At 31.8% G+C, this 72,089-nt stretch overlaps 1 protein-coding gene across 1 annotated transcript; it reads left to right on the top strand.

Annotated features, from left to right (window-relative positions):
• Window positions 1-34,835: 34,835 nt before the first annotated feature.
• LOC111049295 (prohibitin-2) lies at window positions 34,836-64,190 on the top strand. The gene is made up of 8 exons (XM_039420816.1): window positions 34,836-35,060; window positions 45,964-46,084; window positions 47,760-47,985; window positions 49,344-49,469; window positions 50,943-51,050; window positions 52,150-52,227; window positions 60,242-60,338; window positions 63,849-64,190. The coding sequence occupies exons 1-8, from the start codon at window positions 34,931-34,933 to the stop codon at window positions 63,938-63,940; spliced, it is 978 nt and encodes a 325-aa protein (XP_039276750.1). The 5' UTR covers window positions 34,836-34,930; the 3' UTR covers window positions 63,941-64,190.
• The last annotated feature ends 7,899 nt before the right edge of the window (window positions 64,191-72,089 follow it).

Here is a 72,089-nt window from a genome sequence, read left to right as displayed (position 1 = left end):
ATCAACATAGGCTACTAGGCTCATAGTCATGTTATAATTCTGTGTATATCTTGAGTTTTATTGCTGCTATAACATGTATTGTGTATTTATTTCTAATCATTACTATATTTTTGATCAATTTTTTATAAATTCATATAAATTTAAAGTTCAATAATAAATTCATAATTAACCTTTGTTTTGCCTTTCACTTCGTACATTCCCTTACACACGACCCTGATCTATCTCTTTTTATCTTTTTCTTCTATACTATTATTAGTTCAGTGAGTGAAGTTACAGTAAAGTAATTATTTTATCAATTCATAGTAATTGATTGGCGCCGGGCAAAATACCGTATAGAGTGAGGGAGTTCGAAACCCACTCTAAACAAAGACCGACAGAGGAAAGAGTTCAAACCTTTTACTCACGGCTAAAAATTGTCCAGATCAAGTCATCGTTTCCTCATCTTCAAATCGTTGATTATTTCTTCACTTCATGCAACGTGTTTGTAAAATAAATCGGATACCATACTCATTCATGTAGTACAGTAGTTTTAATTTGTTGTTCATGCTGTGTGTATTTTTCAATCTGGGATCTGAGAAGAATATTGGATACTGGATAATCTGGCATACTTTTAAACTTTGAAATGTGAAATTTCATAGAAACTTATACTTAATTGGATTCAATATGCTTACTTTGTCAGTGCAGTGTGGAAAATATCTGGAGAGGCTTCTCAATCTGAACCAGATCAACAACCCAAACAGTCAGTTTGTAGCAAATTGAGGTAGATGGGGATTCAAGTTTAAGGAAATTACCAGAGCCAATATCGAAGATTCCAGTTGTAGTTCTATCAAGTTACAGTAAGTTGTGAGGTATTATCACCTGAAACTATAAGAGAAGCTGAATAGCATCTCAAGGGAATCAATCTGAGTTTTAAGCGAATGATAACCTATAGCCTGCTTGAACTAGAACTCTGTGATATGAATTGACTAGATCTCTAGTCAATCATAGCCAACGATTCATCATCGAATTAATAATTTGCCAGAGTAATTTTACTCTACTATAGTTTGACCTCCTTGCACTCGAGTAAGAGTTCATTGCATAATACAATAGAGAGGATAACCCAGAAAATGATAGATTCTTTGGTGATCATGTTTAGAAAATAAGTGACATTTCACCATGGTATCCTTTAGGCCAGTTTCACACGGCAGAGTCCTCGCTCCTGGAAGATCATATTACTGAAGATCATATTTCTTATTTTGCAGCTCTCCTGTGCTTTCACATGGGGATCTTACGAATAAGCCGACAGATCTGACAACTACGCCGACGTTTGCTCAAAGTATGACAATGACTCATCACTTTTTCTCAAAGTCTAACTTCCTTAAAAATATAGATAGAAGATTTCTGATTTCGGATTTGGATTCAGCGACCTCAAATTCTTAAAAGAGTAAGTCCCATTTTCAAAAATACCCGAAAACAAGGGAGTTATAGCTGTTTTTGATATAGCTTTCCATTATCATATGATTATATAGTAAATGTACTAAGATAATAATACTCCTGCCTCACAAAGGGACAGGCAAAGGTTTCAAGAAGTTTTTGAACACCTGAGAAGTTTAAACATAAACATTTTCAATTTTCAAAAGTTCTAGTTTTCCAAAAAATATTGAACTATGAAAAGATAAATCCAAATATGAAATCATAAATCATCTCCACTCATCACCCAATAAAATAGAAGGAAGAGGAATGTTGTACAGTAAACTTCACTGAATTTCAATTGTCATTCAACAATCCAATTTATCAGGTTCAAATCGTTGAATATCCCAACAATTTAAATCCCTTTAAACTCCCAGCAATTATTGACTATTTATTTTTAACAATCAGAAAAATCTATTATGAACATACAGTTAACATTGTGCTGATCTGAATCGATCTATGGTGATAATAGGAATTGAAAGAATAGAAAATGTCATGCCATTCCAAGTAGTGATGTCTGTGTATTAGAACTGCTGAGTGGATAATGCATACTGAAAAAGTCATGAATAGTTAAGACCAGCCTGGCGACTTTGATGCTTTTGAAACCAGAATCTTGTTTTATTTTTAATAAATAATGATAGTACGGAATGAAAACCATGTATCACAGTACAAAGCAGTTCGATACTTTGTATCATGAGTAAGATTAACATAATCATGGCTTGTCGATTTTAGTCGCTGAGCTAAATCCTCAGTGTTGCCATAATGCGAAAAGCATAACCATTGTACCAACTATTCTAAATTATCGTACTGTATTTCGTAAAGCCATGCTTTGTTAAAGCCAGTTACTCAGAAAGTGTTTTTTTGTTGTTCAAGGTTTTGTAGTCCTTATGAATTCTGTTGAATCAAACATAATGTTATTTAAGAAGTTGTGCTGAACCTGTTAGAATTCATAGGAACGGTAAAAAATCAATTTTACGAAAATCAATGTACATGTAACTGGATTTAGAAGATCAATACGATAATGTGTTCTATCACAATTTAATCACAGAAATGTTCAAGTTAAAACGTTGGACGTAAACCTTCTGCCATGAGGAGGCAAATAAATTTATGAAAAGCTTGATAGCTTGAATAGTGATCTGATATTTGTTACACGTTTTTAGTCTAAGACATAATATGTCTTGACTAATTTTTAAGAAATCAAGATAAATATCCTACCAAATTTCCTACACGAATACAGTGTAAGTTGTATTATAATAGCTACAGTACATACGTACTGTATAGTACAGTACCTGTTCGTTTTTACCGTATAATTATATGATAATAGAAAGCTTTATTAAAAACAGCCATAACTTCCTTGTTTTCGGATATTTTCGAAAACGGGACTTACGTTTATAAGAATTTGGGGTCGCTGAATCCAAATCCGAAATCAGAATCTTTCTATCTTCATTTTCAAGAAAGATAGTTTTTGAGAAAAAGTGGTGACCGGAGAGACGTAGAATCACCATGTGAAAGCGACGATATGTCCGCTAGTATCTCGATCCAAACGGGTTTCTGCTTGCCTCGAGGGGAAAAGACGTGACAAAACGAGGTTCCTGGCTAGGGGTCACCATGTGAAAGACACGATTTGACTCAATGTACTTCAACAAAAAAACGTGAACACTGTTCAGTGTTCAAGTTGCACGTCTCCTATCGTGTGAAAGTAGCCTACGGTCCTCGATCCTTGAATCATCAGAATCCAATTTCCAACTGCTGTGTTAGCTGGTTTTCTTAACATCACCTGATCTCGTAATCCAGGCATAAGGCTAGTAGCATAATATTGGAAGGCGACCCGAATCTACTGCATGAGTCATATATGATCATAATATTATTATTGACCGAGCAAAGTGAGGTATAAGATTCAAGTTGACGGTTTGGCATTTATCTTAATTTCTAACTTTTTAAATGTTTAAATGTTTAAATGTTCAAATGTTTAAATGTTTAAATGTTTAAATGTTTAAATGTTCAAATGTTTTAAATGTTTAAATGTTTAAATGTTTAAATGTTCAAATGTTTTAAATGTTTAAATGTTTAAATGTTTAAATGTTTAAATGTTTAAATGTTTAAATGTTAATGTTTAAATGTTAATGTTAAATGTTTAAATGTTAAATGTTTAAATGTTTAAATGTTTAAATGTTTAATGTTTAAATGTTTAAATGTTAAATGTTTAAATGTTTAAATTTTAAATGTTAAATGTTTAAATGTTTAAATGTTTAAATGTTTAAATGTTTAAATGTTTAAATGTTAAATGTTTAATGTTCAAATGTTTTAAATGTTTAAATGTTTAAATGTTTAAATGTTTAAATGTTAATGTTTAAATGTTCAAATGTTTTAAATGTTAAATGTTTAATGTTTAAATGTTGTGGATTCGCAAGAGCCTCTGGACGCTTAACACCTGTAATTTGGATAAAAAATCAGCCGGCAGAGCTGCCTACACCCGTCCAGAATATCCTACAATTCCACAAGAAATAATATTTCCGCCGTACTCTGATATAAACCGCCTGAGAATCAGGTGTGATAGCCTACCAATATCTCCAGGCAATTCAAACCCGAGCACAGCGAATGTAATTTATTTCTTATGAATAACAAGTAAATTCAATATTGATATTCCAATACCTGAAATAATTCCTACAGAGGAAAACCAATATGGTAATTATAGACCGAACTGAGCAGGATCTAATTAGAGAAATTACTGAAACTGGTTAACAATTATGCAAATTTATTGATGAATTATAATCGTTAAGAATCAAATAATAATAATTAATTAAATAATTGACAAATTGGAATAATAGAGTTTTCAAAATTTGGTAATAAATGTTCTTGATATGAGATAATAAAATGAATGTTCTTGGTAATATAGTGCAATTAGGATTTTAATAGGGGTTACACGGTATTATAGGAGGATATAGTCCTGCACTCTTTCACAATAATTAATTGATAGAAAATTGTAGCTTTCTCAATTCACTGATTGGATAGAATAAGTATTTTTCGCTCACCAACTCGATCGTGGGGCCCCAATTCACTTAATAATTTTATTTCACTTGAAGATCTGGCGTGGAATGGCGTCACCCAGGATTTAGTTTCACAATTCTTCCTCAGGAATAAGCTTATACAAATTGAACTTGCCTTCCAATTTAATTTAAGAGCACAAGACTACAGAGGAGCTACACATTTAACACACTGGATATATTACATTTAACAAGAAGAGAAACCATTTAAACATTAATTTTAATAGGACAAATTAAACGGGTCCTGATAATTCGATTCTCAGAAGGCAAGTGTCTCTTCTTCCCAAAAAGCGGAAATCACCTGGTCTTCTTCTGAGAAGAAGAACCACGTGATTTGGGCAAGAACCAATCCTGTGCCTAATAAGGAAAAGTCCACCAATGGGAATTTTTCCACGCGGTTTTAATATTTAAATTAGACACAGAGGTTCGAAAAACACAGAAAATGACAAAAAATTACGTTAAACGGGAAGACTATAAAATTAAAGCAGATAAACAGAAAATAAACAGGGGTTGCAGAAATGAACAAGCTTGAGTTAGTTTTAAAATGAAAACAGACAATATAGAGATATCACAGTAGCACAGTAGCCGGCAGTATCAACAGCTGACAGATAAGGCTTGTCATCAATTTTGGCGCAATTCACTCTAACCTAATTATTGAAAATAAGGTAGTAAGTAAACATTGGTAGGCAGTTGACGAATGACTCTGACAATAAATTGGTAAATTATACGAAATAATACTGTAAGAATTTAATAAAACTATAATTAAATGAGTTTTACATAATTTGACGTGAGTACATTTGATTTATGCCTCAATTATACATTAATTTTAGAAAATATGCTGGCATAGGCTTTGTATCCTGACATAAAGCCCCCAAATTAGAAAGGTTTTAGGCCATTAAAGGCTTTCTAATTTCAATCAAGAAGGGTACAATGACATATGCTAACTTAAAACTACGACTTAGGGTCTATCACAAAAAATTCACAGCCAAACAACAATCTGCACAAAAAAGCATGATGTTACAACAAATATGCATGGCTTTGTGCCGCAGCAGTGGTGCCAGAAACCACAAACTAAGGTCCCGGGATTTTTGCCCAGTCAGACTTACAAAGGAAGTACAGAGGTGGGATAATACCACATGCACAGAATCCAAAAAATCCCTACGGTGAGAGGATGGGTGCACAAGCCCCCCATCACTCCTCACAGAATAAAGAGCAGAGGTGCATGAGTGAAATAGACCTGCATAGAGTGCATAGAAGATGCCAGAATAACAATATCAAAGGGCCATGCCAACAATTAACAATTTTTATCAAAAATTTACAATTTAACATTAATAACAATTTTAATCCAATATTGCAGGTCTGTTAAAATATAACTATACCAAGTTTCATCAAGTATGCCAGCTTACAAAGATTGATAATATCTCTCTGTGATTCAATACATTTAACTAGTCTCCACTTGTTCAATCAAAATTTCTACCCTGTTTATTTTTAAAGCTTGATTCCAAAATTCCCTTCATTTCTCAACATTTCTATACAAAAATACAATAAGTAACATAATATTCAAATTTTCCTATAAATTAGTTGCTGAATGCATGTTTTAGATTTCTGATGCATCATATTTTTTTTTTCAAAATACTAATCACATTTATGTGATTACAATAATTTCATTAAGTTAATAACAATAATAACATATAAATTAAGAATTCTAATCTATAGTGAGCTTTCATGCTACAAATATAATATTCAAGATAATTTTATCACCAAATGATAATTAATAGTTAATAGTGCATGTATAATGCAACAGCACAAATGATAACAACAATAATATTTCAAACAAACAATACTAATAATAATGAAGACCATTTAATGGTTGATTTTCAATCACAAAAATATCCTACACCTAAAATTATTAATAAATATCACAGCAGACTATTTTTCTATTTTATCTTCAATTTTTTTTTTTTTTTTTTTTTTTTTTTTTTTTTTTTTTTTTTTTTTTTTTTTTTTTTTTTTTTTTTTTTTTTTTTTTTTTTTTTTTTTTTTTTGTCTGGATAATTCAAAATAACTTTACTTTATATTTTAGAATTAATTTCAAATTTAGTTGTAATTGCGGGTAGGCTTAACTTGCCAGTGAGCAAATCTTTATATTACAATAATAAACAATATAATACAATAAATAAACAACTTGCTTTGAGTTGTGGGTGCTGTGATGATAATGTGAAGATCCAACGATGCGATGTGGAGCAGCTGGTGCGATGTGGAGCAGCTGGTGCGATGTGGAGCAGCTTCGGGAGGCAGAACCCGCAAACCATCACTACTAGTAGCCTCGTGGGGCAGAACCCGCAAACTGTCACTACTAGCTGACGCAATAGGAGCAGGCAGATTTTTCTCTTCTTCATGACTGGATTTACCGCTGTCACGTGGTTGGGAGCAGTGTGAATTTTTTCCGCCAGACTGCAGCACCTCACGGTCGGTTACTCCTACGATCGGAATAACTTTTTTTCTGACTGTCTCGTTTTTATGATGATTGATGCCAGAGACAGTCGAAACTGGTTGTCAATTATTGTTATTACGACGCTGAGAATTATTTCCCTTCTGATTATTAGAATGGAACTGCTTTTTGTTGGACTGAGATTGTTGGTTGGGCGACGAACTGGTTGTTGATAAAGATGGCTGCGGTTGAGTGACATCATCGCTTCTGTTTATGTTTTGTTCTGGAGTTGTAGTTGAGTCGACTGATTTATTTGGAATAAATGAACTTCCCTCATTATAATTTCTCCGATGATTATCTCCAAATCCACGGCTATTATTTTGAGGTCGACTCGGTTGACTGCCTCGATTATAATTACGATGAGGAGTTTCAACTTCATTCACGACAACACCTAACTCTCATCCTTCTGATGGTTTGTTTTGAAATTCCGTGAACCAAATTTATCGTCTACACTCTGTACTCGACTCAAACAAGCCTCAAACTTGTCATAGGATTCAAAACTTTGCGAGCTTAATGCCGTCTGAATGGAATAAGGTAACTTCCCAATTAATATTTCGATCAAATTTCCATTCTCGATTGGATTATCCATCAGATTGTTCAAATAGCGAATGTGGGCTGAAAAGGCACTCATGGACAGCCCCGTATTCTGCTTGTCATATCTGCATGTAATAATGTGAGACAATAAATTTCTCTGTCTTGCGGGAGACCAAAAAGTAGCTAAGAAGTTGTCAATAAAATCCTTTAACGAGTTGAATTCAGTAATGCGACTTCTGAAGTGTATCAGTGGTTCTTTCTGTAGACATAGTAAAAGATGCATTCTCCACGTAATCCATGGTATAGTAGTAACGGAATCAATAGCCTGCAAATGCTGAATGAATGCCCGTGGTTGAATGGTGCACTCAGTATCATCAAATATTGGTAAAGATGACAAGATTTGTCCAGTATTATGATTATTACCACCAGAAACGTTAGCCAAACTATTCTTTATTTGTAGACACTCGGCTTTAGTTTGATCTAGCTGAGTTTTCAATCCCTTAATTACTTCGGGATTTAAAGTTTCAGCTGAATTCTGTGTGACATCTGCTCTCAGCTGGTTTATTTGGGCCGTGTGATTTGTTTGCTGAGCCTCCAATTTACCTAACCTCACATCATTCTGAGCTAGCTTAGCATTGGCCTGGGTAATCTTGCTCTCCAATTCACCATTTGCTTCAGTATTTCCCGGTGTTGGTTTAGAATTCTTTCACCAAATTCACTTCTCACCGTTTGTATTTGTTCATTTGTATAATTCTTAGCTTCAATTTGTTTTTCATCCATTTTTCGATGTAAATCCTCAACGTTACTTTTGAGTTGCAAAAAGTTTGCGGTCATTTCTTCCACTTTCTTGTCCAATCTATTACTGGTTTCTTCTATTTTCTTGTCCAATCTATTACTGGTTTCTTCTATTTTCTTGTCCAATCTATTGCCGGTTTCTTCTAATTTCTTTTCTATTCCAGCAGCAGTGGTCTTGAAAACTTCAAGTATGGTTTCGATCGTCCCAGGTGGTAGATATGGCAGCCCCTGCGGCTGTTTGGTCTCCAACTCAGCAGCAACGACATCATTGGAAGACGTTTGACGATCTACCTCGCGCCGATCGACGTTGGCGATTGGTGATGATTGCACCGAATTAAGTATTGGCTGACTTTCCTCTAGCTGAGTCGATGACAAACGCTCTCGAATGCCGCGCTCAAAGTCAACTGAAGTCGCGCTGGTTGCCGGTTTTGGAGGAGTTTCGGGTGAGACAGGATCTGCCGGTGTAAACAATGTGGTAGACCCATCCAGTTCCGTGGCGGGGTTTGCCATGATTCTCCCAAAAAGTGAAGTGTAGACGAAATCCAATAAGTGAGAAATAGTGAGTGAATGATAGTGGTGCGCGCAAATTGGAATAACAGAATCAGGTCAGTGCAAATTATCTTGTAGTTCTGAATGTTTAAATGTTTAAATGTTTTAAATGTTAATGTTTAAATGTTTAAATGTTTAAATGTTTAAATGTTAAATGTTTTAAATGTTTATGTTTAAATGTTTAAATGTTTAAATGTAAATGTTTAAATGTTTAAATGTTTAATGTTTAAATGTTTAAATGTTAAATGTTTAATGTTTAAATGTTTAAATGTTTAAATGTTAAATGTTTAATGTTTAAATGTTTAAATGTTTAAATGTTTAAATGTTTAAATGTTAAATGTTAAATGTTTAAATGTTAAATGTTTAAATGTTTAAATGTTTAATGTTTAAATGTTTAAATGTTTAAATGTTAAATGTTTAAATGTTTAAATGTTTAAATGTTTAATGTTTAATGTTTAAATGTTCAAATGTTTTAAATGTTTTAAATGTTTAATGTTTAATGTTTAAATGTTTAATGTTAAATGTTAAATGTTTAATGTTTAATGTTTAAATTTTAAATGTTTAAATGTTTAAATGTTTAAATTTTAAATGTTTAAATGTTTAAATGTTTAAATGTTTAAATGTTTAAATGTTTAAATGTTTGAATGTTTAAATGTTTAAATGTTTAAATGTTTAAATGTAAATGTTTAAATGTTTAAATGTTAAATGTTTAAATGTTTAAATGTTTAAATGTTAATGTTTAAATGTTTGAATGTTTAAATGTTTAAATGTTTAATGTTTAAATGTTTAAATGTTTAAATGTTTAAATGTTTAAATGTTTAATGTTAAATGTTTAAATGTTTAAATGTTTAAATGTTAAATGTTTAATGTTTAAATGTTTAAATGTTTATGTTTAAATGTTTAAATGTAAATGTTTAAATGTGTTTAAATGTTTAATGTTAAATGTTTAAATGTTTAATGTTTAAATGTTTAATGTTTAAATGTTAAATGTTTAATGTTTAAATGTTTAATGTTTAAATGTTTAATGTTTAAATGTTTAAATTTTAAATGTTTAAATGTTTAAATGTTTAAATGTTTAAATGTTTAAATGTTTAAATGTTTAAATGTTTAAATGTTTAAATGTTTAATGTTTAATGTTTAAATGTTCAAATGTTTTAAATGTTAAATGTTAATGTTTAAATGTTTAATGTTTAAATGTTTAATGTTAAATGTTTAAATGTTTAAATGTTTGAATGTTTAAATGTTTAAATTTTAAATGTTTAAATGTTTAAATGTTAATGTTAAATGTTTAAATGTTTAAATGTTAATGTTTAAATGTTTAATGTTTAATGTTAAATGTTAAATGTTTAAATGTTTAAATGTTTAAATGTTGAATGTTTAAATGTTTTTAAATGTTTAAATGTTAATGTTTAAATGTTTAAATGTTTAATGTTAAATGTTTAATGTTTAAATGTTTCAATGTTTAAATGTTTAAATGTTTAATGTTTAAATTTTAATGTTTAAATGTTTAAATGTTTAAATGTTTAATGTTTAAAGTTTAAATGTTTAAATGTTCAAATGTTTTAAATGTTTAAATGTTTAAATGTTTAAATGTTTAAATGTTTAATGTTTAAATGTTTAAATGTTTAATGTTTAAATGTTTAATGTTTAATGTTTAAATGTTTAAATGTTTAAATGTTGAATGTTTAAATGTTTAATGTTTAAATGTTAATGTTTAATGTTTAATGTTTAAATGTTTATGTTTAAATGTTTAATTTTAAATGTTTAAATGTTTAATGTTTAAATGTTTAATGTTAAATGTTTAAATTTTAAATGTTTAAATGTTTAATGTTTAAATGTTTAATGTTAAATGTTTAAATGTTAATGTTTAAATGTTCAATGTTTAAATGTTTGAATGTTTAAATGTTTAATGTTTAAATGTTTAAATGTTTAAATGTTTAAATGTTTAATGTTTAAATTTTAATGTTTAAATGTTTACATGTTTAAATGTTTAAATGTTTAAATGTTTAAATGTTTAATGTTTAATGTTTAATGTTTAATGTTTAAATGTTTAAATGTTTAAATGTTTAAATTTTAAATGTTTAAATGTTTAAATGTTAAATGTTTAAATGTTAATGTTTAATGTTTAAATGTTTAAATGTTTAAATGTTTAAATGTTTAAATGTTTAAATGTTAAAGTTTAAATTTAAATGTTTAAATGTTTAATGTTTAAATGTTTAAATGTTTAATGTTTAAATGTTAATGTTTAAATGTTTAATGTTTAATGTTTAATGTTTAAATGTTCAATGTTTAAATGTTTAAATTTTAATGTTTAAATGTTAAATGTTTAAATGTTTAAATGTTTAAATGTTTTAAATGTTAAATGTTTTAAATGTTTAATGTTTAATGTTTAAATGTTTAAATGTTTAAATGTTAAATGTTTTAAATGTTTAAAGTTTAAATGTTAAATGTTTAAATGTTTAAATGTTAAATGTTTAATGTTTAAATGTTTAAATGTTTAAATGTTTAAATGTTTAAATGTTTTAAATGTTCAAATGTTTTAAATGTTTAAATGTTTAAAGTTTAAATGTTTAAATGTTTTAAATGTTTAAATGTTTAAATGTTTAATGTTTAAATGTTTAAATTTTAAATGTTTAAATGTTTAAATGTTTAAATGTTTAAATGTTTAAATGTTCAATGTTTAAATGTTTAATGTTAAATGTTAATGTTTAAATGTTAAATGTTTAAATGTTTTGTTTAAATGTTTAATTTTAAATGTTTAAATGTTTAAATGTTTAAATGTTTAAATGTTCAATGTTTAAATGTTTAAATGTTTTAAATGTTTAAATGTTAAATGTTTAAATTTTAAATGTTTAAATTTTAATGTTTAAATGTTCAAATGTTTTAAATGTTTAAATGTTTAATGTTTAATGTTTAATGTTTAAATGTTTAATGTTTAAATGTTTAAATGTTTAATGTTTAAATGTTTAAATGTTTAAATGTTTATGTTTAAATGTTTACATGTTTAAATGTTTAAATGTTAAATGTTTAAATTTTAAATGTTTAATGTTTAAATGTTTAATGTTAAATGTTAATGTTAAATGTTTAAATGTTAATGTTTAAATGTTAATGTTTAATGTTTAAATTTTAATGTTTAAATGTTTAAATGTTAATGTTAAATGTTAAATGTTTAATGTTTAATGTTTAAATTTTAATGTTTAAATGTTAAATGTTTAATGTTTAAATGTTTAATGTTTAATGTTTAATGTTTAAATGTTTAAATGTTTAATGTTAAATGTTTAAATGTTGAATGTTTAAATGTTTAATGTTTAAATGTTCAAATGTTTTAAATGTTTAAATGTTAAATGTTTAAATGTTTAAATGTTTAAATGTTTAATGTTTAAATGTTCAAATGTTTTAAATGTTTAATGTTTAAATGTTTAATGTTTAAATGTTCAATGTTTAAATGTTTAAATGTTCAATGTTTAAATGTTTAAATGTTTGAATGTTTAAATGTTTAAATTTTAAATGTTTAATGTTTAAATGTTTAAATTTTAAATGTTTAAATGTTTAATGTTTAAATGTTAATGTTTAATGTTTAAATTTTAATGTTTAAATGTTTAAATGTTTAAATGTTTTAAATGTTTAAATGTTTAAATGTTTAAATGTTAAATGTTTAAATGTTTAAATGTTAATGTTAAATGTTTAAATTTTAAATGTTTAAATGTTTAAATGTTTAAATTTTAAATGTTTAATGTTTAAATTTTAATGTTTAAATGTTTAAATGTTTAAATGTTTAATGTTTAAATGTTCAAATGTTTTAAATGTTAAATGTTAATGTTTAATGTTAAATGTTTAAATGTTTATGTTTAAATGTTTAATTTTAAATGTTTAAATGTTTAAATGTTTAAATGTTTAAATGTTTAAATGTTTAAATGTTTAAATGTTTCAATGTTTAAATGTTTAAATGTTTAAATGTTTAAATGTTTAAATGTTTCAATGTTTAAATGTTTAAATGTTTAATTTTAAATGTTTAAATGTTTAAATGTTTAAATGTTAATGTTTAAATGTTCAAATGTTTTAAATGTTCAATGTTTAAATGTTTAAAATGTTTTAAATGTTAAATGTTTAAATGTTTAAATGTTTAATGTTTAATGTTTAAATGTTCAATGTTTAAATGTTTAAATGTTTAATGTTTAAATGTTTAATGTTAAATGTTTAAATTTTAAATGTTTAAATGTTTAATGTTTAATGTTTAATGTTTAAATGTTTAAATGTTTAAATGTTTGAATGTTTAATGTTTAATGTTTAAATGTTCAATGTTTAAATGTTTAAATGTTTAAATGTTTAATGTTTAAAATGTTTAAATGTTTAAATTTTAAATGTTTAAATGTTAAATGTTTAAATGTTTAAATGTTCAATGTTTAAATGTTTAATTTTAAATGTTTAATGTTAAATGTTAAATGTTAATGTTTAATGTTTAAATTTTAAATGTTAAATGTTTAAATGTTTAAATGTTTGAATGTTTAATGTTTAAATGTTAATGTTAAATGTTTAAATGTTTAATGTTTAATGTTTAAATGTTTAAATGTTTAAATGTTTAAATGTTTAAATGTTTAAATGTTTAAATGTTTAAATGTTCAATGTTTAAATGTTTACATGTTTAAATGTTTAAATTTTAAATGTTTAAATGTTCAATGTTTAAATGTTTACATGTTTAAATGTTTACATGTTTAAATGTTTAAATGTTCAAATGTTTTAAATGTTAAATGTTAAATGTTTAAATGTTTCAATGTTTAAATGTTTAAATGTTTGAATGTTTAAATGTTTAAATGTTTAAATGTTTAAATGTTTTAAATGTTAAATGTTAAATGTTTAAATTTTAAATGTTTAAATGTTTACATGTTTAAATGTTTAAATGTTTTAAATGTTTAAATGTTTAAATGTTTAAATGTTTAAATGTTTCAATGTTTAAATGTTTAATGTTTAAATGTTTAAATTTTAAATGTTTAAATGTTCAAATGTTTTAAATGTTTAATGTTCAAATGTTTTAAATGTTTATGTTTAAATGTTTACATGTTTAAATGTTTAAATGTTTAATAATGTTTAAACGATTATATGTTTATATGTTGTGCATTTACGGCGAAACGCGGTAATGAATTTTCATGAAATTTGACTGATATGTACCTTTTTAAATTGCGCATCGACGTATATACAAGGTTTTTGAAAATTTTGCATTTCAAGGATATTATAAAAAAAGGAGCCTCCTTCATACGCCAATATTAGAGTAAAAATCAGACTATAGAATGATTCATCATAAATCAACTGTCGAGTGGATTATAAATCGCATGTCATGACGCATGCCATTCAATATCTCAATGTAACTTGGTGAAAAATCAGCAGCTGTGTATACTATAAATTGCATGCCTCATTGAATGCAATTTTTATGCACTATTGAATAGGATGCAAAGAACTTATAAAAGCTTGTCTGGGCGCCTAGATGTCTTCTGGTTTTCTCGCTCTAAATTCCGGAAAGCGTTATTATGATAATTAAATCTTGTGTAAGCATGATCTGATCAAATAAATAGTTGGTGTGACAGTGTGGATGTGCATAATATGGTTTGGGACGCCGTTCAGTTATAAATGTTATATAGACCTATTCTATTGATAAAATTTTTGTTGTTTATTTGTTATTATATTCTTTAATTTTTATAAGTTTTGGAATTTTGAATTCTCAATTTGTTTTATTTTTACTTTTTTCATAAGTATTTGAAATCTTTGTATTTTTCATTTTTGAATTAGGTGGTATTTTTGTTGTATTATTCATTATTGTATACGTTCGTTTAGAGTTGCTTTGAACTCGGGCTGTCCTGTTGCCAGTATGTCTTGAAGGAGATTTGCTTTTGATGTTAGCATTTTTGATACACCAACCCCAACAGCCATTAGCCGTTTTCACACCGATATCTCGCCGACACGACATACAGACAGGATTTACTCTGATGGACAGTATAAGAGGTGGCTGCGGTTTATAACTGGGCGAGGTCTACTGTTCACATTGATTCTTCATCACAAATTACAATGTTATCAAATGTTAACAATCAATGTACTGAACTAATGTTAGACATACATGTTTATTGGAAAAGTTTGGGCAAATTTTATTATGTTTGACAAACAATATTTGCTCCTTGCCAGTGTGGACGCGTCACCAAACAGAATTTGTAAGTGGGAAGTGGTTTATGTCTTACAGCTCTTTACAGATGTCAACTCTGAAAATGTTTGGAAAAACAGTAATTTTTTGTTTGACAAACAAGTATGTCGAACATTTGTTCAGTGTGGACACGGCTTAACACTACATTATCATTGTGAGAAATGGAAAAATTAATGTATTCGGAACATAGAATAAATATGTAGATGAATTGATAATTTCTTTGACGAAGCTAGCACGTTGACGTTATAATATGAACGTTATATTGTGAACGTTATAATATGATCATTTATGATTATTAACTTATCTAACAGACTTGAGTCACGTCGTGTCGCGTCTCAATAACCAAAGGCTTGTCGCTGATTGAGAAGCGACGCGACGTGACATGAGGCGACGTAAGTCACGTGACATATCATCATATTATAACGTTCACACGTGCTAGCTTCGTCTCAATTTGAACATTATAATATTAGATTAACTCATCTAGCAGACTTACGTCACGTCGCGTCTTAATTTGTAACAAGTCTAAGAGTCTCGCACTCATGCGGGTAGGCAGTCTTACCCAGAAATACTGTATCATTTAATAAAAACATGAACTTGTATGATGGGAAACCATGTTTGAACCATGCTTAATGTGAGTCGAATTTTACTATTATGTAAAGAATTTGCCCAAATTTATGTCGAGTCCTATTCGGAGGAGAGTTGTGTTGTGTCTCTTCAAACCCATCCACTCTTCATCACTTATCTTGTGAAGCTCTCAGGACGAAGTCTGATTTCAATGACTTGATAATTCTATAGATGGGGCACTACACTTGGAACTGTGATCGAGATAGAAGTTTCGGCGACCAGGTTGAAGCATCTGTCTGCTGCCTGTGGCCGACCCATCAGGTGAATAAGGTGAAGTTGAACAAATTGAGTCATTTGCTAGTGTAAGCACCAACTAGCACTTCCGATCAACTCTGCCACTGCAGCTGGAGGGACAACCAACTTGAATTAGGAAGTTGTACGGGAGACGTCAGGTTGCATTACACCGTTGATCATTAAGCCTTTTCATTTGATAGAGCTCCAACCTCTCCATTGGAGTGTTCGACGTCATTCTCAGCAGGTGGGTTGATCACGAATTATAATATTGTCAATGACGGAATCATTTTAATTAATGAGAATTTGTTCTGTAACGGAATATTCTATTCAGCTATTTTTGAATTTATACTCTATTTGAATTTATGAATAATACTCTTGACTGGTCAGAACAAGTGAACAAAACTTGTAAAAAGGTATTCTCAGCCATGCATGCATTGAAGAAAATGCACGATATCCTCCCTAGAAACATTAAATTATTATTGGTTCAATCTCTCATCTTCCCTCATTTAATGTATTGTAATTCTGTTCTTAACGATATGCAAGTCACTCTGAGTGATAAACTACAGCGTTGCCAAAATTATTGCCTACGTTTCGTCTATTCTCTCCAACGCCATGATCATATCACCCCAGCCCAACATTGCTAGTTCAACATTAAAGCTTCCCGATCAAAGGCTTTTTCGAATAGTAAAGCTTGTTAGAGATATCTTGAAATATGGTAATCCGAACTATTTTAAAGATGATTTCAAATTTGTCTCTGAAGGTAGGAGGATAGATGCTTCACATACTAGAACCGGAGAAAGTACTTTAAGGATACCCAATCATCGAACTACTATTTTCACAAAATCCTTCTTAGTCAGTGCCTGTCGTGCATGAATTAATGCACTTCCTGTTTCTATCAGGTCCATCGAAAGCTGAGCGAGCTTCAACCTGACTTTAAAAAATACATCTTTTGGAACAAATGACTGAAACTGTCCGGCCCTAGAACGATCACATGACAACCATCCCTTACCCATCCCACCAATATCAAACTTTGAACCTGTTATAGAATAAGTTGTATATATATTTTATAAACTCATGTTATTTTAATTATCCACTGCATACTGCTGTATATTACTGAAAGTTGATAACCCTGATCTACTTTCAGCCTTCTTCATTTTATTAATCATTAATTTGATCTTATCTACCTATATAATTATTTTACTTTATCAATTTTCTGTTTTTTCCTCTTAAATATTCATATCAATTGAAACTTTCACAATATTTCCATTAATAAATAAATCCTTAGTTTAATTAATGAAATTAATGTGTTGGTAGAGAGTTAGTGGGGAGGATATTTTTAATATTCTTTCCAAAGAATGGACATTGATATGTCCAAATCTCCGCCAATTTATGTAGATGCATAACAATATAATTATCTATAGTTATTATATTACAAATTGCTTCATCATATCATATACAGTTCAATAATTATTTTCTTATTCTATATTATGTAGATTCATCTATAATTTTGCTGTATTGTAAGCTATTGTATATACGTGTATAAGCCAGTATATATTGTAATGTACATAAATAAAGTACTCAATCAATCAATCTCTGACGGATGTGAATTCAGTAAGCTTTTTGAGGTCCGCTGAAGTGCAGTTTCATTAACAGATCTTTCAACGCCACTAAAAAGTAATTGTGCTTCATTCATAGTTTCTTTTTATATATGTTTAACTTTTATTCTTCATCTCTTCTCCCTTTCCCCTTATTTTTCTCTCTCTCTTTCTCACACAGACACACACCAACTCTCAATTCACACAGCGTAGCAGTAGATAGAGAATTGAACCCTCTATAATTAAAATATTGTAAAGCCTCAACCAGCTCCCAATAAGTACGGTATAGAACTCCATCTTATGTAAGATAGTATTTAAAATACTATGACAATTCATTGATCGAAAAAGGTTGTCATACTCAATATTAACCTGTTAAAAATAGAGACAAAAAAATTGTGATTCAATTTCAGCTTCCTCAATAAAATTTCCCACTAGTAGACAAAAATAATATAAAAAAGTTCATTCTTATTGAATAAAAAATTGAAATATGTTTATTCTACAGCTAATAAATTTTTTTGGGAAAAACTCACTGGTATTATTATTTTACAGTACTAGTACTTTCTTGCTATAAGTTCAACCAAATTCTTCATAGAAATAGAATTCTTCATTAATAACATTAAAGTGCTCACAGAGTTTTCATTTTCGACTATTTTAGAGCTCCCGCGAACCATTTCACTAATTCGAGGGCGCTAAATCCGAATCTGGAATCAAAATTTTTCTATCTCGATTTTTAGGCGATTTAGATTTTTGGTAACTACACGCGCCCGGCCGGGAGAGCCTACACACTCACGGATTTCGCCCGAACCCAGCCAAGACAGTCAGAATCCGTAGGTGTGGAGGGCCCTTAAGAGTTTATACAAATTCATTCAACATTAAGGTGAGATTTTTTTTCCCATTGTAATCAGTATCTTCTTTGAGAGGATGAATTATAGACATAATACTTTTCTATTAATTTACCACTATCCTCATAAGCTTTTCATGCCCAACCACTAAAAATATTCCCAGTTCAATACTCGTTCAATAAAGGTATAATTATTACTGATCCTTCGGATCAGCCAATCGGACCAATACTTATCCACCAGATTAATCACAATACTACTTAACATGATTCACAATAGCAATGTATTATAACTAATAGCTACACACTCAATAATAACTATACAATAATTCACTGATGTTGACTAGTTACTAGTTTGATCGAAAAACTGGATTGTATAGTCCTATACAGTTGTACGTTTGAACAAAACTCTGATCTGAAAACCGTCCTACTTCCATTGACAAAAATAATATTATCTTTATGAAGGGATTAAGCGTTCTTTTATCAGATCTGCTTTGAAGATGTTTTCACATCAGGGTGCTGCCATACCTTCAGGTACTTCGAGAGGATAGAACTGATAGGTCCACTCTGGTCGGCATGACTGATTTTGTACGTCAGTGTCCAACTTGTATGTAACAGAACTCTGCGAACAGTATATGATTGGAGTATATATGTATCTGTTGCGTTGCCTATAAATTCATTACATGTAACCTAGTAGACCAGTTATCGTTATTGAATGACGGAACTGATGATATTACACTGAGCTGGTTGGTGATTTGGTTGCTTCTATCAGCTTTGCGTCGTGTTGATGTGTTGGTGTGCTGCTGTGCTGCTGAGGCTGAGCTGCTGGTTCACACGAGACTGCACCTAATAAACACGAATCCCGTGAGAGCTCACGTTCAATTTATCCTGCCCTAACTTTGCAACTTGCTTATGTGACCGAGATTCGCCGACAGTGGAGAGTAGAGCTGACTGCAAGCCGTGAGCCGTCAGCCCCTAACCCAGGGTGCGTGGGTCGATGGGTCTCTCAAGTCGCGCAAATTATTCAACTACCAATAGACTTGTCGTTTCTTCCAACATATTCATATTTTCCTCATAGAAGAGATAATGTGGGGAGCTAAATGCATACTATTCATACATTCATTATCCTGGCATACCTATAAATCTATATAGTTAAAGTTAAAATTCAAGAAAAAGAATATAATTTACCAGGGGAAGATGAGATCTGAAAATCTAGAATATAAGGGAAAAACTCCCCTATTTTCTACGAGAAATGTTATAACATGCAATGAGATTTTTCATGTGGAATCTTCAGCTATGAGAATCGATTTCTCTACAATTTTCTCCCATATACTAATGATCAGTACAATTGATTAAACGAGACGGAGAATATAAATGGTTAATTGAACATTTTTGCTATATATTTAGTAGGCCTAACTTATTATTGTTCGTGTGAGAAATATTCGACATTTGATGCAAATATTGGAAATATTATAGATAAATTTAAATAGATCGATTTAGCTCGCTATTTTTAATGCTATCTCTTCTATCAATCTATTTGTAATAGTGGTTTGAACTAACAATACAAAGCAGGAGTACTTTACTGGAAAGTTGTTAGTCATTCTAGTAGTTTAATGATTGTTTTTATGTTTGAAATTTATCTGACGTACATTTATCAAAAATTAATAGTGCTTGCTTTGTCACGATCCAATAAAATCGACATCATTGATGGAGAAGTGACAGCTTGATGGCACTTAAACGAAGTCCGCCATAAAATGAGGACAACAAACAAATTCACGCCTGGCATAAATCATTGGCTACTTTTGCATTCATTGGCTAACACAAAACATGACTTTTGTTCGCAGCGGCACTTAAACTCCCAGTTACCCACACCACCCCACCACCCAGCTACAACCTTCATTTTTCAGAGCATGAATTTATATACTTCAACAGAATTGGAATGACAATTATACTGAAAACCTTATTATTTCTATTATGATTTTCAAGAATCCATATATTATGCATTTCATAAATAAATAATATACCATACTTGACCTTCTATTCAATTTGTGAGACTGTCAAAGATGGATGAATACAAAAATAGGCAAATTATCTATAACAACTTTTTTGTTCATCAATGTAAGGATAAATAAAGAAATTAATTTATCACAAACAGAAAATCTATCATAAGCACACCTGTAACACTCAGATTGATTATAAGTAATCGAAATGATATCTCAACCATGTTCAACTCAATACAGATTAATCATTGCAAGGAGAATTGGATACTGGTGAGAGTTAGATTCCAGTAGAAAGCTTGCTTAGATTTATAGAGCGTGGGTGGAGGGTGAGGATAATGAATGTCATACACTGGGATTATTCAAAGTGGAATAAAATTATAACGATACTTTTGCTGTCAATACACCTGATTTTTGAACTAGAGCAGCAGGCGCACTCCACGTGCCAACTCAATGAATAACTTTCCTGATTTCCTATGGCTCACACGCAGTCAATAACCATCATCTCCATTATTTGTATATTAATTCCAGTGAACCTAGCACATGCATTCTGCGTATAAGCTGGCAACCTTTTGATGTTCATCAGTGGATTGTTAACCTATTGAATATAAGTTATATAATTACTTCCTTAATTCTTTCCACAGAATGTCAGTCTGATTATCTCTTCATTCCCCTACTACCTAGTCAGGATGTCAGAATGATCATTTTAATAATCTAGTAATATTATAATGATTACGGTACCCAATAAAATGAGTTACTGACGTATAATATGTTGCTATGTGAGTTACATGTATGAGTTACTATGTGTATATAAATATTCCTCCACAATTTCTTAGTCTTTTTGGAAAATTTTGACAATTTCTTAGTCTTTTTATTTAATATAAATAATAAGTATTTGAGTTGTAATTCCTGAATAGTCGAATTTCACTCTCAAGAATCAATAAATAGCTGATGTGTCCAGATAATGGATTCATAAAGGGACGAAATAGAGGAATCTAATAGAGAGCACGTAGAGAACGAGGAAAATCTTTTGAAAACTGAGGCTATTATAGTTATTGGCTATATACAGGTTGTCCCACCGAGTTTGTAACAGCCTTCGACCATAGATTCTTCACAACATTTCTGACAAAAAATGTTTAGTAAACATTTCTCCTATCGACCTTAGTTTTCGAGATTTATCGATTTTCGGTATTTTCAGAAATGCCTACTTCCGGTCATTAAATACTCAATAACTCGAAAACTACTGGTCGAATTTTAATTTAAAGGGTATTGTTGGAAAGAGAAAAACATTTCAAACAAGATTAATGTAATTTCATCTGTTGTTAGATATTTTGTAGTTTTTTATTAGGGCTTAAACCTGAGAAAAATGCTATTCTTCAAATTCATAATCATATTTCAAACAGATTTTTCTCCGGGTAATTATAGTGGTTTCAATATTTCAAAAACTTCTCCATTTCATAAGCTTTCGAATGAGTATAAATTCGAAAAGGTAAGTTCCATGATAAAGTGTTGAAAACTGCTATTATCTGGAATGAACACCTTCAAAATGAGGAAATTCACAAACAGCTTGCATCAAGTGGTGATCCTAAAAGGGTGAAATCACCTGATTATCGCATTATTTCCTGTAGAACGTAGCCTAAATCCTATATAAAATATTAATCATCCAATTTTAAATGTATTCATAGAATAATAATTCAAAGTAGATGAATGATAGAATTAAAAATACTGATGGCAATCATTCAGATGGTAATCAAGTTACATATCATGCTCACTGCTTACAGGAATTCAAAATAGCCTCCATTTCTGTTCATGCAACTTCTGCTGCGTTTCATCAAGCTTCGAGTTGCCCGTCTCACTTCGTTGGGCCGTGTCTTCATTACTTTAAACGACAATCGAATTCTGAGAATCAGTTCCTCCCTGGTCTCTACAGGTTCTCTGTGAACTTTACTTTTCACAACCTCCCAAAAGTAGAAGTCTATTGGATCAGGTGAGCGTGGTGGCCAACTTACGGGTCCACCTCGGCCAATCCACCGCCCAACATAATTGTTATCAAGCCAGCAGCACCCACGGACGTTTCTAGCATAATGTGGGAATGAGGGAGGCAGCCATTCAACTCGAGCCACATATTCAGCCTCAAATTGAGAGGCACGTCTTCCATCAATTCGTGAAGCTCATTGACAGAAAGTCAATATAAACTTCACCATTTATCCTTGCAGGGAAAATGAAAGGTCCATGCATGTGTATTGTGGAAATTCACAGCACCAGTTCTTGTAATTGCAAGAATACCTTTGTCTGAGATCTGTCAATAAAATGTTTGAAACACAATCTTGTGCTAAGATCCAATGGCAAAACTGCATCCTTGAAACAGTATCAGGTTCATTCAACTTTTGTACTGGGTATCATGAAATGGTCGAAAGTTATTCTTCTTCGATATTATTTGAACTATTCTTGAAACATCCAATATCCCAGCTGCCCACTGGATGACGGATCGAGGATTCTGCTGGAAATACTTTAGAATAAGATTCTCAAAAGCTTCAGAAATAAAGACGGGCCTCTCGTACCTTGAAACCGATCCTAGACCCTTACCATTTTGACATCTGTCAATGTTAAAAATGTGTTATGAGATGGGTGTTTTCGGTCAGGAAAACGTCTCCTGTAGACTCTCTCTGCTTCTCTTGAATTGCATCCACAATGAGTTATTGAGTATTTAATGACTGAAAGTAGGCATATTTTGAAAATATCGAAAAATCGATGTATCTCGAAAACTAAGGTCGATAGGAAAAGAGTTTACTGAACATTTTTTGTCAGAAATGTTGTGTAGAATCTATGGTCAATGGCTGTTACAACCTTGGTGGGACATCCTGTATATGTAAACAAGAAACTAATGAGTTTGTTCAGCCATTATACTAAATTAATAATTTTTCAATGTCTACATATGGAAAAGGATTTATTTGACTTTGATTGATGTGATCAATATTATAGAAAAAATATTTGAAATCATTGCCAAATAAATATAAGCTAGTATACAATACATGGATACTATTGGACAATAATTACATACCATATACATGGACAAATTGAATTCCAACCGCGGTTTAAAACTCAATATAGATTATCTAGAATCTCCACAGCTCTCACCTCTCAGCCCACAAAATAAAGCTGTTCATGGATTATAATGCTAAAAAGCCAAAGACCATTCAATAACAAGGAATTATTCTAAATTTTCAAGTGTTTACATAATTTAAAGTTATACAGTTTGATCGAGGGAATCCAATTTATGAGGAACCAATTCCCCTCGAAGTTCCAAGCTCATGAGTTTATCTCTCATCCTATTTCAGATTGCAAAAATGTGTTTCTAGGAAGTTGAAAAGTCATTCAAAGAAGTGTAAGTAGGTACTTGGAGTTGACACATTCGCCATTCAACCTAACGATTTTAGTAGAGTTTGTACAAAACAGGGTTGTAAACTCAATATTACTACACACCCAGTACTTTTTCAAACGAGCGTTTTATTATCTTGTGAAGACAAAACACACTTTTCGACTTTTAAACTGTTTTGGTACAAGAATAAAGTTGTCAAAGTTCTGGAATAGAGTTAATAGTACGGTACTATATTCATATGAATTGAATACTGCACCGAAAACTTTACATTTCCATACCGTACATATATTATTGCAAGATGAACATTTTGATGTCCAGCTATTTTATTGCCCGACTGATTACCATCACCGTATAGAGTTCTCCTTCACTTGAAAGAGTTCTCTGCTGCTTTCATGAATTTCCACTAAGATGTCACCCGTTCATCCGCTTCATTTCTTCTACAAACTGTTTTTATTAAATCGATCTCTTCTGAGCCCTATGAAAGACTTTCACAATTTAAGTAGCCTTTTACCTCTAGGAGAGAGAGAGTTGGCTATGAGTGAATAGAATAAACCAGAACACGAGTAAGTTGTGATAATGAGTTGGGAGTGAGAATATGGAGGTATCCTTTTCCTTTTTTCAGTCACTTGGAAACAGGGAAGCTTGTATATAGAAAGAATAGACATTATTGTCATTCTCCTATAGAATATCTATTGTCATTCTCCTATGATTATGAAAGGCATGCAATCAGAGCAAATGTTGATTAGGTTTATATTTCTCTGGAGACTATTATTATTCAATTTATTCCTGAATATGAGTTTCCTGATTGCATTTTGATAAATGTTTCATTCATGCTATAGTCCCGTACTATTCCGTGTCGGTTAGTCCACACATTAGAGGCCTACACTTTACAAAATGAAGATGTAGAATTCAAGTGAATTTCAGTAGTTTATCTTTTTTAAATGAGAATTGTTATGTAAAAAATCGTTGGATTCAAACCTGCTTTGAAAAATTGTAAAATTTGTTTAAATTACATTTAAACCAATCTACAATATGTGTACAAAATGCGTCTTGCTTATGAATGGGGATCCTATTCGAATTATAAAAGCACTTTCCTGTAGCTTCAAATTTTTGGTCCACCATCTTGAATCCGCCATATTGAATTCAACTTCTTTTTTCCAAGCAATCTTTGGTCAAAGCCTCGGTCAACTTATTAGTCACAATAATGATCTACTGAATAATAACAAATAAAAAAATCTGGTGTGGTACACTCACACAACTTTCCTTGCTCATTGAACTATAAGCCTCATTATCAAACGAGAATAATTTAGGGGAATAACATAATGACGATTGACGGCAACATATTTGCAACTACGATTAGACTACTATGTGTAAATACAATTGTTTTCAGAGTACTTTTTCCTTTATGTAAATTGTGAAATTCGATGATTTTTTTCGAAATTCGTCAAAACAGCTGTTCTACAGATGGAATATCTTGACTATGACTGTGTTATTTTTATAAACTGCTCTACCTACCCATGGTATATGGAAGAAGAAAAAGTAAAAACCGTGTACCTACCTACCTCATGCACGAGAAGGAGGTTACAAAGTCCATTTCTCAAGGATTGGGTGGACCCCCCATAAGTACCCCAGCAAAAAGACTCATGTCAGTTGATAGAGCTGACAACTTGATGGCACTTAAACGAAGTCCGCCATAAAATGAGGACAACAAACAAATTCACGCCTGGCATAAATCATTGGCTACTTTTGCATTCATTGGCTAACACAAAACATGACTTTTGTTCGCAGCGGCACTTAAACTCCCAGTTACCCACACCACCCCACCACCCAGCTACAACCTTCATTTTTCAGAGCATGAATTTATATACTTCAACAGAATTGGAATGACAATTATACTGAAAACCTTATTATTTCTATTATGATTTTCAAGAATCCATATATTATGCATTTCATAAATAAATAATATACCATACTTGACCTTCTATTCAATTTGTGAGACTGTCAAAGATGGATGAATACAAAAATAGGCAAATTATCTCTAACAACTTTTTTGTTCATCAATGTAAGGATAAATAAAGAAATTAATTTATCACAAACAGAAAATCTATCATAAGCACACCTGTAACACTCAGATTGATTATAAGTAATCGAAATGATATCTCAAACATGTTCAACTCAATACAGATTAATCATTGCAAGGAGAATTGGATACTGGTGAGAGTTAGATTCCAGTAGAAAGCTTGCTTAGATTTATAGAGCGTGGGTGGAGGGTGAGGATAATGAATGTCATACACTGGGATTATTCAAAGTGGAATAAAATTATAACGATACTTTTGCTGTCAATACACCTGATTTTTGAACTAGAGCAGCAGGCGCACTCCACGTGCCAACTCAATGAATAACTTTCCTGATTTCCTATGGCTCACACGCAGTCAATAACTATCATCTCCATTATTTGTATATTAATCCCAGTGAACCTAGCACATGCATTCTGCATATAAGCTGGCAACCTTTTGATGTTCATCAGTGGATTGTTAACCTATTGAATATAATTTATATAATTACTTCCTTAATTCTTTCCACAGAATGTCAGTTTGATTATCTCTTCATTCCCCTACTACCTAGTCAGGATGTCAGAATGATCATTTTAATAATCTAGTAATATTATAATGATTACGGTACCCAATAAAATGAGTTACTGACGTATAATATGTTGCTATGTGAGTTACATGTATGAGTTACTATGTGTATATAAATATTCCTCCACAATTTCTTAGTCTTTTTATTTAATATAAATAATAAGTATTTGAGTTGTAATTCCTGAATAGTCGAATTTCACTCTCAAGAATCAATAAATAGCTGATGTGTCCAGATAATGGATTCATAAAGGGACGAAATAGAGGAATCTAATAGAGAGCACGTAGAGAACGAGGAAAATCTTTTGAAAACTGAGGCTATTATAGTTATTGGCTATATACAGGTTGTCCCACCGAGTTTGTAACAGCCTTCGACCATAGATTCTTCACAACATTTCTGACAAAAAATGTTTAGTAAACATTTCTCCTATCGACCTTAGTTTTCGAGATTTATCGATTTTCGGTATTTTCAGAAATGCCTACTTCCGGTCATTAAATACTCAATAACTCGAAAACTACTGGTCGAATTTTAATTTAAAGGGTATTGTTGGAAAGAGAAAAACATTTCAAACAAGATTAATGTAATTTCATCTGTTGTTAGATATTTTGTAGTTTTTTATTAGGGCTTAAACCTGAGAAAAATGCTATTCTTCAAATTCATAATCATATTTCAAACAGATTTTTCTCCGGGTAATTATAGTGGTTTCAATATTTCAAAAACTTCTCCATTTCATAAGCTTTCGAATGAGTATAAATTCGAAAAGGTAAGTTCCATGATAAAGTGTTGAAAACTGCTATTATCTGGAATGAACACCTTCAAAATGAGGAAATTCACAAACAGCTTGCATCAAGTGGTGATCCTAAAAGGGTGAAATCACCTGATTATCGCATTATTTCCTGTAGAACGTAGCCTAAATCCTATATAAAATATTAATCATCCAATTTTAAATGTATTCATAGAATAATAATTCAAAGTAGATGAATGATAGAATTAAAAATACTGATGGCAATCATTCAGATGGTAATCAAGTTACATATCATGCTCACTGCTTACAGGAATTCAAAATAGCCTCCATTTCTGTTCATGCAACTTCTGCTGCGTTTCATCAAGCTTCGAGTTGCCCGTCTCACTTCGTTAGGCCGTGTCTTCATTACTTTAAACGACAATCGAATTCTGAGAATCAGTTCCTCCCTGGTCTCTACAGGTTCTCTGTGAACTTTACTTTTCACAACCCCCCAAAAGTAGAAGTCTATTGGATCAGGTGAGCGTGGTGGCCAACTTACGGGTCCACCTCGGCCAATCCACCGCCCAGCATAATTGTTATCAAGCCACCCACGGACGTTTATAGCATAATGAGGGAATGAGGGAGGCAGTCATCCAACTGGAGCCACATATTCAGCCTCAAATTGTGAGGCACGTCTTCCATCAATTCGTGAAGCTCATTGACAGAAAGTCAATATAAACTTCACCATTTATTCTTGCAGGGGAAATGAAAAATCCATGTATGTGTATTGTGGAAATTTACAGCACCAGTTCTTGTGAATGTTCTTTTATCTGTGATCTGTCAATAAAATGTTTGAAACACAATCTTGTGCTAAGATCCAACGGCAAAATTCCATCCTTGAAACAGTATCAGGCTCATTCAACTCTTGAATTGGGTATCATGAAATGGTCGAAAGTTATTCTTCTCCGATATTACTTGAACTATTCTTGAAACATCCAACATCCCAGCTGCCCACCGGATGCCGGATCGAGGATTCTGCTGGAAATACTTTAGAATAAGATTCTCAAAAGCTTCAGAAATTAAGACGGGCCTCTCGTACCTTGAAACTGATCCTAGACCCTTACCATTTTGACATCTGTCAATCTTAAAAACGTGTTATGAGATGGGTGTTTTCGGTCAGGAAAACGTCTCCTGTAGACTCTCTCTGCTTCTCTTGAATTGCATCCACAATGAGTTATTGAGTATTTAATGACTGAAAGTAGGCATATTTTGAAAATATCGGAAAATCTATGTATCTCGAAAACTAAGGTCGATAGGAAAAAAGTTTACTGAACATTTTTTGTCAGAAATGTTGTGTAGAATCTATGGTCAACGGCTGTTACAACCTTGGTGGGACACTCTGTATATGTAAACAAGAAACAAATGAGTTCGTTCAGCCATTATACTAAATTAATAATTTTTCAAGGTCTACATATGGAAAAGGATTTATTTGACTTTGATTGATGTGATCAATATTATAGAAAAAATATTTGAAATCATTGCCAAATAAATATAAGCTAGTATACAATACATGGATACTATTGGACAATAATTACATACCATATACATGGACAAATTGAATTCCAACCGCGGTTTAAAACTCAATATAGATTATCTAGAATCTCCACAGCTCTCACCTCTCAGCCCACAAAATAAAGCTGTTCATGGATTATAATGCTAAAAAGCCAAAGACCATTCAATAACAAGGAATTATTCTAAATTTTCAAGTGTTTACATAATTTAAAGTTATACAGTTTGATCGAGGGAATCCAATTTATGAGGAACCAATTCCCCTCGAAGTTCCAAGCTCATGAGTTTATCTCTCATCCTATTTCAGATTGCAAAAATGTGTTTCTAGGAAGTTGAAAAGTCATTCAAAGAAGTGTAAGTAGGTACTTGGAGTTGACACATTCGCCATTCAACCTAACGATTTTAGTAGAGTTTGTACAAAACAGGGTTGTAAACACAATATCACTACACACCCAGTACTTTTTCAAACGAGCGTTTTATTATCTTGTGAAGACAAAGCACACTTTTCGACTTTTAAACTGTTTTGTTACAAGAATAAAGTTGTCAAAGTTCTGGAATAGAGTTAATAGTACGGTACTATATTCATATGAATTGAATACTGCACCGAAAACTTTACATTTCCATACCGTACATTTATTATTGCAAGATGAACATTTTGATGTCCAGCTATTTTATTGCCTGACTGATTACCATCACCGTATAGAGTTCTCCTTCACTTGAAAGAGTTCTCTGCTGCTTTCATGAATTTCCACTAAGATGTCACCCTTTCATCCGCTTCATTTCTTCTACAAACTGTTTTTATTAAATCGATCTCTTCTGAGCCCTATAAAAGACTTTCACAATTTAAGTAGCCTTTTACCTCTAGGAGAGAGAGAATTGGCTATGAGTGAATAAAATAAACCAGAACACGAGTAAGTTGTGATAATGAGTTGGGAGTGAAAATATGGAGGTATCCTTTTCCTTTTTTCAGTCACTTGGAAACAGGGAAGCTTGTATATAGAAAGAATAGACATTATTGTCATTCTCCTATAGAATATCTATTGTCATTCTCCTATGATTATGAAAGGCATGCAATCAGAGCAAATGTTGATTAGGTTTATATTTCTCTGGAGACTATTATTATTCAATTTATTCCTGAATATGAGTTTCCTGATTGCATTTTAATAAATGTTTCATTCATGCTATAGTGACACACACACACACACACACACACACACACACACACACACACACACACACCCAAAAACCATGTTTTTGGACTCAGGGGACCTTGAAACGTATAGAAAACTTGAAATTAGGGTACCTTAATTTTTTTGGAAAGCAATACTCTCCTTACCTATGGTAATAGGGCAAGGAAAGTAAAAATCATGTTTTTGGACTCAGGGGACCTTGAAACGTAAAGAAAACTTGAAATTGGGGTACCTTAAATTTTTTTGGAAAGCAATACTTTCCTTACCTATGGTAGTAGGGCAAGGAAAGTAATTAAGTTACTGTGATAACAAATTTTGTTTTTGAAGATTCTCTTATTGTTTAATTTTATTGATTCCTATACAGGCAGCCAATAAAAAATAAGCTTGCTTCTGAATCCAGCCTTAAACAAATCCCTTTCTGAACCAGTTCACTTTCCTGTATAATTTCCTGCTCTGGTAAATATCACTCAAAGAATCAAAGTGAGAAATTTTTTGTTTCCTCGCTTCACGCTGTTTTTTATCTCATCATTGGTTCTTCTAGCCTTCTCAAGTCATTTTTGTTTTTTGAACCGCTTAATATTTCATACACAAAGGTGATTCGACGGTGGGTGTGATTGGGGATCCTCCTCAAATTGAGAATACTACTTCACTATGACTTTAAAAATCTGGTCCGCCATTCTTAATGCAACTTTATTATTTTAAATAGGAAGGTGATCATGCGTTACATGATTTCAATGCGAAATTTCAAGACAAAATAAATTACGAAAATTGCATATCGATATCTCAAACTGTTTCGCAGATGATATTCATATGAAAAGCAATACTATAATAAAGTAAAGAATTGGCTTATACACGTATGGAATAGGGAAATTATGTTTGACACATCATCACCTCTGAACTACTCAACTGATTAACTTGAAATTTTGCATATAATATTCTTAATTAATCGAGGATGGTTGTGGGCCTATTCTTTATTCTTCAAGATTTCATCATGTTCCGTTTTCAGTTTGCCAAGTTTTAAAATAGACCCTTGAGGAGCACGGGTTACCTGCTAGTCAATACTATTCAAAGCAGAAAGGAAAGAAAAAATATGAGAACGGCTTGGAATCTCATAGAAAAATTGATTCCAAGGTAGGTGTGATTGTGGATCTTCCTCAAATTGAAAATACAGTACTACTTTACTATGAATTTAAAGATCTGGTCCGCCATTTTGAAAGCAACTTTTTTTTAAATATGAAGGTGGTAATGCGATACATGATTTCTATACGGAATCTCAAGGAAAATTGAATGGCGAAAACCACACATCGATATCTCAAACCGTTTGGAAGATATTCACATTATTAGTCAATACCACTTATGTATTTTTCATTCTTGATTTCATAGTATTTTGTTAATTAATTATCAATTCTACATTGTTAAAAGACTCTGGCAACAGAGCAAAGTGAGAAAGAGGTAGCGCTATCAGCTTTGTTGAATGATAGACAAGGATAGCAATACCATTGCTAATCAAACACTGCTATAATGGCAGTGACTGCCAGTAAAGTGACTTCTATAATGGCAGTGTTTGATTAGCGATGGTATTATCTCCAGCGACCTGTTTCTCCATTGGCATATTTTTGCTGCCATCTTGTTTTTCATGATGTCAAACATTTTTGAGCCTGCCATCATGGATAATCTCTTTCTACATATCATTATAAAGAGAATCGGATCAATTCAGCCATCTGGAAGCTCCAAAATAATCAAACTACAATATCCGAAAGATTTATCCGATTACACAAACCTTTACTATGGTGAATATACCTTCAAACGCTTGAAATCAGATTTTTGGCCGCCATCTTGGATTTTTCTATGATGACAAAAATTTTTGAGATTGCCATCATGAATAATCTATTTCCACACATCTTTACGAAGAGATTGATACAATTTTTAGATTTCTACCTTCATGGGGTCATGAGTTACATGATTTTCCAATATTGTTCAGGTTTGGCATATATGTTGAAAAAGAGTGTTTTCCACTGCAAACAGTCGTTTTTTCACTTTTTCCAATGACGCTCCAGCCGTAGACGGTTGACTTACAGCCTTCAACTAGATGATGTCATTTTGAAGCTTTTATAATATTCTACAATACTGTGACAATAATGTTGGTGTATGTTCACTCAGAATACATTTAAAGAGCGAAAAATGAAATTTTGTCCCCAAAAAAATCTAATTTCAAGAGTTTGAAGTTTTATTCATCATAGTAAAAGTTGGTGGAATTGGATAAATCTTTCGGATATTGTAGTATGATTGTTTTGGATCTTCCAGATGGCTGAAACGATTCGATATCCTCGACATTATTAGAATAACAGATGATTCCTTGAAAAACGACATATTTTTGCTGCTATCTTGTTTTTTTTTCATGATGACAAAAGTTTTTGAGATTGCCATCATGGATAATCTCTTTCTGCACATCATTATAAAGAGAATGATACCTTTCCCAAGTCTGTACGTTCAAGGTTTTCTAACTGTTGGGATTCTAATTGTTGGGATTTGCATTCGGTGGAAAAAGCGTGTTTTCCGCTTCAAACAGTACTTTTTACTCTTTTTCCGATGACGCTCCAGCCGTAAAATATGGACTTACAGCCTCCAACCAGATGTCATTTTGAAGCTTTGGAAATATTCTACAACACTTAGCCAATAATACTGATGTTTGTCTATTGCGAATACAAATACAGAATGGAAAGTAAAATTTTGTCCCCGAAAAATGTATGTTTCAAGTTTTTGAAGTTGAATAAATAATGAAAAGAGTGGTCGAAATGTGATGATTATCTCGAACATCATTGTTTGGTTGATTCTAAACACTTTGGTGGTAAAACCAATCCGATATCTCTCACAATAACTGCATAACAAGCGATATAAAAATGTTTGTCAATAATGACCGCCATCTTGTATTTTCCTGTGATGTCGAATATTTTCGTTGTTTCCATCATCAATGATCTTATTCGTCTTGTTTTAACGAAGAGATTGAGATCATTTGCAAGTCTCTATCTTGAAGTACTCATGGAAAAATCGATTTTATATTTCTAGCTTGTTACTTCATGCATATGGAAAAACCCACCAGAAATCATGCAGGGTTTTCTTTGGAGGGCGCTGGACTGCTGGAGAACTCATTTTTTAACATACAGCACGCATGAAGACATATCGATCCAAAGTTAAAAACGCTCTAAATTTCATAGATTTGAAATGTCTCTGTATCTCTTGCACAAAGAAAGTTATAATGGAATGAAATTTGAACAAATTTGGAAAAAAGTTTTTTTGAGCTTTTGAAGGTTATAACTAAACAAATATGCGTTTCAGAGGAAAATTTTATAAAACAAAAATTGTAGAGGAAGATTTTAAAAATATTTTCGTCCAAAAAACGTTTGAATATTTCGAACAGTTATTGAAATACATGCGATATAGCAAAACCCTGAAAATTTTGGCGACCATCTTGTTTCAAAGATGTCTGCCTGTGATTTCGACTTATCATCATCACGATCCTTATTATACTAGACCTAACTAAGAAATTGAGACATCTTCTACTGCTGTTACTCAAAAATTACCAAGGAATGACAGCAAATTTTGCGCCTGGACTATACATTCAAATAACTGATTGAATAAAAATTTTACCTACACATGCTCATCAAGGTGCTATGTTAGTATCAGATGGTCACAATCTTCTCTTAGGTGGTCACAATCTTATTTAGGTGGTGGACGTGCGACTCGCTGTATAAATTAATGCTCATCTATAGGTGAGGTCCACGTTATAATGGCAATGAAGAAAGGAGAAAAACGTTGCCAAGTCTCTCCATTTTGCCACTGAGTGTACACAGCTGTTACTCAATTCATCCCATTAAATTATATCCAATAATAATTATCATTCCCTTAGTAAAATAACCAATTTAATGTCAAATTAATCAAGAAAATATATTTTTTTCATCATTTGATTCAAAAATTTGCTTCCATAACTGAGATCAGATTTTTATTATTATACAAACCTGAAATGGCGGCTAATTATTCTAAAAGGTGTGATACACCAATCTGAATTCTGATCAAAACAACAGAAATTAAGTTATTTAGTGGGTATTTTATTCCAATTTATTTTAAAAATGATAGAAAAATAGAACCTAAACGTGTAGGCTAACTGAAGGATAAAGTCTAGGATGGTTAGTTATCAACTTTTAAAATGTCATTTCAGGTATTTTAATTTGTGTTTCTCATACGGTAATGTCTAAAAATTATTTCATTGTTTCAAGAATACATTTAAAATCAATTTTACGACTTGTGTACCAAAGTATTTTGATAGAATGAAGAAAAAAAATGGCGGCTAAAATTGTTAGTCTACATTTGTAGTCACTGTCAAAAGTAAAAATAGAATATTCTGGCAAACTGACAACATTGCAAAGTTAGAGAGAGATGGTGCTATCCGTTTTTTTGTATGATAGAAAAGGACAGCAAGAGTATTGTCAATTGTACACTACCATTATAACGTGGACCTCACTATAGCATAGAAAAGTATGCGAATGCGCTGATAACGTATTTGTTAGAGCAGTTCCGTTCACTGCGATAAAGTAACGCTGGGAAGTCTAGCCTCTGAAGCCAACATCTACTGCCATATTATAAGGAACTATAAAGTTTATAGTTCCCTAGCCATATATATTGCCAAATCGTGACGTCATCATGGGATAGAGAACTTTCGGATTGTGTCTATTTCAGAAGAATGTGAATTATTATTTATGAAAATGGTAAACTCCCGCTGACATAGACACAATCTGTTTTGGAAAACAATGTAAACAAACTCTACAGGAAAGTTTTCTATCCGATGCTGACGTCACGATCTGGCGATATGGCAGTAGATTTTGGCTTCATCGACTTTCAGTATGAATATACAAAGGGCGTGTCTATTCTATAACTGGTCTAAGGTTGATAGCTGTGCTTATCACTAATCGATATGGCATTGAGAAAATCGGAACTTTGAAATGATTTAGAAGGCTTTGTCTCTGCTCGTGCAATTCCAGCGTTCAGCAGTCACATTGCATCATTTTATAAAAGTATAGTGCAGTTTTCTAATTAAGTATGTCGCAAAGTAAATTAAATGATTTGGCTGGAAAATTTGGAGGAAGTCCGAAAGGTTTAGGGATCGGCTTGAAAGTATTAGCTGCATTTGGAGCGGCGGCTTATGGTGTCAGCCAATCCATGTTCACAGGTAACCTCTAAAATGTATTTAACAATAATTATTATACAACAGTACTGTATTGCAAATTATTATTTATTTCAACTTAAAACTTATCATATTTCATGATAAAAAGTTGCATTATACATTCTTGACTTGTTATTTATAAGTGATGATTATAGAGTTTACTGATCAATAGATTATGTATGTAGGCTACCTTCATGGATGGAGACACGGTTTGACTTGAATTTAACCGGTCATAAGTCTTATTGGGTTTTAATTCAATTTCAAATCGTTATTGGATTAGTTAAGTTACAAGTTCATTGCTATAAACAGTTTAACTATTTAAATTGTATCAAAAGTCAAGAACATATTTGCTGATTTCTATAGCGTATTTAGATCAATGTTAGAAAATATAATAGAAGTTATGGTGTAGCCAATGAATCAACTAAAACTTTACTTAAATGATTATCTTTACTTGAAATTATCATTTTTTAAATCATAAGTTTCATATAACCTAGTATTGTTGGTTCAGTAAGTTAACGTAAAAATAAAAATCCTCAAGCTGCTTCCACATTGGTCAAGTTTTCTCAAATTCAAGCTTTTGTATTCATATAAAACTGCCTCATCAGGTATTTTTCAAGTACTACTCACCTTATTCCTTCAAAAACCTCAGTTTTGATTATTTGATGATATTTTGCCTAACTTAACTTAACAATTTTATCACTGAATGTTAAATATATTTTTCATGAATTGAATTTTCTCACTCAGCTTTATTCTGCTATTTCCGGTAGGCTGATCGGACAGAAAATTTTGCTCTCGCCTTCTCTTGAGATTATCAAATTCTTCATAAAATTAGATTATTTGGAACTGTTTCTCTCTATCTTCAATGAGTACTCACTTACAATTTTTCAAATATAGGCCCAAGTAAAACTTTAAGAAAAAAATCAATTTTAGTTTCAGATCAACAACAATATCTTCCGAATGTTACCATTTGAATATTTAATTTAAAATCCCATTGGGCAATATTTTGTGATCTACTATCTGAGACCAGGTAGAGCGCTTTATCTCATTTAGATTTCCAGGTACACCTGACAACAATGCTCCTTGTATTTTGAAAAAAACACCTTTTTTTAGCTTCAACCATCATCATTAACTACATTGTCCTTACATAGAGATTCCGCACAATTATAGGCCTATAGGTTCATAACATCATGTTCTATGAGAATCACCCGTTAGATGCACTTCATTTCAGTATTTCCTAGTAGAGAGGCGCGCATCTCAAGGATCAAATATTAAAAACACTCATAACTTTTGACACAATGATAAGATCTCATCGTACTACAGCTCTTCATTCTTCTCGGTTTAAAATCATGCATCATGAGTCAAATTCAGTCGGAATTGCACCTTCATCCATCCACAGATTCATCAGTTTATTATTGTTATGCCCGGTTACACAAATCTGTTAAATTTTAAATTGTGATTAATTTCACGAGAATCATTTTGAGGTTTTTTTGAAGAGAAGTCTTCCCTGATTGGTTCTCGTGAAATTAATCACGATCAAAATTTATTCAACCGTCTTCAAAATTTCAAATTCAAATCAAGATTTTTATTCGCAATACAAACAATTGAGAGTCCTGCCAAACCCGAAGGTATTTCGGCGGGTGCCGAGTTACAAAAAAATAAATAAACTCAGACAAAATAAATATTACAAAGATTTTACTTTCCTTGCCCTATTACCATAGGTAAGGAAAGTATTGCTGTTCCGAAAAAAATTAAGGTACCCCAATTTCTAAATTTCTATACGTTTTAAAGTCCCCTGAGTCCAAAAAAGTGTTTTTGGTATTGGTCTGTAAGTGTGTGTGTGTGTGTGTGTGAGTGTATGTGCGTCTGTGTACACGATATATCATCTCCCAATTAACGGAATGACTTGAAATTTGGAACTTAAGGTCCTTACAATATAAGGATCCGACACGAACAATTTCAATCAAATGCAATTCAAGATGGCGGCTAAAATTGAAAAATTGTTGTCATAAACAGGGTTTTTTTCTGTTTTCTCGAAAACGACTCCAACTATTTTGATCAAATTTATACAAAAAATAGTCATTGATAAACTCTATCAACTGCCACAAGTCCCATATCTGTAAAAAAATCTCAGGAGCGTCGCCATCTAATGCAAAGTTGGATTTTAGATTCCCAATTATCAGGCTTCAGATACAATTTAAACAAAAAACATATATCAAGACTTCTTCTTCTGCACAACTTCATATCTTCTTTTTTACTACCACATTATTATATCAAATAGTTAAGTTTTACATTGTTATACTATGGAAATCTTCGAGTATATCTTCAATCTAAGAATCTTTTTGCTAAAAATTTATGTAAAAATCTTCAACACTCGGCCTTTGCGCACAAGTTTTTCTACCTTGCAGGGACCCTCCTTATATATTATATAATAACTAATTATAAGACCTACTGTTTGTATATATAACTATTAAGTGATGTTTATACTTTAAGTTTTAAACTTTGTAAAGGATAACTAAATTTGAATTTGAAAAAATTTAGAGTGGAAAAGATTGAGCAGGAAAATCTGCAATTAATGTTCAGTAACATTTTCACCTAAAATTGAAAATAAGCTCGAAATTCGAGAAAATTTGATTATTTAATTGCAAACTGTTGGCAACTGTTGATTCTATTGAATCATTCACTATGAAGAGATAGAAGACCTCGTGTGTCTCAGCGTTATTATCCTGACACCAGCTGACTCAGATCTTTGAATAGTAGACTTGAGATGCGCGTGAACACTAGCTTCAGGTGATCAATTCTCATAACTGCAAGGAAAGTTTTGTGAGTGCACCACAACATATTTTTAAGTATAACTAGCAGAGCACCCGTGCTTCGCTACTGGAATTAAAAGATAAAATTATTTTTGTGAAACATTTATAATCCAAATCCTACCAAAATTTATTGTTATAATCGTTTTTGAGATTAGGCCACAACTTGGCATGAAAATTGTTGAGTCAAATCATTCAAATAATTAATTGATGTGTTGGAAGTGCTCTGTAGAAGAGTAGTCTAATTGCAGCGAATTTTGTAGGATATGGGGCGGGGCTTAAGAGTCGCCATCGACTTTATTCATTGGCAATTAATATTTCCCGTTGACAGTTATCAAATTAGCAGTGATCATGTTATTTTTGCTTTGGCAATTGAAGATTAAATTCCAAATTAAGTTGATTCTGAATTTGATGACTCTGGTAGCCTATCCTTGGATCTCTTGCTTATTCTGGAATTTTTGGCATAGCCTATCACTTACTTTTCGTTTCACTTATCCAAAAGTGTAAAAGCAGCCAATCCACTGATTCTTTCTTCCATGGAAGTCCATTCATACATAAGAGTCCATTCATAATAGTAAAGCATTTATTGTGGCTGATTTCACATGTGCTAAACTCTACAATCAAAAATATTAAAGTGGGATCATTTTAATGTGAATTTGCATAAATCTGAATAGAGTTTATTCAATCACTTTGATTATTATTACAATTATATGATTTCTTTCTTTGATCTTAGCATGAAACCAAAAGCTTAGGGATGAAAATTTGGATGTAAACTAACATGTAACTCGATTTAATTTCTATCTAAATTGACAACTTTAGAATTTACTTGTGATCTATCAATATTAATAGGTTTGTCTCGTGTCGTAATAAAACCATGAAAGGAAATAGGAGCAGCTGATGGAATATTATGTTTTTTTTTCGATTCAGTTTTTAGCTGATTTTGAAACATGAAAATATCAGGCCCAGTAGCACAAAAGCATGTTCAATTTCAATCAGGATTAAATTTCATGAGAATTAATCAGAGCAGGGTTTTTTTAATAGAAGGCTTCTCTGTTTGGTTCTCGTGGTATTTCGTCCGGATTATGAATTAACAGACAGTGCAACTGTCTCTCTCAAGGCATTGGCTGGGTACAAACTTAGAGCAACAGAGGAACCAATACAACAGAAGCTGAAGAAATTAGTCGCATTTCTATCACCTCACAATGAACATTACATTCAACTACCATGTGTTTGGAGAGATCGATTTTAAATTTCTTTTGCTATCATCCGGTCACTTTCTGAACCTATTCTTCCAGATGTTCCATGAATAATGCAATGTTTTAAAATAAGGTCACCAAATTTGGTAACTCAACTACAGCTATTATGTTTTTTATTTGCTCACACTTTCTTACGTTTTCAACAGACTATGGAAAACTTTTTTCTGATCAGCTGCTACTTGATGGACCAATAATCCTTTCTCTAGGTAGTTCAACGAATTATCCCAGAGTTGAGACCTGTTCCAAAATAATGTTTTTTGTTGCAAGCACAATATATTCATGATTTAATCAAAATCGTTAGAGCCGTTTTCGAGATCCGTCCGTCATAGATACATATATCCACAAACTAACATATTCAAACAAATTGCTTTCTTAGTATAATTATTGACTTCAATGATTATGATTTCATTCAATGAGAGCTTATTTCACATAATAATAACAGCTGGCATCAAAAGCAGAAATGTCAAACATGATTGAAATTGAAACAGTAGCGATCATCAACATTATTTTCTTCATCTGATCTAAAGTAACCGAATTATAGTAAGATTCACATCAATGTGTCAGCATTGTTTGAAAGGGGAGCATTGATGCTATTAATGAGGAATACTGACAGTCAACGAACTGTAATACATATTCTCCAATATTTTTATTGAAAGCTACCTTATATTTTCTTTGGTAAAACATTCAATGTTTGGGAATAATTGATTCATGGGAAAAGCGGGTATATGTGATTAATCACGGCACAATTGTATCTCAGCTATTTTTGAAGATATTGACTCAATTTTTTTTTAAATGAAAGAGAAAGAAAAAATCAATGTCGCTAGCCTAATTTCAACTAAAAAAAAACGATTCTAAATAATATTAATGCTACTTCAAAAATCTCAAATAAACTAACCTTATTTTCAGTAGACGATGCCTGTAGTCTTGAATTAATTGCTATTTATGCACTCGTAAATAATATAGCATGTACTATGATTATGCTTCATGCAATATTAAAGAATTGTACCAAATAAAGATTCATTTTTATATATTTTCTTCATAAATTTTAATGTTTCAAACGGCCGACCGGGTAACGGCAATTTTTCATAGACAGCTGTTTATGATTCGACTCGGTACCCACCCGGCAGACGACAGATCGACTTTCACGTTTCGATACTTCAATCTGGTATCGATATTTTTAATCAATCGACAATATTATTATTCTAGATTATCAATACTCAAGAAATTCAGTTGGCTAAACTGACTGTTCAGGATTGAAGGAGGATCGGAGAGCAGAGCTACTGTTTTATCTTGATAACAATCAATCATCTTATCGCTTGTGATCACCTAAAAGAAAAACAATAAGATTACATTGCATACAGCCTACGCCATAGTAGAACTCTAATTATCCGAATTAATTGAGACTGAACTCTAGTTGGTTAGGTTAATTAAATATTTTGACAATTATTGGAGTTTACAAAAAAGAAGCAGGCGGAATTAAAATAATAATATATTTACTGAATATAGTTTTACTATCTACTTTTAACACCATAACTAGGGCTAGGCTACATTATATCGAGACAATATAATTTTAGTGATATTTCTTTTAAACGCTGTCTTTTTTTAATAACTAAGACATTGTAATCCCACTGAAATTTATAATGCAGTATTTCTTAAGAGTTCTGAGAGTTCATAATCCAAAAAAAAGATTATTTTTTATAGAAATCCTAAAAAACAACTCTTCACTAACATTGACTAGCCCAAAATTAGTTGAAAAGGTAAGCTCGAGTTGGCCCAATATGGACTAATTAACAATAGGCTAATGAATTGTAATAAAACAATGATTAACAACATCTTGAATAATTAGGTAGAAAAAAGTAAACCTGTAATATTAACTTACCTCACTTTTAAAATCACAACTTATCAACAGTAGAATTTGACTGGTTACTTGAGTTTTTTTGGTGAATATTTTTTGTAAGTGGTGTAATTGAAAACGTTGATCAAAAAGTGCATGAATTGTTAAAAACAGGATTATTTCTTCAGCATGCTGGCAGAATGTAAAATAACATTGAAATGGAATATATTGAACAGAGCAGAATAGAAATGGTAGACTATTGGTAATAAATTTATAAACATAATTTGATAAACTGAATGGTAGACTAATTGATGAGAAATAGTGGACTACTGGTAAGAACTTGGATTCAGAAAGATGTGGCTATTCTTGGAACTTGTTTCAATATTTTCTTTAAAAGGACCTCACGTTGTGGAAAATGTTAAATTTGTGGATAAAAAATGAAGCCTATGAATCTTGATTAGTGAGAAATTAAAATTACAAAATTATCATAGTCTGTTACTGTAAGTTCTAGCTGTCAGGAGGTGACTTTTGAGGGTACTGTTTTTATTTATTAATTGTTGCAACCAAAAGAATAACAAGAGATATAATATTAAAGGAAAAACTAGGGTTAAGATGTGCTATTTCTATTTTTATTTTTGATATATAGCAGAACTATAAGGTTACGGTACTTCTATGTTATATTTAAATGAAAATTTTGATCCAAGAATACTAAAATTTTTGAATTTGATGATAAAATAGTTTTAAATATTAAGAAAACAATGGACCAAGAGTAATGATTTGATTATTTTGTGATAATTAAAATGGAATTGGTTCAAATCAACGAGAGTAAATTTGAATTGAATTTTAATATAGAAAATATAAATGCTAATAGGGGGAGGGATAGCATTGTTTATTTATTTATGGATGAAATTACAATCATATGAATATGATTGGGAAAGAACAAAAGGCTTAGCCCAAAACTATACTATTTGCTAATTTTGATAATAAATAACATTTTCGAAAAAAATGGTTAGCCTATCTATTTAATGTTGAAAATTTATGTTCAATTTTTGTCCAAAATATATATGAGCTAAAAAATTTGAATTTATAAGCATAAAGCACCGAATTATAGCCTATTATTATGAGAAAGGGTTTCAAGAATGGGAGGGAGGAGCATCATGTGGCTTTAAGGATGGTTCAGATTTGTGTTGAAGGTGGAACAGGTGTTGGTCTTATGGGAAGAATATGATTGTTTGAAGTAAGAGGCTTCCACATTAACTATTTGTCAAAATATATATCAACAAAATCATGCATTTTGTAGATAGGGAAAGTGCTCTACTGTTTTATGCAACGAAGCAGGATCTAGATATGACCCCAAAGGAGAAACCGATGACTGATGATAATGAAGATTTTGATCAATATTATGATTGTAAAATTGAAATGAATAGGCTACTCTGTGTTACTGGAAACCTGTTATAAAACGCCTTAAATTTTGGTTGTTCTCCACAATTTTTGTTCTGAAACAAAACAAGAAAAACATAAAGGTAAATATTCATGACTGAAGATTATTAGGATTAGAGTAGGATTCAAGAAAATTGGAAAAACAAAAAGGAAAAAAAATTCAAATCCCAACCTAAAAAATACTAACCTTAGCTTTCCCTAACCTAAGCTTTTCCTAACCTTATCTTCTCCTAATCTAAGCTTTTTCCAACCTTAGCTTCTCCCAACCTAACCAAAACTAACCTAACACAAACCTAACCTAACCTACCTAACCTAACCTAACCTTTCCCAACCTAACCAAACCTAACCTAACCCAAACCTAACTTAACATAACCAAACCTAACCTAATCTAACCCAACCTAACCTAACCTTTCCAAACCTTAGCTTCTCCCAACCTAACCTAACCCAAAACTAACCAAACCTAACCCAACCTAACCAAACCCAACCTAACCTAACCTAACCTTTCCCAACTTTAGCTTCTCCCAACCAAACCTAACCTAACCCTAACCTAACCTAAACCAACCTAACCTAATCCAACCTAACCCAACCTAACCTAACCTAATCTACCCTAACCTAACCCAACCTAACCTAATCTAACCTAACCTAATCTAACTTAACCTAACCTTAGCTTCTCACAACCTTACTAATCCCTACCTAAGCTTTTTCTCACCTTAACTTCTCCTAATCTAAGCTTCTCTTAACCTTAGCTTCTCCTAACCTAAGCTTCTCCCAACCTAAGTTTTTCCTAATCTGAGCTTTACCTAACCTGAGCTTTTCCTAACCTTAGCTACTCCTAACCTAAGCTTTCCTAACCTAAGTTTTCCCAACCTTGGTTTCTCCCAAACTACGTTTTTCCTAATCCAAGCTTCTCCTAACATAAGCTATTCCTAACCTAAGTTTTTCCCAACCTTGGTTTCTTCTAAACCAATCTTTCCCCAATCTAAGCGCTTCCTAACCTTAGCATTTCCTAATCTAAGCTTTTCCTAACCTTAGCTTCTTTTAATCTAAGTTTTTTTCCCAATCTAATCTTCACCTAACCTGAGCTTTCCCTAACTTTAGCTACTCCAACCTAAGCTTCTCCTAACCTTAGGTTTTTCCCTTATCAAAGCTTTTTCTAACCAAAGCTTTCTCTAACTCAAGCATCCCCTAACCTTAGTGTAATCGACTAATGCCTTGACTAGAAACATCATCCTCGCCTGCAAAAGGCCCCTTCCCGTCCTTGTAACTTAAAATACTCTTACTCAATTCATCAAACCCTAACCTAACAAACAAGAAAAGCAAAGCCAAACCTAATTCAATCCAACCTAAGCTATTTTTTATCCAATCCAACCAATCCTAGCCTAATAAAATGAAAAAATATAGGCTAATTCAAAATAATTCCTGCATTCAATATTATAAAAAGTGTATTAATATTATATATTCATATAATAATATATCAATATATATATATATATATATATATATATATATATATATATATATATATATATATATAAATGTAATATAATAGTGCTCACCTTATACTAATCAGTTCATATCATCCAAATCCAAATCGTCAGTTTCATCAGTATCATCGGTTTCCCCATCTTTTGGCTTTGCAGGGTCATATAAATTTCCTGCTTCCTTACAGAACTCAGTAAAGCAGTCAACTTTCCTCAATTTGCATGATTTCATAAATACATACTTTGATAAATAGCCAGGAAAGAAAGCTTTCTTCCTGTGGAAGCGTGGCAAAGTTGCCTTTGCCGCGCCCCAAGAAGCTTCGATCTTGTTTGTGTGAGCACCTGAAAGTGGGTCAACAAAATTCATTTTGTGATTCACTTTCAAGTGCTCAAAGCCTTCTTCTTTCAAACAATCATAAGCTTTCCAATAGTCCGACACGATTGTTGAGCCCGGTTTGATGTACTCTTTGATAATAGGTATCAGGGTATCTGATGACCGGTTCTCAACAGCCACCATGAAAACCTCTCCAGAAAGCTCATCGATGCCTCCAAACACCCACTGACCCTCGACAGCCCGCCCCCGATTATATTTTCTCTTTCCAAATTTACTCTCATCAATTTGAACTTTTCTTCCAGGTCCTCCAATTTTTTTCTTTCTCAATACTGCAAAATCAAAAGTCACTTCCCGACAGAATGAACTCCAGTCAACAACTGTCCGATTTGAAATGCCCAACTCATCAATGATCACTTTTGCGGCTACATTTTTTGTCCACAAATATATGAAACCTATAATTTTCCACAACGGAAGTTTTGACTTTTCAAGAAAAGTTCCTCGTCTAAGATTCACAGAATAACCACATCTTTTCCTTTTCTTCTTGTTCTCAGATCTGTAATTATTGCAATACCATTTATAGCCGTCTGTTTCAGAATTACACTTCCGTAATGTCATTTTACATTCATCCCGACCACAAGCTGAACAAACTATAACACGCTTCAAAATCCCCCATTCCATACACTTATCAATCAACAATTTCCCCTCATCACTCCACTTTTTTATATTCACCAGATTCACTTTTTCACCAGCCATTTTTATCTATAAAAATTATAACTTCAACATATCAAACTTTCATTCTACAATCCACACACGAGAAATTGAATTTATCCTCTGAAAGCTGATGCAGTTATACCATGTTGAAATAAGTTGAAAATAATCATGTTCAACAATTAAAAAATATATATTATTGATTTATTATTCTTATAGAATATAATAAATAAAGATAAAAATTACGAATAAAGTTTGAGAATTTTCTATATTTTTTATATAAAATTATTGTAAAGCAATAGGAAACTAAAATCAAAATCTGAAATCGATACTTGAAATCGATGCAGGAGCTTCGTAGAGGAAATTATCGATATCAATAAACTGATAATTCTATTCACCATCGATTTATCCTGCACCAATGAACTACGTCACAGGCTATCACAGTGTTGATACTATCGTAATCGTTTAAAGTACCATCTTGTTAGAAATTAAAATTACTGCTATATTACAATGCTAAATTTTCTTTCAAGATGTCGGATTTTAGCGTCAGGATAGTAACCGAGTTTCCATTCTTTGATCACCAATCTGTAATCAGTTGTAATGTACAAACTACCGCTATATTATTACAATCCTACACTTTTTTCAAGATGGCGGATTTGATTTTGGCGTCAGGACACTAGCCGACTTTCCATTCTGTGGTTCATCTGTGATCACTATTTTGTGATTAGGTTTTTTACTGAACGTAAAAAAAACACGATGGAATTGATCAGTGGCTATGAACGCAACCATTCTGTGCAATTTCCACTTTGGCCCGTATGCAAATACTCGGTTTAGACGGAGAAATGTCAGCTGATCGTTTTAACCCCGTATAAAATAATTATTTTGAAGAGGAAATAATTCATTTTGCTCTTATAATTGAGACCTCAGTTTTAATTGGTTGTGTTAATCATGATTTTGTCAATCAATCTATGATAAAGATAATAATAATTTACCTATATATTATACATTTTTAGTTTTGGTCTTGCGTGAATAGATATTTCTGATTACAGTTGATGGTGGTCATCGAGCTATTATATTCAGCAGAATCGGCGGAATTCAGTCTGAGGTATTCGCCGAAGGACTTCATTTTAGGATACCTTGGTTTCAGTACCCAATTATCTTTGATATCAGGTAAATTTAGACCAACAAATAACAATATAGGCCTACACCTTTCTCAAGTATACGCATTTTATTAACATTAAATTTAAAATGGTTATTCCTGTCTGGCATTGTTCATATTACATTAGGACATTAGTGTTATCCTCATTTGAAGCTAGCTAGGACACCTGTGGTTTCCCAGAGGTGTCCGGGGTTGTGTCCCGAGTGGGACACACCTAACCTGTTGTCTTGAGTGGTGTCCAGTGTCACCACTACCAGAGACAAGAAATATATCTATGTAAGAAATTTATCTTATGCTTATCTCTTCTTACAAGAAATATATCTTATGCTTATCTATCCTTTACCTATGCCACTACTAACCTACTTCAAACCTACTGTGAACTGATCCTCGCTCAGAATCTCCGTGTCCGAACCTGGTGTCCAACGTATTATGAGCCTAGTAAAAATAGGTTATTATAATATTGCTTACAGAAATGCAAATAGAATTATTGTTTTATAATGTAATGAAACCACAATATTTGTTATATATCTTCTAACTGGATAGCCTGGTTCTAAGTCATACAAAAATTCAGTTTCAATGGTCATGACGTCATGGCATCATCGACAGTTGTGGATTGAGAGGAAAGTTACTTATATATTTTTTTTATTTGCAAATTACAAATATTACACCATATATGAATAAATGATCTGTAACATTAAATGATTGAACAGTGGTATTCATAATTTGTAATTAATCAAACATGTTCAAAATCTTTAAGGAAGGAATTGAAACAAGTAATGACTCATGTGTACTAGCAATCAGTTAAAACATTGTGAAATCAATCATTTCAATTACCACATTAAAACCTTTGAAAAAAAAGGGGGCTATCCACCAGCTCCCAGACGGGAACACTGTAAAATTCTTGTTGCATTTGATGGTAGAGCAAAAGTAGTTGGTTTTTTTTTAAATATTATCAACTAAATGTTTTTTCGTAATTTGAAAGGAAATCATTTTTATTAGGAGTCAGATTTATTTTATTCAAATGAAGAAATTTCTGTGAGAATTAATATGAATTAAGAAAGGTTATGAATTTTTGAGAATTTGAAAAATTAAAATAAACTTATAGGCTACCTAATGATTTTACAAAACTAATCAGAATTGTGTTGGACTATTTTATTATTGTGTTTTTTATATAAACAAGTTATATGACAGTACAAAAAAAACATGATCCAAGGCATAATTAATTTGGAATTTCTAAAAAATAAAACAATATAGAAAAATAAATTGAAATTGGAACGATAACGTTATACAGTTGATGTCCATCCTAAGTTGCCATGGTCTGAATGGGAAACCAGGTGATGTCCAGCCACGAGTCTGTCTCTGGAGGTAGGAGACCGGTCTGTCTCTGGAGGTAGGAGATGGAAAAAGTGTGTGAAATTATTCAGAAGAAAAGTGAAAAGCTTTTTTCACTCGCTGGCTGGAGGGGAGACTAGAATGCTAGCCCTACTTCTACCTCTCCTCAGCGTCTTTACTCTGTCAGCCAAAACTGTCTGATCAGCTTTCAGTTTTTAAAGTTGAAAATAATTATTTCTCTTCTTAAAGAACAAACTGATGTTTGGGGGTTTGTCAAACCTTCTGGTTCATGACAGATCTAAAATACTTATTAATAATAATCTAAATTATTCAGATGACTTGTTGTAATTTCAGATCAAGGCCAAGGAAAATCTCCTCCCCTACCGGTTCAAAAGACTTGCAAATGGTTAATATTTCATTGAGAGTGTTGTCAAGGCCAGATGCGATTCAGCTGCCCACCATGTACCGACAGCTGGGTGTTGACTATGATGAAAAAGTGCTTCCATCCATTTGCAATGAAGTTTTGAAATCAGTTGTTGCCAAATTCAATGCTTCTCAGTTGATAACTCAGCGTCAGCAGGCTAGTATTGTTTGTTCAATTACTGTGAATTATGACTTTTAGACCCGGTTGCACAAAAGCCGCTCAAACTTTAATTATGATTTATTTTACGAGAACCAACCAGAGAAGCCTTTTTGAAAAGAAAGCTTCTCAGATTTGCTATTGTGAAATCAATCACGCTTCAAATGTTTTTGTGCAAGCGACACTTAGTTGTGTAATTTGCCTTCATCTCTTGTCACTTTTGTAATTCATATTGTACCGTACGTGCAATATATTGGAGATTTTTCTCGAATTTTGGAGATCAAATTGAATAAAAAATCATCCACAAAGAGTAGACATCAGTAGGAATAAATAATACTATTAAAGTGAATGTTCCCCACAAAGACACAGTATGGGTGTGGGAAATATGTTCAGTAAATTACATATAATATAATATTGCAGATAAAACTATTATAGGATAGTTAACTATATAGTTATGTGGTAGAGTAGATAATAAAGACGTTTAGTAAATTATCATTACAGTTATAATAAAGATATGTTATAAATAGATAAAATAGAACAATTGAATGGGAAAATTGAAAAACGAAAAATGATAATAATACTTGACATCATGCTCTGAGAATATATTAATTGATTTGAATCATACTAGGCTAATATTGAAAGTCCCTCTACTACTCCAGTTTCAAACTTCGAAAACTGAGCCCAACAATCATAAGTGGATTAAATTAGCTATGTCGCTGCAAGGCGAATTGAAATATACCGATTAATAGAAACGTTACACTTTAGAATTTTCTTTTTTAGCGTAATACTCACTTGAGCTTTAGCTCCAGGCATGTGCGTGAATCCTCAGACCCCACCACTTTCTCAACTTTTGTAATTTATATTTCAAAAATCATACAACCCTATAAAATTAAAAGTATCGAAAGATAGCCTAACTACCTATGCTAAAACAAAATACAAACCAATATGTTGGACATCATTTAGTCGATTATCTCTATTACCTGCTAATATTTAACTGAAAAATACATTTTGATAGTTCTGTGGTTATCTACTAAATTTTTGAAATCGACTGAAAAATAAATCTTGATAGTTCAGTGGTAATCGCAATAAGTTATAGCTTACTAGTTTTGATTCAGAAAACCTTGTGATTTACCGTCAAGCTGTTTATTGTATAAATTGTGTTATTTCATTCACAATATAAACCTATTTAGTTTTCCATCGCAATGGATGGAATCTGTCTTGAAAACATTCATTCACATCGTACCAAAACTCAATACATTATTCGCATTTCTTCGAATTGAACTAGAGAGTGAGTAATTCATTATTCTTATTCTTGATACAATCTATATGAAGTACAGCGTAGTATTTGATCTTTGCAGGTGTCTTTGTTGGTGCGAAGGGAACTTATTGAGAGAGCTCGTGATTTCAACATTATCCTCGATGACGTATCCATTACTGAACTCAGCTTTGGTAAAGAATATACCGCTGCAGTTGAAGCCAAACAGGTGCGCTCTATATACTATATTTATTATGTTTTAATCGCTTCAATATCAACATGGAGAAAAAATGAGTACATATTCTCAAAGTCTATGGTATTCCTTGGTTGATATGAAAGATGTATCATGTTTTGTGTAGTATATCACCATACTTTTATGTGGCTCCTTTGAATGATAGTAATACAGTGAAACCTTGATATAGTACAACTCAAGGGACCGCTCAAAAAATGTACTATTACGAGATATATAGTCAATCGTGGTATACTATCAAGGTTGAATGTAGAAAATATGTACTTTATAAGGGTCCAAACTAGAGGAGTATGAACCAAAATGTTTACGGTCGGGGTTAGAATCATGGAAATGCACTAATTGGGGGGGTTTGTGTACTAAGAAGGAGTTCTACACACTGCATGTTTCTTCCTGAAACGGCAAAATGTACTAGTTAGGGGCTCTATGCTAAACTACATATGTAGAGGTATTTCTAGCATTTATCTACCTATATGGAAGTTTCAAGGGACTGCAGAAAAAATCTACTTTAACTTTTTTAGGCTTCTACATCAAGGTTCCACGTATTTAGTGATAGGGAGATGATAATATTAGTTTTGGAGGATTTTGGTCATTGTGGTTGAGTTTAATTTGTTATTTTCGTGTTGAGTTGATTGATTTGAGTTGCGTAATGCTGTGTTGCCATATTGAGGACCAATTGTCTTGAAAATGCTGTTATTACTTGCAGCTGTCTTACTCAATGTCATTTCACAGCAACTTGGCCGTGGCATACTTCCATGAATTGGAAGAATGCTTCAAAAGTCGCTATCCATGTTATCAAATGATCAAATTCACACCGCCGTGGCGTGGCGGTGCGAGTATCTTGAGTATTTTTTTGTCACAGATGGCGTGCTTTCGTTCATCGCCCAGAGGTATTTTTCAAAAAACGTGCTATGTTGCTCAACTAGCGCATGCGCACTCAGTATTTCTAGACTTTTTGCCACTTTACATAACTTAAAAACCTGCGATGTGTTAATGGTATGGATAATAAAATATAATGTTTTAAAGATGACACGTCATCTCAATGTAAGATTGATCCCACAAGGAGTTCCATATACGTACCAATATTATTCTCAAACCAATGAACTAAATATATCAGTACTTGAAGAAATTGTCATCAATTTGATGTTTGATACATAGAAACTAACAGTACAGTATTCTTATTTGATATATTTCAATTTTACAGTATTATTATATACACATTTGATACATAATAGTATAGAATTAAACAATCAGTTACTTGAGCAATTTTTGGGTTCTGAGTTCTAGTCTGACTCTCCATTAGGGATATCCAGTTGAGTTTAATCTCTAAAATAGAGATCAACAAAGCGAAAATGCATCTATTCAATGTCAGTTTACTACCAATACTCTATAAATTTTTGTATTTTGCTAACTTTTCCATGAAAGGTTTGTAGACATTTATTTTGTTTTTCTCAGGTAGCACAACAAGAAGCACAAAGGGCGGTCTTCGTAGTTGAACGTGCCAAACAGGAAAGGCAACAGAAAATTCTGCAAGCTGAGGGTGAAGCCGAAGCAGCAAAAATGATATCCTTTCACTTGACAAAATTATCTAATGTGTTTGCTTGTACACAATACACAAACAATTTTTTCATGTTCTCTAATCTACGATTTTTAATTGGGGTCAATATTTATTCATAGACAATACATACAATTCGGATAAAAACAACAGGCATTAGTACAAAACTGTAACAAACTCTAATTTAAAATAAACAGTCTTGAGGTTATGTAGATTAAATGACTTGATTCTCTCACAATATTGTCCAAAAAAGTTTCAACTAAAATGTTTAATATCTTTGGTCAATGAACTTTCAAACTTGGAACCGATAAAAAAACTGTCTCAGTTGAAAAACCTATTAAAAATTATACTTGGAACGACGATAAAAATTATGTTTTTTTCCAATTTGGGTTGAGCAAAATCAAATTATTTGCGATTGCAACCCGTAGTTTGACTCATCTATCATCATCATAATCCCTCTCATCTCCTTGGTGCTTATGTTGGCGTCATCCTCAGCAAAACAAAATTACTGAACCTTCATAGTTTAAATGCCTAAGGGCCGGTTTCCGAGCTCAGGATTTGGCTAAGTTCTAGACTTTAAACAGCTGGAGTCAGAAAATTGGCTTTCCGAAAAGGGGTTTAGTCATTGTCATAGTCACGTTTGAATCAAATTTCGAAAAACTAAAAAATTGAACTCAAAATAAAATAAAGATAAAATAGTGTCAAGTTTCGGCTATTTTGAATTATTTAGGAATGTTTATTTTCGTCAAGGAAAAACGTTTCCAATATTATAAAAATGAGAAAATAAAAACTGCGACTACGCCCCGTTTTGGAAAGCTAAGTTTCTTACCCCAGCTGTTTAAAGTCTAGAACTTAGCTAAATCTCGAGCTCGGGAACCGGCCCTAAATGTTTACTGAATGGATACTTTAATTCACGTTACCTATTTAAAATTGAATTTGTTACAAATTCTTCAAGTAGTATTCATCGAGTTGTGCTTACTTCTTCTTGTAACATAGGTAAATTTAATTGATTTTAATAGATTAACATAATAATAACATGTTAATAGTTTGACTTTAATTTTATAACATAGTTGCAAATTTTGATTGATTTTCCTTAATAATACTTACTTAGGTCAAGCTGTTGGAGCCAACCCTGGTTACCTGAAATTGAGAAAGTTGAGGGCTGCTCAAAGCATTGCTCGCACGGTAAGTGCACTTATTTCATATCTTGTGAATATTCACCAAATGCCATGTATGAATACAGCCAGCCTAAGACAATGTTGTTACACAGCAAAAAAAATTGTTTATAGTGAGACTCACGTTTCAAAGTCAGCACCTGATTGGCTTGCTATCATTGTGTGTCATTAAGGTATGTCCACACATGCCGAACCGAACCTCGAACAGCGCAGCAAATCGTGCAAACATGTCTGGCAGCGAACCGCGCAGCGGATTTAAACAGTAAAATTCAGTCACCTGGTCACAGTATACATATATAATAGTATGTATTCTGTGACCTGGTGAATATTTTCCTATTTCATTAATGGAACATCAGTTCTGTCAAATCATCAGTTTCCGTGAGTGTCAGTGATATCTGAAAACAGCATTTCAAGACATATTATGTTTCAATGAATGATCTTTTAAAACAAGATTAGAATAATTTGGATTCTTTCATCGTACTTTTTTGTGAATCAATTGATCATCCATTTTGATAAGTACTAAATCGGTGAATCTGTAATAAATATTATTGATGCCAAATTGAATAATTTAATCGAACAGGCTCTAGGATTGATTGTAAATATCCTCGCTTATTCGGTTTTGATCAAGATCATTTCAGATAAGCAACATTTGATAAACCGAGAAAAATTGTAAATGTTTTAGTTTTCAATGATTTACCCTCGCAACACAGAAACGCTTTCTTTGATAAATGCGTTAATAATTATTGTATCAATAACTTGTGAATCTCTATGAGACTTCAATTTTAATTTTCTCATTACCTATTCAAGTCACTGTAGTCCAGTCACTATATACATTGGAGCTTGCAATTTATAATTTAGTTCTGATTTTTTAATATATTATTTGGATACATGAGAGAAATTCAGAACCAATTCCTTCATGCAAAATTTCGTTATGCTAGATAATAATGGCTTAAAAACCTCCTATTTTCAGTTCATTTTCCAGTTTTCAGCTATTTCTGCCAAATCAGTAATCGGACAGAAAAATTTGTCTCACCTTTTTTCTAGATTAAAAATTCTGAATAAAATAGATCACTCGGAACTCTCTATCTCCAATGAGTGCTGGGTTATGATTTTTCAAAAATGAGTAAAATTTAAAGAAAAAAATCAATTCTGATGAATTTTAGTTTTTGATCAACAATATCTTCCGATTGTATAATTCTGTATAATTGTACATTTAGATGTATTCTGTAGGACAATATATGAGATTTTAGCGATGGTAATTCTATTTTGACGTATGATGTTATCATCATATGAAAGTAGTCATGTGACTAATTCAAAAGGGTCGCCGGAGTTCCGCCTGCACTGAAAGCCGCCATTCACAAAAAAATGGTCAGTTTTTACGGACGCAACCAAAGTGGAAAAGTAAAAGACAAACTGGGTCTATTCCTATTTTACATCAATCATTTTTTGGCAGCAATGAACCTGTATTCCTCTTAGTTGTAGCCTAGTAACTTTAAAAAGGCTGAAAAGTAAATAGGCCTATTAAAAGTGTTCATTATAGGAGTTATCACTTGTTTTAGTAATATTTTTATATTGGGGAATTCCATTATATTCAGGGAATCAAATTTATGAAAACATAATTTTAATATCATTTTTTACTTTACTTTCCGTACTAGGTAAGGAAAGTATTGCTTTCCGAAAATAATTAAGGTACCCCAATTTCTAAATTTCTATACGTTTCAAAGTCCCCTGAGTCCAAAAAAGTGTTTTTTTGGTATTGGTCTTTAAGTGTGTGTGTGTGTGTGTTTGAGTGTATGTGTGTCTGTGTACACGATATCTCATCTCCCAATTAATGGAATGACTTGAAATTTGGAACTTAAGGTCCTTACACTATAAGGATCCGACACGAACAATTTCGATCAAATGCGATTCAAGATGGCGGCTAAAATGGCGAAAATGTTGTCAAAAACAGGGTTTTTCGCGATTTTCTCGAAAAAGGCTCCAACGATTTTGATTAAAGTTATACCTAGAATAGACATTGATAAGCTCTATCAACTACCACAAGTCCCATATCTGTAAAAATTTCAGGAGCTCCGCCCCATCTATGCAAAGTTTGATTTTAGATTCTCAATTATCAGGCTTCAGATACAATTTAAACTAACAATTTCGAGTGAAAAAGATTGAGAATGAGAATCTCTACAATTAATGTTCAGTAACATTTTCACCTAAAATTAAAAATAAGCTCGAAATTCGAGAAAATGTGATTATCCAATTATTGCAAACTGTTGGCAACTGTTGATTCTATTAAATGATTCACTATGAAGAGATAGCAGACCTCGTGTGTCTACAGCGTTATTGCCCTGTCACCAGCTGGCTCAAATCTTTGAATAGTAGACTTGAGATGCGCGGGAACACTAGCGTCAGGTGATCAATTTTCATAACTGCAAGGAAAGTTGTGTGAGTGCGCCACACCGAATTTGTCTTAAATCTCCTTGTAGTATCTAACTGTATTGGAAACAAAACTAAGATATTTATAGGCTCAGATATAGTATGCTCAGATCAGAGAAGGTGGTCAATTTGCGTTATTTATTTTATAGGTTAGTAATTCTAATATCATTTTTATGATCATCATCCTGGCTCTACTCAACAGAAAAATTCTATTGACCGAACCGTTGACTACTTGACCAGATACTCGAAATTGATGGTTGAATATGATGAATAAAATGGAATACTATTTATCACTTATGCAAACGTTAATATTATATTGAAATGAAATTATTATTTATATTATCTGTCATATTACCGGTATCTGCCATACCGGTACGCTATAAATAAGAAACTAGGTACCCTACTGTATAGGGACACCTTATGTATGAATGCATGATTAAAATGATGTAGCATGTTAAATTATTTAACTTTTCGAGTGATTTCCATCCTTCTATAGCATAGGCAGAAGCTGTATTTAGTACCTTTTCCAGGAATTAATAGTGATAATAAATGAATGACAATTTTATCACTACGAAATTCTTGTTCAATTTATTGTGAATTTTATTGGAAGTTCGAGGTATCCTTGAGGTCAAGAAAATCTAATGCATTTAGATTTAATGCAGTTTGCTGGACCCTGCAAGTTACATTTTGATTTTGTGAAATTGAACTTGGCGGTTAAACTGGAAAGCAGTTTGTTCCGGCGGAAGTACTGAATCAGAAACCAAAAATAAAAAATATTTACATTCAGTTGTAACACTTTAATGGCTTTAAAGCTATTGCTATTCAACTAAAACCCTAAAATTGAATAAATGAATAGAACCCAACAATAGATTTCAACTAGTACAGTGAATATAAGTTATATACATAATAATTATGTCATGTCTTCGGAAAATAACAAACAATATTTATAAATTACATTTTTGTGTGATCAGAATATTCAACAATTCTTAATAATATGAATCTGAACTCATTGACAAAATAATCATCTACAGCTCTGTAGAAAGATGCCACTTTCGACGAGTTTGAAAACGCTACCTACGTTTGGTCAATAAAGTTTTACGGCCGTGGGTAGTGGATTTCCGCGAGTAAACCAAGCTTGTCGTGTGCGTGAAGCAACAAGCTGGATCGAAAAAATACATAGTTTGTCGTCGTCCCAGTTTGACGAAATATCCCAATTTGTCCCTTTTTTTGTGTGGTGGTTTTAAGGGCAGGCGGTTCTTTGCGACCCCATTCAAAAAGCAACATCGTTAATAAAATAAATAAACAAGTAAGTTTTTACAATAAAAGCTCAATGTACAGATCAATAAAATATAAAATGTGAATGTGTAAATGAATAAAAGGATATTGATTTAAAGAATAATATCCTACATTTTCGGGGCGCGCCCGCGATTTGATTGAATTGAACGGGATATCTGAAGGTTTGTGTGAAAAATTTCATATTTAGCAAGATCGAAAAAGTGTGACTTGCTGAAAATAGCAGAAGAGTTGGATATTGATCTACCTACTAATCCGAGAGTAGTACAAATAAGTAGATTGATTACTGAATCAGAAGGCTACAACGAAGAATCTGTTTATCAAGAATCTGTTGGAGAGAGTAAAGACAGATAGAGAAAATGATGAGGAAAGGGAACATGAACGAGAGGAAAAGGAACGAGACGAGAACGTGAGAAAAGGGAACGAGAACGAGAACGTGAGGAAAAGGACCGAGAAGAGAGAATATTTGCTTTACAACTTGAGCAGCAATTGGAATTGAAAAAACTAGAGTTGGAAGCAGGAAGGAATAATGCGGACATTTCAATAGTAAGTAGAAATAATGATTTTTTGAAACTTATGACACGATTTAACATGATAAAAGCGTCTATTTGACCTTATTTGAAAGACAAATTAATAGACACAATATAACCAAAGAGGACTGGGTCACGTATCTAATGGCACTCTTGACACTAGAAATTTAATAGTGAATATCATTACAAGAGAGCCTGATTCACTTGCAAACGACTATGATCATATAAAAAGTTCATTGCTCAAACGATTCAAGCTTAGTCCGGAGCAATTCCGACAAAAAATTGCTTTTCATAGAAAAGAGTTCCTCTACGTGGCGAGATTTTGCTTTTGAACTCAAAAACTTTTCTAATGAATGGATAGAAGGATGACAATTGAATGACTACGAAAGCCAGAGAGAGTTGATTGTAGTTAATCATATTAGACGAAGAATACCAAACGAAATTCGTGAGAATCTGATTGATGATCTACCTTAAATCGTGAAGACAGAAGAACTTGTGAATAAATTAGATGATTACGAAGCAACAAGACATACTTTTAGAAGGGAATGCATCAGTCGTGATATTTCGAATTCAGTTGATTCTCTTCCTGTGCCTCAAAAAATTGAATCAGGAATTGATAGAAAAAAAACAGATTTACCTGTATCATATAGATGTGGTTAAAAAAGAAAGAAATCTTGATCTCAATCATATAGAAGATCTTTCAGTTTGTAATACTATACAGCCTTGTAAGAAAGAACTTACGAATGCAAAAACTAAATTGAAATCAAATATTAGCACTTGTAATGTAGATAGGACAACTAAGGAGAGCAATACAATCAAAAGAAATAAATTGAAAATAAATATGCAAGCAATCAACAATACCCAAGTACTTCAGTATAATGGAATAAAAATTATGAACATTCCTAGTGTAGAGAGCGAGAGCGTAATCAACATAATTAAAATAATTTCTAAGATTATTGATTTTCCCCTCAATGAAAACACAATCAATCGATGCTACCGAATGCCATCTCGGAACTCAAAGGTTATTTCTCCTATTATATTGAAATTCAACAACGAATCGGACAAGAGAGGATTCCTATCGTCGGCGCGGAAGTCATCTGAGATTCTGAAGACTGGGCTGCTGGGTATGGAACCTAATAAACCAATTTTTGTTCATGAACTGATGTCACCCTACTTTTATTCACTATTCAAATGTGCAAAGGATTTTCAATCAAGAGGTGTGCTCAAGTATATGTGGTTCAGGAATAACGAGCTGCCAATTAAGAAATCAAACTCAAATAAAACCATTCAAATCAGATATGCTGAGGACATAGGTGCTTTGGTTGGAGATAATCCTCAGTACTTGAGAGACAATTTGAAATGTTGGAGGATTGTGCTATGTGTTTATTTTATTCTGTGTAATTTATGTTTTTTTTTCTTTTATTTAGTGAAGGCTTGAGGGCAAGCCAATTTGTCGGAATGGCCCAGTGTCAGTAGGATATGAGGTTTTAGCGATGGTAATTCTATTTTGACGTATGATGTTATCATCATATGAAAGTAGTCATGTGATTAATTCAAAAAGCAACATCGTCAATAAAATAAATAAACAAGTTAGTTTTTACATGAAAAACATCTTTACAATGTACAGATCGAGAAAATATAAAATGTGAATGTGTAAAATGAATAAAAGTAATTGATTTATAAAAGGATATTGATTTAAAGAATAATATCCTACAATTCAAAATTCCTCAGCGTATTTTTATGCTCCACAATCTGAGATCAGGTAGAGCGCTCTATCTCATATTGATTTCCAGTTACACCTGACACCAATGCCCCTTGTATTGTGATAACACCTAATTTTCAGCTTCAATCATCATCATCAACTAAATTGCCCTCACATTGATATTTCGCACAATATATTTTCTAGTGGAGAGACGCTCTTAAGGACACCTCAATGATCACAATTTCAAACACCTATAACTTTTGACACAATGCTCAAATTTAATCGTGCCACACTTCATTCTCCTCGGCTCGTCAAGGCGATCCATTATAAGTCAAATTTGGTCGAAAAAAAGAAAATTGATTGCTGAGTGTACTTGAGCTCATATTCCAATACACAAAAAATGGCCAATTTCTATATTCAAAGCTGCATATCTTGTGAAATACATGTGATAAAATTATTAAATCTAGTGAGAATGTGAAATTTTTTCCCCTCTTCCCACTCTAATGAATAATACGTTTGATTCCAATACCATTAGAAAGTTACAGAATATTTTAAAAATAGCGATTTCAGTTTTTACATTTTTTTCGGGTTTCTACTGGTAATCAAGAGTTTCTAAAACGAGTCTGATATAGAAACTCACGATTGATTCCAAATTGCATATAAATTCATCCTCTACGAGGTCAGTTGCCTAAAATCCATCTTGAATCACTTTTCCCTATCATAGAACTGCTAAACCCGTTAATATGAGCAAAATATCTACAATTTCCGGATTTTTTTCAACAATCGAATCTCACTTCACAGACATATTTTTCCATGAAACGTTAACAGCAAATGAAAGAGAAGATTCTATTGTACATATAAAAATCGAGTAATACGTTTCATAATAACGGGTTACCGAGATACATAGCTTTGAATATAGAAATTGGTAATTTTTTGTGTATTGGAATATGAGCTTAAGTATACTCAGCAATAAATTTTCTATTTTCGACCAAATTTGACTCATGATACATGATTTTGGACCGCCTTGACGAGCCGAGGAGAATGAAGTGTGGTACTATGAAATCTGAGCATTGTGACAAAAGTTATAGGTGTTTGAAATTTTGATTCTTGAGATGTCCTTATGAGCGCCTCTCCGCAAGGAATTACTGGAATGAAGTACATCTAACGGGTGATTCTCACAGAACATAATGTCATTAACTTTTATAATTGTGCGAAATATCAATGTGAGGGCAATTTAGTTGGTGATGATGATTGAAGCTGAAAATTAGGTGTCCTTATGAGCGCCTCTCCGCAAGGAATTACTGGAATGAAGTACATCTAACGGGTGATTCTCACAGAACATAATGTCAATAACTTTCATGATTGTGCGAAATATCAATGTGAGGGCAATTTAGTTGGTGATGATGATTGAAGCTGAAAATTAGGTGTTTTTCACAATACAAGGAGCATTGTTGTCAGGTGTACCTGGAAATCTATATGAGATAGAGCGCTTTACCTGATCTCAGATTGTAGAGCACAAAAATACGCTCAGAGTGATTTTGAATTATACATCTGAATGGTAACAATCGGAAGATATTGTTGATCAAAAATTAAAATTCATCAGAATTGATTTTTTCTTTAAATTTTACTCATTTTTGAAAAATCATAACTCAGCACTCATTGGAGATAGAGAGTTCCAAGTGATCTCATTCTATTTTGAACTTTATAATCTAAAAAAAGGAGTGAGCAAATTTTTCTGGATTTGGCAGAAATAGCTGAAAACTGGAATGTCGATGTCATGAAGCGAATGATTCAGAGGAAAAAATGAAAAAAAAATATCTGAATTATCATATTTAATCCTTGTAGTTATTGACATGCTTACTTCTGGCTAAAATCTTGAAATTTATTCCAATGCTTCACATAGAATAAAACATATTTTATGAAAGAATTGAATTATAGTTATAATTATCAGTATAGTTTCCTTTGAAACTATGTAACATTTTCTAAAACTGCTATGCTTGCATCTATAGTATATACTATATAGTATTCGGTAAGTCTATAGTGTCATTTGTTTTTATTTTCTCTGTTTGCAGATTGCTAACTCACAGAACAGAGTATACCTGAGTGGTTCAGCTCTCATGCTCAATATCAGCGATCCATCTTTTGATGACCTCAGTGAAAAATTGATGAGTAAGAAAAAATGAATTTGAGAGAATGGTGTAGTCTATAATTACTCATTTTTCAGTTAGTATTTTGTGTTGGATTTGATGTTGCAACGTAGGCCTACTTTCATTGAACACAATACCAATCAAACTCCTCAATTTATTCCTTGGTTATTGCATTTGTTCAAAAATCATACATGTAAATAAATTCTGTAATAGTATAAATGTGACTGAATAGATGATGTCATGAATAATTGAATAATATTATAGACCTGATCAATTTAAGGACCTCTGACGTGACCCAACTACTCTGTCTAGGCAGCGGGATCGACGACTTAACGTGTCCATCCGAAACACGTTGGTAACCCGAGAAAAATATCTTGCCCTGGCCTCTGAATCATAATTCCAGCATCTAATCCACTCGACTACGACCACCACTCTTTTTGCCAAATTGTCTGTTTGCTATCTGTAATGTTATAAAGGAAGGGATTGGCATATACAGGGTGGACCACGGGAAAACGGACGGTTCTGAATTAGATTTGATCAATATTTTAAAAAATCAACAACTAATATTAGATAATTATATGGGCTATACCGGAATAACTTGATTCGCAGTGGTAACATAAAATTGGCAATTCTATCATCCTATCATTTCCACTGACTAATGTGAATCATCACTATATTCAGAGGTTTGAATTCAATTTAGTCGATGTCATGAAGCGAATGATTCAAAGGAAAAAATGAAAAAAAATATCTGAATTATCATATTTAATCCTTGTAGTTATTGACATGCTTACTTCTGGCTAAAATCTTGAAATTTATTCCAATGCTTCACTTAGAATAAAACATATTTTATGAAAGAATTGAATTATAGTTATAATTATCAGTATAGTTTCCTTTGAAACTATGTAACATTTTCTAAAACTGCTATGCTTGCATCTATAGTATATACTATATAGTATTCGGTAAGTCTATAGTGTCATTTGTTTTTATTTTCTCTGTTTGCAGATTGCTAACTCACAGAACAGAGTATACCTGAGTGGTTCAGCTCTCATGCTCAATATCAGCGATCCATCTTTTGATGACCTCAGTGAAAAATTGATGAGTAAGAAAAAATGAATTTGAGAGAATGGTGTAGTCTATAATTACTCATTTTTCAGTTAGTATTTTGTGTTGGATTTGATGTTGCAACGTACTTTCATTGAACACAATACCAATCAAACTCCTCAATTTATTCCTTGGTTATTGCATTTGTTCAAAAATCATACATGTAAATAAATTCTGTAATAGTATAAATGTGACTGAATAGATGATGTCATGAATAATTGAATAATATTATAGAACTGATCAATTACAATTACTTCTCATACTGAATACGACGAACTCTCCTCTTTGACTTTATGTTGTCATTCGAAGGTGTTTATATGTAATTGATGATAATATTAATATTTTTTGTATCACTATAGTAGAAGTAGACATTTTCTCTAGTTGTTGAATAAATAAAAGCGGTATTTGATATTGTTTATTTCGAGTTTTGTTTTCAAACATTTCCTTGTGTTGCGTTTAAGCTACAGCTTCTACAGTTTTGAAGCTTTGACATTGATTTGTCCCCATTTCTCGTTTCAAGTGATTATTCAATTCTCAAGTACTAAATATACAACCACCACATCATTATTTTTAGTTGCTTATTTATCAGTTCATTATTTGTTGGTATTCTTTACTATTTATCAAGTTTTCGCTCTTCATTGATTGATCATCTTGTGTCCTGCTTAGGGGTTTGTATATGAAATTGAATTTGTCTGACTATGACAGTACTAATAAGCTAACCATGGATTGTTGGCTAATCCAAATAGTATGAAGTACTCTTCACTCACAAGCCATTCACCAGATCAAGTAAAAATATAAATAACTAAGCCAATTGTTTTACTAGTCTAAAGGTGAATACTTCATTTTTTTACGAGTAAACATTATTATTCTGATTATTATAAGAATTGATTCAGATAAAAACTTGCTTCATCTGCAAGATTCAAAAATTAACAGGATGAAGATTGGATTTCCAACATTTTTTTCGATTATTTCTGGAAAAATATCTTCTGAAACTTATCTCTGGTATTCTAATATCTAGAAATTCGAAAATTATTCTCATTGATAATTAAATTAATGAAGTAGATAAATTTGCATTCTCTAGAACTTTCAGTCTGTATTCTGATGAATCCTATTGTATTATTTCCCTTTATGAAATGTAGAAATAAAATTAATATTTTTTTGTAACTTATATAACTTGGATTTGTCCGATTACTGGTTTTAAGTAGAGCACTCTCTGTTTCAGAATCAGAAGAAGTGCGCACTCATTCTCATAATATTTGAAATTCTGATTGATCTTCTTTTAAGACACTTATTACATCTTGGAGTAGAAAAATTCTATACTCTTCAGCTTGTTGCGTTGGATCAAGATATCTGAGAGAGATTTCAAGCCACTATAAGGTGTTTTTCTCTTTTCTCATTTGTCACTTATCAACTTGTTCTTCCTCAAAACCGTTTAAAACATTCCAAATGATCTGAAAAATTGAAATCTGTTATTTTTTGCAGAAGTAGAATGCTTTGGTCGAATTTTTCACTTTATTCCAAAAGAATATATTCTCAAATGAAGTTGTTGTTTTTTCATTACTGTAATGAATAATATATTTTCATTTGAAAATTATCAATAAATCATTAATAGCAAGGTATCTAGAATACAGATATATCAATATATCTATTCTAGATACCTTGATTGATAGTAGTCAGTGGCTACTGCTATAAAATCCACTTCTTATATTAAGAACTTGCATTGTGAGAAATAGATTCCAATATTTCTTCAGAATGCTGACTGTATTTACGAATGGTTGGATGCTACTACAGTCAGTACAATAATTGAGACGAATTCTAATTACTTCTTAATTTATATTTTCAATGTAGATTCGTGAGGGCACAAATTTATTTTATTTGTAAACTCCAGTCAAAAGTCAATTCATTAAAACTTGTTCATTTTGATTAAAGTGTCTCAAGTATCTGTGTAATGTACCTGTCAATCAACTGGTTAGCTGAGATAACATGGCCAGCTCTGGTGAACTGGCAGTTTAATATAATATTTCTAACAGGTCCCACTATTTTTTCTTAAATTTAATACTGCACCACTTGCTCATAAATTACTTCAAATTTTCTTGCATTCATAGCTTATTTACAGGTTGTTCTAGCATTGCATCTTTTTTATTTGAAATCGAATTAGTTGTGATGTATAGAATTCTCTTGAACATAAGGTATGGAAAATCGCATGTTAAATATTAATAGTTTTCTAGTGGTCGATCTGATGAATTTTTCCATTGTCATTCTTTTCTTTTTTGGATTACCTGAGGATAATCTTCTCCCCATTGAAATCATTTCTCATAATCTTCTAAACACTGAAAATGTTTAATGTATCTTACATCAAGGAAATGCTTTTCAATTTGGCCACCTCATTTTCTCAATAATACCAGCCACTGAATTTGATTTTGGTTTCCAGAATCCAATGTACATAGCTCCTGGACGTCGAGCGATTCCAGTAACGTTGCAAATTTAGCTAATAGCGCAGCCGCCCAGCTTGTAGCTAAATGAGAAAACGTCTTTACAATATCTAGAATCAAAGACTTGGTTAGAAAACATTTAGGAATGTGAGAGTGAGTGATTGGATCTCAACATAGCCCAAAGTTTTAAAAACGACTTTAATGAATGTGACGAACTATAATAAGTTAATCTAGTGAGCTTAGATTACGTTTTGTGACCACCACGACATAGCAGTCATTAGCTTTGTAACTTATAAAGATGTACATTATTAATAAACTTGCAATGGACTTATCTATTGTGACTAATCGCATCACTTACCTACCCTAAAATTCATATCCAAAACCATAATTATGGAAATTAATCAATCTCCAAGTAATTTAATAAAATTTTTCAACGTTTTGAATATTAGTCATTAACATTATTTTATCTTGATAAATTGCAGAATGTGATAAGTACAGTCTTTGTAAATGGAAGATTAACAACCCATTTTGATTAGGAGCTTCAGAGAAACAATATCTTATGTAAAATACTGCAATACTGACTAAATACTGCAATTTTATTCCGACCACCTATTCAATACTTTCAACCTAACAAAGTGAGGTTTTCATCAATAAAAAATTCACCATATTCATATTGTAGCTACTTGATTTTCCAAATGTATAGTATAGTTAAAATACACATATGGCACTTGGACTTCGGTATCTTGTTAATGTGAAGTGAATAGTAGAATTGTACCCTTTTCAATTTCAGCGAAACAAAATTAAAAAAAAAAACTTATGAGTAGACTTGAAAAAATATAGTTTAAATCAGTACTGTTTTTGTGACGGTAAGCACCGATACGCCGTACCGGTACCTCTTGGGACAAAAAAAAAGGAAAATATTCAATATTAGTCCTGGCAATGAATGCTCTAAAAAGAGTATAGAAGGAAAAGTTTGAAAGACAATTTATGACCCCGCAGTTCTGTTCAGGATAGAAAGGAGGTAAACATATCAAAAGTCCCCACCCCTATCCCCTGTGTTAAGCTGCGTTTACACTGTGTAACTTTGTTATAAAACTTTGTTATATGTAACAGGTTATATGTAACTTTTGTTTGAAAAATAAGTTATAAAACTTTAGTTATACAACAAAAGTTTGATTGACAAAAAGGAATTTGTAACATGTTATAAAACAAAAGCAAGATTGTGGGTCTCTACAGTAACTATATTACTCAAAGTATGGCCATTGACTGTCACGTGGTACAAATCCGCCATTAAGATTATAAACAAACTTTATAGTCCTATCCTATTTATTAAAAATTATTTGGAAATATATTGGAAATTTGAAACTTATTACTTCTTTTCCCGATTAGAAACGTATTTTGAACTTCCGATGAGTTTGGTATGAAATTTTCGAAGGGAAGCTGATTATACTTTGATATAGATCAATAAAGTTTATTTAACTAACAATTATAACGCTTAAAACATCAATTTTTCTTCCCTCGGGCGCGCATAAGTAGGGTTCACCTCAAGGATCAAAATTTCAAACACTCATAACTTTTGTCACAATGATCGGATGTCATTGTACCACAGCTCATTCTTCTCGGCTGGTCAAGGCGGTTCAAAAAAATGCTTCATGAGTCGAATTCGATCGAAAAATATGAAATTCATCCCTGAGTGTAGATTAACCAGCACTTCAATACACAAAGAAATGACAAATCAACGCTATGTATATCGGTAACCCATTCAGGCGCGGATCCACGGGGGGGGGGAAAAAGGGGAAATTTCCCCCCCCCCAAAATTTCTGCTTAAGCACTATATAGAATTGATTTTCAACCATTTGAGTGAATATAAATATCTGTACACTAAAACTGAAAAATCATATTCTTTCATATTCAACCTGTAGAGAGAATTGAATATATTCAATATAAAATATAAATATTCCTATTCAATACTCTCTGACTATGAATACATCAATAAACTCTTGTTTGAAGTGCATGAGTATTGTTTCTATAGTTTTTTTAAGACAATTCATCAAAGATGATAATAGTCTAGGCTGACGTCAGGCTGCTAGGTCAGCAATTCTTGTCCACACACTTGTGATGCTCTTTTTTTTAGTTAGTAAGAATCTCATTGAAATCGTCACACATCTTTGAAACTAGAACCAGAAAAACAAAGCTCTATTACATTAGAAACTAAATAATCCATAGAAAGCTCAAATTCGATGATAGAAGAAAAAATCAAGATGATCCAATCTCAGCACAGTGAGTTTTGATCATGGAATTTTGAAAAATTCAAATATCTTAAATTTTATCATTTTTGGATCTTTCTACTGGATATAGAGATCAAAGCGTTCAATAATGAAAGATAATCGTGACCTGTCTTCCCTGAAGCTTAATGCAGAAATGGCTCATTGGAGAAACAAATGGCAGAGATATAATAAGGAAGGGTTGCCATTACCAACAAACGCTTTGAATGTCTTGAGAGAATGCGAAAAAGACATCTACCCAACGATCCATTTTCTATTGAGAGTTTTGTGTACTTTACCTGTAAGTAACGCAAGCTCAGAAAGATCTTTCTCAACTCTGCGACTCTTAAAAACTTGGTTGAGGAGTACAATGTCGGAGAACCGTCTAGTAGGATTGGCCCTACTTTACATTCACCCGGATATAGTTATAGATCCTGAAAAAATTGTTGAGAGGTTTGCCAAATCAGGGACCCATAGAATAATTTTATAATTTTGCCTATCCTTGTAAATAAACAATTAATCGAAACTTTGCTACGGTAGTCAAGAATTCTTTTTATTATATTACTGATTGCTTTCCTTATCACAATTACATAAATAATAACAGTTGTTATCATTAGCCTACAGTTTAGTCCTGATTATTGATTTTTTTTTCTATTATAGGCCTAATAATTATTATTAGAAATGATTGCTTCTATTAAATTACAATCTGTAAATAGAAATTCACATAGAACAATCAATTTTCATTCAAATGAAGAGAATTATTGTAAATATGATGGCAGTATTAAACCTTTCGCAGCATCACAAGTATGGTACTGTATATAGTCCTAGAGATTGTCTTCAAGAGAACAGTATTCACTTTAATTATATTATTATTGATAATAGTGTAGGAATATATTATAATAATTGTGTTTAACGTCGTCATATAGCATGATTATGCAATAATGAATTTTATGTGTTTATGAATTTTCAATATTTATATAATTCTTTAATAGACTTTTGTAAAAAAAATTTAACCTTCAGAATGCTTATTGAATGAAAGAATAATATTGAAATTAAGTAATCACTATCCCCTGTGTTAAGCTGCGTTTACACTGTGTAACTTTGTTATAAAACTTTGTTATATGTAACAGGTTATATGTAACTTTTGTTAGAAAAATAAGTTATAAAACTTATTACTTCTTTTCCCGATTAGAAACGTATTTTGAACTTCCGATGAGTTTGGTATGAAATTTTCGAAGGGAAGCTGATTATACTTTGATATAGATCAATAAAGTTTATTTAAATAACAATTATAACGCTTAAAACATCAATTTTTCTTCCCTCGGGCGCGCATAAGTAGGGTTCACCTCAAGGATCAAAATTTCAAACACTCATAACTTTTGTCACAATGATCGGATGTCATTGTACCACAGCTCATTCTTCTCGGCTGGTCAAGGCGGTTCAAAAAAATGCTTCATGAGTCGAATTCGATCGAAAAATATGAAATTCATCCCTGAGTGTAGATTAACCAGTACTTCAATACACAAAGAAATGACAAATCAAAGCTATGTATGTCGGTAACCCATTATTATAAAAAAGACTTCATCTTGGATTTTAGAATTGAATTTTTTCCTACCAGTTTTAGTTGCTGCACACGGAAGAATATAATCGTAATGTAAGATTCGATCGTAAAAAATCAAGAAATCGAAGATACTTTTCTCATAAATTAACGGTCTAGGCAGTGCTATGATAGGGAACAGTGATTCAAGATTAATTTTAGGCAATTATGAGCGCGTAGAGGATGAATTGTCTACAGTGCGGAATCAATCATGAGTTTCTATGATGTATCAGACTCTTGATTAACAGAAAAATAGCCAAAAAATGAAAAACTGGAATCGCCCTTTTTAAAATCGGTTGTAACTGACTAATAATACTGGAATCGAGAGTATTCTTTATTGTAGTGGAAAGAGGAAATATTTTTTCACATTTTGAAATTTTATCCGAAGTATTTCACAATATGCAGCTTTAAATGAAATTAGTCATTTTTTGTGAATTGAAATACTGTTTAAAGTACACTCAAGGATGAATTTCTCTATTTTTTGGTCGAATTTCACATATAATGCGTGATTTGGAACCGCCTTGACATGCTGAGAAGAATGAGCTGTGGTACAATGAGATCTGATCATTGTGTCAAAGTCAAAAGTTATGAGTGTTTGAAATTTTGATTCTTGAGGTGTCCTTATACGAGCCTCTCCACTGAATTAAGATCATGTAACGGGTGAAAGTTCCGAATAATCTCATTTTATTAGTAATTCAATAATCTAAATAAAAGGCGGGAGCAAATTTTTCTGATCGATTACAGGATTTGGCGGAAATAACATAAAAAAGACTGGAATATGAACCAAAAATACAAGGTTTTTGGGCCACTCTGTATCTAGCACAAGGAAATTTATGTACCCAAACAATATATTGAAAATCAGAACTACAATATAAAATGAAAGAATAAATGTATATTTAAAGTACTGTAGTTGCAGAAATAAGTATCATGACTTTAGCATTTAAATGAACAAGTTCAAAAATCTAATCAATTTTAACAAATAGAGTTTTCAAATGCTGTTTTCGATTAAAAACCTTAACAATTTTCAGGTGGGGGGTCCTCTGGACAACCCCCTCCCACAGGTCAGGGTCCTGGATCCGCGCCTGTAAGCAACTGATGATTCAGCTACTTCCCCCACCACCTATTTCAACTCCATTCCATAACTTGTAACATGTTAACAAGTAGTAAAACGTTCTTATAACACATGTAACAAAAAGTTATACTTTTTCTTTGATCTTTACCGACGTCGTGAGGGAAAGGAAAAATTTGTTATAAAACACGAAATTATGTTATAAAACACAAAGTTACATGTAATAAGTTACATGAATTTATAAAATTTTTGTTAAAGTTGTTATATAATCATAACGTTTTATAATAAAGTTACACAGTTTAAACGTAGCTAAAGGGAGAACTTGTTATATATAACACGAAATTATGTTTTAAAACACGAAGTTACATGTAACAAGTTAAATGAATTCATAACATTTTTGTTAAAATTGTTATATAACCAATGTTTTATAACAAAGTTACACAGTGTAAACGCAGCTCTTGAAGGGTGATATAATTACCTCCTTACTATCCTAAACAAAACTGCGGGGTTGAAAATGTGTTCCAAATTTTTCCCCTTTATAACCATTCGTTGACTGGACTATATGCGATTTAACAGTTACTGTCTCAGGCAAATTATCTTTGTAGTCTATATCTTATCAATGATGTAGCCCAGTAGGAATTGGGATGGGTATCGATACATCGATGTTTTTCACTTATCGATGGTTTTACCTAAACATCAGTCATCCGATGTTTTTCCCAACTAAAAAGTAAAAACAATTCTAATTTTTTAATTTGATTTAAGTTTTTTTTCTGTTTGAAGAGGATTATATTGAGTGCAATAAGCAATAGTAACAGAATATAATCATTATCTTTGTCATATTTAGTGTAGTATTCTGTATTTTTTTCATGAATATAGATCACTCTTGTGAAAGATCTCGCATAAGTTTTGACTTCCTGCGATTGTTATTTTTATTTTTCAATCAGGTTCTCTGTATTTCTATGTGAGACTGTTGGATACTCTTGAAGATTTACATTACTTCTGTGGCCCGTGTCAAGGTTAGATACTGTACTTATTTAGAATTGAATAAGAGGTCGAATTCTTCATTTCATAGGATAGAAGAGTTTTTTCTTATTACAATTATTTCCTCAACATGCGTTTAACACTAATTAATCTAGCTCTGGAAAAGAGGTCCTCGTATTGTAAGGAGTGCAGATATCCATATGAAAAAACTTAAACCATTTTCATTTCCTAAAAAAATCTATCAGGTATTGATTATAATGAATACGATATGAGTATCAATGATTGCTAAAATTAGCTTAGCTAATTTCAAGACCGAATCTTCGAGGATATCACGAAAGGTTTCTGACAACTATGAAGATGACAAATCTTGTGAACTAGAGTTGATGTACCTTTCTAGTCACAACCTGACTTCAAATATTCGAAAGACTGTTACTTGAATAGGTACCACAAGTCCAAAATTGCTGAAATTCCAGTTAGTAACTGTTAAAATATTGGAACAATAGCTAATCAAGATAAAATTGTAGTCACTTTAGAAGCTCTTCTTGTACTTTCAAGTATTTGATAAATAATATATATGGAAAATTCATGAAAAATATGGTACCAATAACTCAATCAACTTCCGAAATAATTGAGTTCCAATCTATAACTTACCAAAATAATTTTTTTTCTACTCTATAAGCTTATTAACAGAAGTGATGTGGGTTCAATGAAATTGAGTTCACCCTCTGTTTTATAATTTTTAAAAGAATAAGTGTAAAGTATCATATACTGTACATTATATCATTTTCACTATATCAATATTAATACTGAAAAAATTATTAATCCATCGTGTTCGACATGTTTTTTTTTTTGACTATTCATTAAAAATAATTTGATCATTCTTATCATCCATTTAATAAAAAAAGTAATATTATTAGTTCAAATTTATTCTCTTTACAAAATTTGGACAAAAAATACCATCTTAATTTGTTTTATATTAAACAAATATTCAAATCCATAAAAAAGTATTTTAGAATAAAAGATTTTTTAAATTTGATTAAATATCAATTTTCATTGCTAAACGTCAAGTCTGATTACCTACAAACAATTTATAAACTTTCAGTCTGGCTGCTGCCTATTAATGATATTTCTTTATTGTTAACTACTTTTCAAAAGCTCTGTCCCTTTCTTTTACATATACATAAAAAAGGAAATTGATTTACACTATCTGAGTCACTCTAAGGTAAAAAATAAGTACATAGTCTTCATAGTATCCTCCGTAAAATCGTAAGGCGATACAACGCCCTAGATACCTTAATACAACGATGTTTAAAAACATCGATGTTTACTGCTCGATGTTAAGGTGAAAAAAACATCGATGTTTTGTCTTACGATACCCATCCCTAGTAGGAATGGTTTTAGCTTTTTATAGTGTACAGTAGTAGTCCCCAGGCAATAGAGTACATTTCAACCCTTGACGTGAAATTTTCTTAATTTTGACAAAACTGCCATACGCTAAATAAAAATAATAGTGTTCAGTAACTTACAGGTTATAAAGAAATTCCTGAGTTTTTGAAATTGCTTTAAACACAGTTTTTAAGACTAAATTATTTTATCATTTTTTCGCTAGGACACCCCCCCCCCCCAGACAAGTGGAAATTGCATACCGAAACCGACATTGTTAGAAAACAGGTTTAAATAATTACCAAATTCAAAATTAACCTGTCTCTAGCGAATTTCAACAGTAGTAACAAGGATTATAACTAAAATTATTCTATTCATATACTTTTCCATGCAATTTTAACATATAACTAAATACATGACAAAATGACATTCATTTTGTACATGACAAAATGTATATAAAAATTATAGTCGAATGGTTTACCTTTTCTCTAGAAATAAGGGGATCTAGGGATCGGACACTATATTATAATGAGATTCTCTTCAAACTGTCAGCATTCCTAATATACCTTAACACAATGTATCCATTCAACCAATTATGACATTTTGATGTGACTTACTATAGAAATCGGCATATATTATTATATTTTACAGTAATTATACACTTCATTAAATATATGATTAGTTTTTTTTTTTACATCAATCCCAATATTCGATGAGTGAACAAAAAACAACAGATCTTCGAATTTGAAACTATTTTCCTAGACAACCTCAAGCAATGACATGTCTATTTTTAAAGCAGAATTGGCTGGCTACAGTTTTGCATTGTCCGTTTCAGTCAGTCCAGTTGGCGCTTCCACTTCCACACCTCACAATCACAATATCCGACTGTCTGCAGTCGAATGTATAGGTATACTTTTCAGACTTTCCAATGCGTAGTAGCACAGTT

This window comes from Nilaparvata lugens, chromosome 1 (genome assembly GCF_014356525.2).
Source record: "Nilaparvata lugens isolate BPH chromosome 1, ASM1435652v1, whole genome shotgun sequence".
Classification (NCBI taxonomy): Eukaryota; Metazoa; Arthropoda; class Insecta; order Hemiptera; family Delphacidae; genus Nilaparvata; species Nilaparvata lugens.
This window is presented reverse-complemented; position numbering and strand designations above follow the sequence as displayed.

Coding starts and splice junctions, on each gene's coding strand:
- LOC111049295 (XM_039420816.1), top strand. CDS start 34,931: ATGTCGCAAAGTAAATTAAATGATTTGGCTGGAAAATTTGGAGGAAGT. Junction 35,061..45,963: donor CAGCCAATCCATGTTCACAG/GTAACCTCTAAA, acceptor TTCTGATTACAG/TTGATGGTGGTCATCGAGCT. Junction 51,051..52,149: donor AAGCCGAAGCAGCAAAAATG/ATATCCTTTCAC, acceptor AATAATACTTAC/TTAGGTCAAGCTGTTGGAGC.